This window comes from Mesocricetus auratus, unplaced genomic scaffold, assembly GCF_017639785.1.
Source record: "Mesocricetus auratus isolate SY011 unplaced genomic scaffold, BCM_Maur_2.0 Super-Scaffold_100676, whole genome shotgun sequence".
Classification (NCBI taxonomy): domain Eukaryota; kingdom Metazoa; phylum Chordata; class Mammalia; order Rodentia; family Cricetidae; genus Mesocricetus; species Mesocricetus auratus.
This window is the reverse complement of record NW_024429266.1, coordinates 180,567,634-180,637,603: the sequence shown is the minus strand read 5'-3', so window position 1 is coordinate 180,637,603 and position 69,970 is coordinate 180,567,634. Positions and strand designations below refer to the sequence as shown.

General features: G+C 48.6%; 3 protein-coding genes and 1 long non-coding RNA gene across 7 annotated transcripts in view; 2 read left to right on the top strand and 2 right to left on the bottom strand.

The window, feature by feature from the left end:
• Positions 1-22,654: 22,654 nt before the first annotated feature.
• Positions 22,655-25,320, bottom strand: LOC121136818. Its single transcript, XR_005873968.1, has 2 exons — positions 25,185-25,320; positions 22,655-23,026 (listed from the first exon to the last, which is right to left on the bottom strand). It is a non-coding gene; the product is annotated as an uncharacterized LOC121136818 (long non-coding RNA).
• A 7-nt stretch (positions 25,321-25,327) lies between these two features.
• On the top strand, positions 25,328-43,974 carry Hdhd5 (haloacid dehalogenase like hydrolase domain containing 5). 4 transcript variants are annotated; one of them, XM_005066051.4, is made up of 8 exons: positions 25,328-25,481; positions 30,056-30,259; positions 31,634-31,746; positions 34,182-34,278; positions 35,832-35,862; positions 39,064-39,238; positions 42,670-42,858; positions 43,028-43,974. In XM_005066051.4, exons 1-8 carry the CDS (start codon positions 25,356-25,358, stop codon positions 43,353-43,355), a joined length of 1,263 nt encoding a protein of 420 aa, XP_005066108.1. In that variant the 5' UTR covers positions 25,328-25,355; the 3' UTR covers positions 43,356-43,974. The 4 variants fall into 4 exon arrangements, with proteins under 4 accessions (XP_005066108.1, XP_040594102.1, XP_012965933.1 ...); XM_040738170.1 differs by lacking the exon at positions 25,328-25,481 and adding an exon at positions 25,620-25,781; XM_040738168.1 differs by lacking the exon at positions 30,056-30,259.
• A 14,045-nt stretch (positions 43,975-58,019) lies between these two features.
• On the top strand, positions 58,020-63,139 carry Tmem121b (transmembrane protein 121B). Its single transcript, XM_040738465.1, has one exon. It carries the CDS (start codon positions 58,250-58,252, stop codon positions 59,957-59,959), a length of 1,710 nt encoding a protein of 569 aa, XP_040594399.1. The 5' UTR covers positions 58,020-58,249; the 3' UTR covers positions 59,960-63,139.
• Positions 63,140-69,280: 6,141 nt separating this feature from the next.
• The window catches only part of Il17ra (interleukin 17 receptor A), a 21,471-nt gene continuing 20,781 nt past the window's right edge, over positions 69,281-69,970 (bottom strand). The window contains exon 13 of the mRNA XM_013110513.3: positions 69,281-69,970. This exon is cut by the window's right edge and continues 2,112 nt beyond it. The gene's annotated coding sequence lies outside the window, so the exon portion shown is untranslated.

Genomic DNA, 69,970 nt, shown 5'->3' with positions numbered 1-69,970 from the left:
AGAGAGAGAGAGCACTCAGGAGTCAGAGAGAGAGCACTCAGGAGTCAGAGAGAGAGAGCACTCAGGAATCAGAGAGAGAGAGCACTCAGGAGTCAGAGAGAGAGAGCACTCAGGAGTCAGAGAGAGAGAGCACTCAGGAGTCAGAGAGAGAGAGCACTCAGAGACCAGAGAGAGAGAGCACTCAGGATTCAGAGTGAGAGAGCACTCAGGAGTCAGAGTGAGAGAGCACTCAGGAGTCAGAGTGAGAGAGCACTCAGGAGTCAGAGAGAGAGAGCACTCAGGAGTCAGAGAGAGAGAGCACTCAGGAGTCAAAGAGAGAGAGCACTCAGAGACCAGAGAGAGAGAGCACTCAGGAGTCAGAGAGAGAGAGAGCACTCAGGAGTCAGAGTGAGAGAGCATTCAGGAGTCAGAGTGAGAGAGCACTCAGGAGTCAGAGAGAGCACTCAGGAGTCAGAGTGAGAGAGCACTCAGGAGTCAGAGAGAGAGAGCACTCAGGAGTCAGAGTGAGAGAGCACTCAGGAGTCAGAGAGAGAGAGCACTCAGGAGTCAGAGTGAGAGAGCACTCAGAGACCAGAGAGAGAGAGAGAGAGCACTCAGGAGTCAAAGAGAGAGAGCACTCAGGAGTCAGAGTGAGAGAGCACTCAGGGTTCAGAGAGAGAGAGAGCACTCAGGAGTCAGAGAGAGAGAGCACTCAGAGACCAGAGAGAGAGAGAGCACTCAGGAGTCAGAGTGAGAGAGCACTCAGGAGTCAGAGAGAGAGAGCACTCAGGAGTCAGAGTGAGAGAGCACTCAGAGACCAGAGAGAGAGAGAGCACTCAGGAGTCAGAGTGAGAGAGCACTCAGGGTTCAGAGAGAGAGAGCACTCAGGAGTCAGAGTGAGAGAGCACTCAGGGTTCAGAGTGAGAGAGCACTCAGGAGTCAGAGTGAGAGAGCACTCAGGGTTCAGAGAGAGAGAGCACTCAGGAGTCAGAGTGAGAGAGCACTCAGGAGTCAGAGAGAGAGAGCACTCAGGAGTCAGAGTGAGAGAGCACTCAGAGACCAGAGTGAGAGAGCACTCAGGAGTCAGAGTGAGAGAGCACTCAGGGTTCAGAGAGAGAGAGAGCACTCAGGAGTCAGAGAGAGAGAGCACTCAGAGACCAGAGAGAGAGAGAGAGCACTCAGGAGTCAGAGAGAGAGAGCACTCAGGAGTCAGAGTGAGAGAGCACTCAGGGTTCAGAGAGAGAGAGAGCACTCAGGAGTCAGAGAGAGAGAGCACTCAGAGACCAGAGAGAGAGAGAGAGCACTCAGGAGTCAAAGAGAGAGAGCACTCAGGAGTCAGAGTGAGAGAGCACTCAGGAGTCAGAGAGAGAGAGCACTCAGGAGTCAGAGTGAGAGAGCACTCAGGAGTCAGAGTGAGAGAGCACTCAGAGACCAGAGTGAGAGAGCACTCAGGAGTCAGAGTGAGAGAGCACTCAGGGTTCAGAGAGAGAGAGCACTCAGGAGTCAGAGAGAGAGAGCACTCAGGAGTCAGAGAGAGAGAGCACTCAGGAGTCAGAGTGAGAGAGCACTCAGAGACCAGAGTGAGAGAGCACTCTGGAGCCAGAGAGAGCACTCTGGGGAAGACCTTCCTGACTATGGTTTGTGGTTTCTTCCCATAGCGTTTGTGAGAAGCAGGAGTTTGGCTATTGGCAGTGTAATCTGTGTGGTTCTCTATTATAATTGACAATTTTCAAGTCATACAATCTTTTCATTGTGGAGATATTTTGTTTATGATCTAACAAATAAAGCTTGCCTGAAGATCAGAGTGCAAAGCTAGCCACACTAGTTAGTCATAGAGGCCAGGCAGTGGTGGCACACACCTTTAATTCCAGCACTTGGGAGATAGAGGCAGATGGATCTCTGTTAGTTCAAGGCCATCCTGAGCTACACAAAATTGATCCAGTCTAAAAGAGAAGCAGAGTTCACACAAAGGTGATCTCAGCACTTGGGATCGTAAGCCTTTGATTCCAGCACTGGGGAGGAATATAAGGTGAGAGGAGACAGGAGCTCAGTGCAGTCTGAGGTTTGGTGGAGACAGATGCAGTCTGAAGATGCAGTCTGAGGACAGGATCTCCCCTTTGGTCTGAGCATTGGTGGAGGTGAGAACTCTGTGGTGGCTGGCCGCTCTGTTTCACTGATCTTCAGCCTTAACCCCAGTATCTGTCCCTGAGTTTTTATTATTGAGAACAATTAGGATTCATGCTACATTTCACTGCTGAGATTATCTCTTCCCATGATGCATTTTATTTTAATCATATGCATGCCGGGCTATGCATAAACATGAGATAAGTTATGCATAATCATAATTATAAGATTATAAACGGGGGGGAGGTTCCCTAAAAGTTAATTCCAAGGATACAGCTTGTCTTACTGTGCATATGTCCTAAACAGTTCATGATGTTATCTGCCCATTGCTCCTAGACATGTTCCAGGGTGTGTTTGAATAGACGGGGGCGTTATCCAGGGGTCACTAAGAAGAGTAACTCATTTCCATTGTTTAAAGCAGGTACACGGTTCAACTTGATGTAGATGGTATTCCCGGGTTGCCAACAGGTTGCTAAGTGCATTGTTAGGAGCTGGTATGTTCATAGCCCAAGCCAAGGATAGTGCCAGGTTGCTAAGATATTCCCTATGCTTGCTCATCTCAGACCCAGTGGGAAAGCTTCCCCTTGGAGTTCATTCAGCTCATGTGTGAAGCTATGTGACATAAAAATGTTCATCCCCAAAGAGCTCAGTCTCCTGTAAGTCTGCCTCTTTGACCCAGGAAGAGTCTCATTAAAAAGAAATCAGTATTGGTCTTTGCTGGCTAGATCAAACTCCTGGGTTCAGTTATGAACTGCATCAGTACCAGTCAGAACTGTGTGAGAACTTGGTGTTTCTTCCTTTAGCTGTATAAGGTATTCTAGGGAGAAGGGGACCAGAGTTTTGATGAAGCCAGATTCTGCATCTCCTGCAGAGGGAGAGATAACACTGGAGTGCATTTGGTTTGGGGTCCATTAGAGGAATGAGCAACCAGGGAAATGGGTGGCTATGAAGAAAAGGATTTCTCAGGGGAGGTGCAGAGGGGCTTCTGTCTGCTGTCTATGGGGAGAGGTCTGGCTCTGGTGGCCGGGGTTACTTTTGTTGGCTAAGACAGCTGGTAGAGCTGCGTCAACTTTTTACTCTGAGAAGTTTAGGGTCATCTTACAGGGAAAAGGCCTGTCCTTATAGGCCTTGGGCCTATAAGGTAGAACAGATCTACTTTGGATAGAGTTACTACTTCTTTTGGGGGCCAGGTCTCTCATTCTAGCTTGTAGCCAGACCAGACTGGAACAGAAAATATTAAGCACTTTTCCTTCAACATCTGAAGAGCAAAGGAACTCAGTGTCCCACAGTGAACTTCAGAAAGGACACACGGAAGGTGGACAACAGTTATCCATCTGAAAAGAGAAAGAAAATGTGTTTCCAGCTTTTTTATCTTTTCTCTTTGAGTTCAGGGTGCTCGTGTGTGTGTGTGTGTGTGTGTGTGTGTGTGTGTGTGTGTGTGTGTGTATCGGGGAGTCAGGCTGTGGAACCAAAGATGTTTGCTTGTCCCTGACAAGACAGGGTTTCTCTGTGTAACAGCCCTGGTTGTACTGAAACTTACTTTGTGGACCAGACCAGACTCGAACTCAAAGAAATCAGTCTATCTCTACCTCCCGAGCGCTGGGACTAAAGGCGTGCACCACCACTGCCCAGTTAGCTCCGTGAAGTCTTAAGGTCATTTTTGCTTGGCAGCTGGGACTCAAGCAAGAAGGATCAGACTGACAGGGGTGGCTGCCTCTGGGAACCGAACGTGAGACAGGTCCTGCTCTACCTCCTTGTCTTCCCTCTGGCACAGCAGCTCTCAGCCTTCTCACGCTGCAGCTCTAATGCAGTTCCTCTGTTGTGATGACCCCAACCATAACATTTGTCCATTGCTGTCATAACTGTAAGTTTGCTACTGTTATAAATTGTAATGTAAATAGCTGATACGCAGGGTATCTGATAGTGACCCCTATAAAAGGGTCACTTTACCCCCAAAGGGTCACAAACCACAGGTTGTGAACCACTGCTCTAGATCAAACTTAAGTTAGGTTGCTCTGTTTAGACAGCTCAGTGCCTATGGTTTGTCCTTAAGATTACTGGTGAGATTAATGTTTATTTTCTTTAGGTTTATGTTTCCTTCCTTCCTGCCTTTCTTTCTTTCCTTCCTTCTTTTTTAAGACAGGGTTTCTCTGTGTAACAGCCCTAGCTGTCCTGGAACTCACTTTGTAGACCAGGCTGGCCTCGAATCACAGAGATCTGCCTGCCTCTGCCCTCCAAGTACTGGAATTAAAGCTTTGCACCGCCAAAACCCATTAAATGTTTATTTTCATCTGACAGATTCTGTACTAACCTGGGAGATGACCACTGGACACACCTATGAGGGTTTATTTAGATTAAAGCTAGCCTCTGAGAATGTCTGTGAGGGATTATCTTGACTATGTTAACTGAACTACTCATTTTACTTTAGGACCAAAAAAAATCTTATTTTATCACACTGAAATTCTTCTTTGTCAAAAATGCATGCCTAGGCTTACACCCTTCTTAATATTTTTCCTAAATTTAGTAGTTCCTGTTCACTTTATTTCCTACACACACACACACACACACACACACACACACACACGCTCTTCCCATAGCAGCCAACTCCAGCGACGACTGTCCTTCACACTCTCCTCCCCTCTATCACTGCTATGCCACCAAGAAGGATCCCTTAAAGCAAGTCCCCTCCCCCACTCCCCACCTGGCCTCTCCCCATTCTTACTATGCACACCCCCATTTTCTTCATTCCTCATTGGGGTTAGAAGTCAGGCCAAGCAGGCCCACACCCATCTGCAGCTGTGTCTCTGCATCCTCACAGTTGACTCTGCATACAGGCCCCAGGCTAAGGGACTCCGAATTCCTGGGGGTTACAGGAACACACCCCACATGATGGATGCACATTAATTAAAGTCTTTCCCTGCCCGTGTCCCTGGAATGCAAGACACCCCCAGTGCTGCCTGTTAGTTGGAGGCAACCTAATTACAAGCATGTACTATGGGATACTCATCTACCACGTGATGCAGACCTCCTGTATCTTTGGAAATGGGTCCCTCTCTGCCACCTGAACCTGAACTGTCTTCAGAGCCCTTGTTATTCTGTTTTCTGTCTGTCTGCAGCATTGATAACCCATGATATCTTTCCCAAAAGGACAATCTGCCTCAGTGTTCCCTTTCAATGCTACGGGAAAACTTCCAGTTGGCCCCACCTATATAACACCTGTGTTCTATATTTAAATTTTCTTACAAGGGGCCCACTTTTTCTAGCACTTCCTTCTACTTCTAGTCTCCTTTAGACCTAGAGGAAACACTGCTAAGACTCACACACCCAGTCCTGGAGTAGGTAAAGATGATTCTGTGTTTTCTATACCCCATGCTCTAATTTGATTGTACTGTGTACCTGGGTCCACACTTCCTACTGTCTCTATAATCAAGACACCTGTGATTAATTTTTCATTTATCAAGCAATTTAAACTGTATGTTCCTGGACAGTGGCCCCACTGGGCCACACCTAAAGCCTGGGCTGAGTAGGCATCTCATGGGGCAGCCTGTTGGGGGAGGGGAGAATAAAATGAGCTAATTGTCACCTCCCAGTGTCTCCATCTGATGGCTCTTGATCAGGGCAGAACAGAACATCGAGAGGAACTCGTTGGTCTGCTGAGGGAGATGAAACAGACATTGTGGGGCTACGCCCTAGCTTGCTTTGTGTTGCTGTGATAGACACTGTGACCAAAAATAACCTAGGGAAGGACAGGATTTATTTTGGCAGAAGGGAGAGCCAGAAAGCGAAGTTCTGGTCAGATGCTTTTTAAATATTTATTTATTTATTTATTTATTTATTTATTTATTTATTTATGTCTTTAAGACAGGATTTCTCTGTTTGGCCCTGGCTGTCCTCGAACTCAGAGATCTGCCTGCCTCTGCATCCCGAGTGCTGGGATTAAAGGTGTGCGCCACCACTACCCTGCTCCAGATGCTATTCTGAGAGAAAGACAGAACACAACTGAGAGGGTGGAGTGCAGACCTTTGCCCAGTCTGTGGTCAAGAACCAGTTTCGTCAGGGACCCCCAGCTCATACATGGTGTTGGCCCTGCCAGAAATGCCAGCTACTCCAAGACCTTGCAAAGCACATACTTCTGAGAGCAAAACCAAACCCACAGTCCCAGCACCAAGGGCAAAGGGAGCTGATTGAGTTCATCTCAGCAAATGTGCTCTGAGTACTAAGATCACAGCCATGCTAGATGTTTTTTGTTTTGTTTGTTTTTAATAGACTTGTTTATTACGTAGACAGTGTTCTGTTTGCATGTATGCCTACGGGCCAGAAGAGGGCACCAGATCTCATTACAGATGTTGTGAGCCATCATGTGGTTGCTGGGAATTGAACTCAGGTCCTCTGGAAGAGCAGTCAATGCCCTGAACCTCTGAGCCATCTCTCATCTCTCCAGCCCCATGCTAGATGTTTTTGCCTGAGTGGCCAAGTCGGGGTGTTATTGCTTGAGTGTTGTGGAATATTCCCTTATAGTGTATGAAGGTATGTCACTGTGATTGTTTTAGTAAAAAGCTGAATGGCCAATAGCTAGACAGGATTTCCAGGTGCAGAGGATGCTGGGAAGAAGGCAGAGTCACCAGTCAGATGCAGAGGAAGCATGACATGTAGGAGATGAGGTAACAAGCCATGAGCCAGCACATAGATGAATAGAAATGGGATAATTTGTTAAACGAGCTAGTTAGAAATAAGCCTAAACTATCAGCTGAACTTTCATAACTCATAATAAGTCTCCGTGTGGCCCAGAAGAAAAGTCCATCTATACCTGAGTGTTACGGTGGTGCATGGACCCAAAACAGCATCAGGGGAGAGTTGGTTTTACTCACCCTTTCCAGGAAGTTTGACTTCCTGGCCAAAGTAAAAACTGACACAGCAGATTCCCTACCTGTTCTCTGGATCCTAGTCTTAACACCGTGTAAATTCAAGTGGGTGGATTCCAAAGGGGACGGAGGTAAGAAGTACCAACTGACACAGCAGATTCCCTACCTGTTCTCTGGATCCTAGTCTTAACACCGTGTAAATTCAAGTGGGTGGATTCCAAAGGGGACGGAGGTAAGAAGGAACCCCCTTCTGTAAGAGTGACAGCCCAGAGGCGGGCACACGCCTTTAATCCCAGCACTCGGGAGGCAGAGGCAGGCAGACCTCTGTGAGTTCGAGGCCAGCCTGGTCTACAGAGCAAGTTCCAGGACAGCCTCCAAAACAATACAGAGAAACCCTGTCTCGAAAAACCAAAATAAATAAATAAATAAGAGTGACAGCCCAAACATCAGCAGAGAGCATGATGCCAGCTGTGTGGCCATTGCCAGGTCTAGGACAGAGACCCAGGGAAAAACAGGATTTGGTTGCTGGAGCAACAGTTTCATCATAACAGAAGTCCTTGATCTCTCAACAGCAAAGCCAAGTAAAGAACACCAGTGGACCTTAAGGTGACTGTGTTTTAGCAATGCGTCTCTCAGACTTCATGGACAGCCATATTAACACAGTTCTGTTTTCACAGTTGTTCACGTAGATGCTGATGTCTCTTCTATAACATCTCATTTGATCAAAGTCCCCTATAGGGTTTGGTCCAGGGAAAAGTTGGTCTATGCAGATGAATGTATTTGCAGATTCAACCCCCCTTTATTCCTTTTTGTTATAGCTATAAGAAAACACCTGCCAAAGGCCAGTAGTAGTAATGTATACAATCACTTGTCCATTATTTCTCTCCTATTTAGGATGGGTTTTTAGTCTGTTCTATATTTGTTCCTATTGAACACTTCTGTGATTTTTCCTTTTTCTAGAAGGAAGCTTGGGGACAATTTTATTAGCAACTTATAGAAGAGTTTATTTGGGCTCAAGGTTTCAGAGGGTTACAGCCCCTCATGGCTGAGCAGAATGAACAGGCGTGGTGACTAGAACAGCAAGCTAAGAACACCTGTCTTGAATAGCAAGCAGGAAGCAGAGAGCGGGAAATCAAAAGGGTATGGATCTTTAACTCCTAAAGCCTACCTCTGGGGACACATTTCCTCCAACAAGGCCTCACTTCCTAGGCCTCGCCAAATGATGCTACTGACTGGGGACCAAATATTCAAATGCCAGAGCCTGTGGGGACATTCCCATCCAAACTCGTACACCTACCTCTCACTTCGTGGAAATAAACATCCTATAACTTCTTCCTTGTGGATTTAAGCTGATTTTTTATAATTTGGTATATCTTCTGCTTCTAAAAGACGTCATCTTCTTTCGCTTAGTAGTTACTGGCCATAAAGAAATAGTCCATAGGGTTGGGGGCTCAGGGCATAAAGAACTTGTCACATATGCATGATGATCTGAATTTAGATCCCAGAACCCACATGAAACCAGGCATAGCAGTGCATGTCTACAATCTCAAGTCTCCTAAGATGAGACGTGCTGTGGAAACAGAATCTGTGGAAGCTCCTGGGTCAGCTAGTTTGGCTTATGCAGCAGTGAACAAGAGTCTCTGTAAGATTGTCTCCTGACATCCACCTGTGCCATGACACGCCTATACCCAACACCCTAGGTTGTCTTCAGACCTCCAATGTGTACCACGGCACACCTACACTCATATACATGAACTTGCATACACACCTACAAATAAATAAAATTCAAAAAGAATTCATTAAACATTTTATTTATTATTTATTTTTTATCACTTTTTATTTTATCATGAAACATTTTAAAATCATGCCTGACATTGGGTTATCCCAGCCCTCAGGAGGTTGCCCATCAGTTGAAGGTCAATTTGCACTACAGTGAGTTTCAAGCCAGCAGAATAAGATTGTGTCTAAAAATGAATAAACAAATAAAATTCATCAGGCTGATGAGGTGGGTCAGTGGGTGAAGAGCTTGTTGTGCAGGCCCGGGGATCCGAGCTTGGTCCATGGAGTGTGGCCAGTAATTCGTGGAAAGCCCAGACTGCAGCTCTGGGCATGGCCAATTGCTCAACTGGCTGGAGTCTCTTCTCAGTATTTGTTACTGCTCATATAACCTGGGGAAGGACCTTGTGAATTCTATACTTTCCACTTATGAGTTGTATAATTTCTGAACCTTCGATTTCATTTATTTTCTGAGTTTTAATGAACATTCCTTTAGGATGGAATGCTTCATGGAGGAAATTGCTGCACAACAATGTCTTACTTACCTTCTGGGGCTCAGGAAGTGGCTCAATGTGCAAGACATTCACTATGCAAGCATGAGGACCTGTGTTCAAATCCAAATTCACATAAGGCCAGATGTGGTGGTGTACATCTACAATCCTAGCACATGGGAGACAGAGACAGGAGAATCACTGGGAGCTTGCAGGCCAGCTTTACTGAAAAAGCAAACAACAATAGTTTAGATAATGCGTTGGCAACTATTCTACTTCTGCCTTATGGCATCTCTCATCGTCTCACACTAATTATATATATGGTCTTTTGCAAATTAGAACTGAATTCCCTCAGCGAATTTCATGTGCTCACTAACTGACAAATAGTATGCATTTGTCATAATAAATGTTATAAATAATTTTTTAAAAACTGTGAGAATAGCCGGGCGGTGGTGGCGCACGCCTTTAATCCCAGCACTCGGGAGGCAGAGGCAGGTGGATCTCTGTGAGTTCGAGGACAGCCTGGTCTACAAAGTGAGTTCCAGGACAGCATCCAAAGCCACAGAGAAACCCTGTCTCGAAAAACCAAAAAAAAAAAAAAAAAAACTGTGAGAATAGGGCTGGGGATGTAGCTCAGTGAGGAGAGTGCGTGTCTAGGTCACATGAAGCCCTGGGTTCGATCCCCAGCATGCCATAAGCAGGTGTAGTGGTACATGGAAAATAACTTCAGCATGGAGGGAGCTGGAAGAAGGGTGTAAGTATTGACTCTTAGAGGGGATTTTCTTTGGGCGGGGGAGTGTCAAAGTTGAGTGTAGCATTTATGGTGGTGTCATTGGTCAGGTGCTGAAGTCCCCAAACTAGTTCCAAAGTAGCCCAGAAAAACTGCACTAATAAGCAGAAAATAGTGCATTTTTATTATTTATTTATTTGTGTTTTGAGAAAGAGTCCTGGCTGTCCTGGATCTCTATATGTAGGCCAGGCCAGTCTCAAACTCAGATCTGCCTGCCTCTGTCTCCTTGGTGCTGAGATTATAGGCGTGTAACATTATGCCAACCTCATTTTAAAAAAAAATGCATGTAGAGGTCACAGAACAGCATCCAACTCTTTGGAGACAGGCTCTTTCATTGACCTGAAGCTCACTTGTTAGGCTAGACTCACTATTCAATGAGAGCCTTCCTCCCCAGCCCCGGGATCACAGGGATGCTATGTGTATCTCTAACCAATGTCCCACGGTCGGTGTTTTTTAGCAAACAAGTCATCAAGGATGTCATGGAGCTATGGGTCAGGACTCTGCATCTGTGTCATGTCAGCACTATGTCTCCTTCACTCTTTGATTCAGCTTCCAGATGTCCCAACCAAACTAGAGGTCTCTGTATTGTTTTGGGATCTCCCCGTGTTGACAGACTTTCTATCCTGAGAAGTGTCCCTCACCCAAGGAGATCTGAACACTTGCCCAGGTGGATTTGAAATCCCAGAAAACACCCAAATTGTTTGAAAAATCTTGATGTTCCACAAAGGAACACACAAACAAAATAAAAATAATTCTGCAAGGCAATTTTGCAAAAAAAAAAAAAAAAAAAGGTGCACCAGAACCCAAACAGAACTTGCAAACACGTTTATCAAAATGGCAGCTGTCTTTATCTCTGATAGAGGTGGTCACTTCATTTCCTCTTCACAGTCTGAAGCAATCAGCTAACCATCTGCTGGAGGAAGGGGAAAGGCCCTTGTTGGGCTAATTATCTTTGATAGAAAAGTAAGTTTCTCACCGAAGAAGAGGGCTCGACCAAAGTCACAGGGTCATGGGGTGTTCACATTAGAGGTGGGGTTTCCAAACCTCACGCTTCTCTCCACAGGAGCCACACACATTTCAAAGATACTCTGAGGGCTGGCTTCCCTCTACTTCTGAAAGGAATCAACATTCCCATGGATGAAGTGGCTCACCTCAAATGGAGGTGGCCACTGGCGATTTTGGGCAACTCCAACAGCATCTCTCCTCTCCTTTGTTCTTTGGATTTTTGAGGCAGGGTCCCTATGTGGCCCTTGGCTGTCCTAGAACTTGTAGACAAAGCTGGTCTCCAACTCACAGAGATCTTCCTGCCTCTGCCTCCAGAGTGCTCAGACTAAAGGCTCTTGCTTTGGTTTTCTGATTAGGCAGCTGAGACTGGCCTTAGACCTTGTTGCCACAGCCTCCCTAAGGTAAGGGTCATGAGCATCACCAGTCACAAGGCAGCAACAGCTTTCTTGGTGTCTCTGACTCTTGCAGAACCTGAAGGAAGCAGAGGGAGGGAGGGAGGAGGGGAGGGAGGGAAGGAGGGAGGGAGGAAGGGAGGGAGGGAGGGAGGGAGGGAGGGAGGGAGGGAGGGAGGAAGGGAGAGAGGAAGGGAGGGAGGGATGGAATGGCATCAGAGTATGGGGGTCTTGGGAGGTTGAGACCAGTGGCTTTCCTTCTGAGCATGGAGGAGAAGTTACGGGAAGTGGATTGGGAGAAATGTAGGCAGCCAGGTTTCCTGGCCTACTTTCCCCTGCACGGAACGTTTTCTCCACCCTGGGTTTCAGGTTTCGATACCTGGGTGTGTGTCTGGCTCTTGTCCTCTCTGTGTCCACCCCAGCAGTTCCCAAAAGCTTTTCCTGAAGGTGGAGAGTTGCTGGATTCTAGCTTCAGTTGAAGCCAAAGGGGCTGGGATTCAGCCATTTGCTCTGACCTGACCCACAAACAAAGGCCTCTCTCACAGAGTCCAGGTTTTCATGCCCCCTATTAGCCTGAGCAAGGCCTTCAATGCATTAACAACCACAACTGTCTGCAGTGGAATTTTTTTTTCCTGAGCCCAACACCTCCCCCTGCAAGGTCCTGGGCTACCCCAGGGCTGGGATGATGTTGATGGACTGTCCTGGCTGCTGGGCCTCCTATTGTGTTCTAACTGTTCCTCAGCAAAGGCCTCTAGCAACTGTTGCTAGGAAGGCCTTATCTCCTGGGCTCCAGCCCTGCCCCCACTGCCAGAGTCTGAGATGCAGATTGGATCCTATAGAGTTCTTATAATTAAGACCCTGGAGGATTTCCAACAGCAATGGACCTGCTGGCCTTTCTTGACAGGAGGCCTTGTGAGAGATATGCATTATGGAGCCAGAGATTCCATGGTGATCACTCTCAGATAATTTCTTGGATGCCAAGACTTTGTTTTGTTTTTTTGAAGTGGGGTATTATTTTTGAGACAGGGTCTCATTATGTAGTTCTGGCTAGCCTGGAACTTGCTATGTAGTAGACCAGGCTGGCCTCAAACTTGTGATGGTCCTGCTGCCTCAGTGCTAGATTTATAGGCATGTGCCACAAGGCCTGGTTGTCAGCCCTACCCCCAACTCACCCCATTTTCCCACCTAACCAAACACCACCCATCACCACCACCTGCCCCTGCTTTTTTTGGACTCTTACCAGTCTTTTTCCTTGAAAAAGCTCTCACCTGGCTTTTTTTTTTCCGAGACAGGGTTTCTCTGTAGCTTTGGAGGCTGTCCTGGAACTCACTTTGTAGACCAGGCTGTCCTCGAACTCACAGAGATCCGCCTGCCTCTGTCTCCTGAGTGCTGGGATTAAAGGCGTGCGCCACCAACGCCTGGCTCTCACCTGACTTTTTAGTGATGTTTTATATTATTAGTCTCATGATGCAAGCATGGTCACCAACTTAGCTGGCGGTTAGGGGGGTGGTGTGGTACAAGTCTATAATCCCAGCATTCTGGAAACTAAATCAAGAGGATCAAGAGTTCAAGATCAGCCTTTACTACAGGTTCAAGATCAACCTGGGTTATGCTGCACAGGGAGACTCAATCTCAGAAAGCACAAATCATCCCCTTAGCTATTATCGTCGCAGGGTTTTTATGTGTGTGGGTATTTTGGATGCCCTGGAACATGATTGTGAGCCACCATGTGTGTGCTGAGAATTGAACTTAGGTCTTCAGGAAGAGCAGAAAGTGGTCTTAACCACCTAGCCATTCTTAGCTATTCTTAGCTACTGCGCATGTCAGTAATTGTGTTTACTTTTCTGTGAGAGCCAATAGATGGTAGGTCACTAAAGAAGCTCAGACAAAAAGAAAGCTGAATGTGGTGGTGTGTGTCCTAATCCTGGCTGGCGCTCAGGAGGCTGAGGCAGGAGGACAGCTGGTACGGAGACGTCTCCACCATGCCCAGTTTAAACTTCACTGGGTTTTGCCCTGCCTGCCTTTCTTTTTCCAGCCCCACTTGGGGGGCAGGTGAGGGGTGTGGAGGGACAGAGGACAGAGTTGTAGCTCTAATTTGAGAGCCCGACCAAGTTTGGCAGGCGCTCTCCTAGCCGGACTCCCGAGTCGGGCAGCCTGTCTGTTTATTTTTTACCTGCTTTGCATGCCCTCTCCAGCCAATCAGAGCCCATCCAAGTCTACAATGCCTCCTGAGCCCACGTAGGGCCCATCTCAGCCCAAAGCTTTCACTTTCTTTCAGTAAATTGTCACTTCACTCAGACTTTGCTGTCCACACTCACCATTTTTTATGAGTAGGAGACAAGAACCCAGCAAAGACAAGCTGTAACATTATTAATGTTGTGTGTGTGTGTATAAGCATGTGCGTGTGTGGTGTGTGTGTATATGTGTGCATATGTGTGCGTGTAAGCATGTGTGTGATACAGTATGTGTATAAGTCAGAGGAAAACTGTTTTGTTCTCTCACTGTGGGATCTGAGATTGAACTCAGATCATCAGGTTTGCTCAGTAAGGGACTGACTGACAGGCAAAGAACCCTGACTTCCCAGGGGATTCACCTAAGCTTGGTGTCCACTGTTGATGCAGACTACTTCAAGTGCTGTCCGTCCGTCTATTCATCTGGACCTGCTCTTGTCCATCTGTTCCTAGTCCTGCCCGTTGCCTCTGCCTCTGCAGCTCAATTCTGACTTGTTGCAGCCTGATTCTATGTCTGCAGTGGCAGCGGCGGCGGTAACGGCCACCACCCCAGGAAAACTCCAGCCTGTGATCTTGTCACCGCAGAAACTCTTCGTCCAGCTCAGTTTTCCAGTTTTCACCACTCAGGCGTCTTCGAAACTCCCTGAATTCTGCTGTAGCCTCTTCAAGCCTTTACCACCATTTTGTGTCACAGACAGGTGATTTCTGTGTAATGTGTAATGTATAATCTGAGAGTTAATATTAGTAATTAAGATTAAAGAGTGGGTGGTGGTGGTGCTTTCCTTTAATCCCAGCACTTGGGAGGCGGAGGCAGGCGGATCTCTGTGAGTTCAGGGCCAGCCTGGTCTACAGAGGACGTTCCAGGACAGCCAGGGCTACACAGAAAGACCCTGTCTCAAAAAAGCAGAAACAAAAACAAAAGATTGGCATAGGAGCTGGCGGGGTGGCTCAGCAGGTAAAGTGGAATAAAAGTGTCACGTACCCCACAGCTTAGGGCCCGGGACCCTCACTAGGGCTGGCAAGGGAATGACGAAAGGACAGACATGTATTCATGTATTTGCACAGCAAGGCTGGGAGTGTGTCGTCGGATGGAGTGGTATCTTCCACCACCACCACCAAGCCGGAACCTCAGCTTCTGCTACTCTACTATGTACAGCCAGTCAGTCTTGGCAGGAGGTGTCTGAGGGCAGTAGTGTGAGGCTGGAGACTTGGAGGAAGAAGCTGCAATTGCTACTTTTTGTACACACTGGTACTCCTGAGGAAGGCTCTGCCATTCCTCTGAGGCTTAAGGCTTTGCCAACTTTCCATGGCGCTGAGGCATTAGATTCCTTGATATGACCGTGCTCATGTCAGCAAAACACACTCACTCAGGACGTCATTACTCAGGGCTTCCTCTGCTCCCTACAGTCTCGTTATGCACTGCAAGTTGTCCTTGGATAAGAAGTATCCCTGCCTCTGCCTCCTAAATTCTAGGATTATGGTTGTGAGCCACCATGCCTGTCAGACATGTGTCTTAGTTAGGATTTCTTTTTTTTTTTTTAAAGATTTATTTATTATGTATACAGTGTCCTGTCTGCATGTATCCCTGCAGGCAGAAGAGGGCACCAGATCTCCTTACAGATGGTTGTGAGCCACCATGTGGTTGCTGGAATTGAACTCAGGACCTCTGGAAGGGTAGTCAATGCTCTTAACCTCTGAGCCATCTCTCCAGACCCTTAGTTAGGATTTCTATTGCTGTGAAGACACCATTGACCACAGCAACTCTTATAAGGAAAACATTTAATGGGGTGGCTCACAGTTCAGAGGTTTAGTCCATTGTCATCATGGTAGGGAGCATGGTCGCTGGGAGTATGGCAGTGTACAGGCAGGCATGATGCTGGCTACATCTTGGCTTGCAAGCAACATGAAGTAGTCTGAGACACTGGGTGTGGCTTGAGCATGTATGAGACCTCAGAGCCCACCTAGACAGTGACATAATTCCTCCAACAAGGCCACACCCACTCCAACAAAGTCACACCTCCTAATAGGGCCACTCCCTTTGAGGGTCATTTTCTTTCAAATTACCACAACATTTTTCACACACACACACACACACACACACACACACACACACACACACACACACACACATACACACACACACCATTTTATTTTTTTGAGGCAGGTCTCGCTGTGTAGAACTAGCTGTCTTAGAACTCACTCTGAAGACCTGGTTGGCCTTGAACTCACAGAGATTCACCTGCCTCTGCCTGCTGAGTGATGGCATTAAAGATGTTTGCCACTATGCCTGGCCCCATTTAACTTTTAAAGCTCAGGATCACAGGAGTCTGTCACCTACCTCAACCACTTGTAACCCAAGCTCATGTAGAAGCCATGTCAGGCAAGGTGACAATCTAAGGAGACGTTTGTGTCCCTATTTGCTGTCAGAGTAGCCCTTCCATCATCCGCAAAGGCAAGGTGCTTAGCCAGCATGCAGGAGAGAGAACATCCAAAGGAGAGACATGGAGTTTATGCTCCTTACCAGAATGGGCCTATGTCCATCCTGTCTGAGCATTGGTAGAGGTGAGAGCCCTCTAGCGGCTGCTGTGCTTCTCTGATCTTCAGGCAAGCTTTATTTCTCAGATCATCAACAAAATATCACCACAGACCTAGGACGAAGAACTCTGCCAGGCTCAGGATGGATTAGGATTACATTTCAAAACGCTCCTGGGAGGAGTCTCCTCTTCCACAATGGGATTTTTTTTTTTTGGTAAGGTGTTATTTAATTGGGTGTGGTGGCACATGTCTTTTGTCTTGTTTTGTTTTTCAAGGCAGGGTTTCATTGTGTAGTTCTGGTTGTCTTGGAACTCATTCTGTAAAACATGCTGGCTTGAACTCAGAGATCCATCTGCTTCTGCCTTCTGAGTGCTGGGATTAAAGGCATGGGCCACCACTACCACCCGACCAGCACGTGTCTTTAGTCCCAGCACTCTGGAGGCAGAGGTGGGAAGATATCTGAAGCTTGAGACCAGCCTGGTCTATGTAATGGGTTCCAGGCTAGTAAGGGTTACACAGTGAGACCCTGTTCAAAACCAACAGATAAATAAACGCTACAACAAAATTCCTTATGTCTATGATAGAGAACAGAGGCAATGAAGGCAAACTTGGGGCCTGTCATGTCCAAGAGAAACTCAGGGCAAATGGCTGTGATGTCTATTAGTGTGCCAACATGTATGCTTGTCTCCAGGCTCCCTCAGTATCACAAGTACCTGCGGCAGAGTCCACGCTGGCATCCTGGCTCTTCTCAACTCTTCTTACCCCGCCCCTCCCCTCGGCGCTTCCCTCCCCCAGCTCCTTATTCCCTTATAACCCTGCTATTCTGACTAAGAGCCCCCTTGGTCCCTTTGTCTTGGTTATCTCTCTCTCTTATTTTCTCACTTCCCTGCCTCATTCCCCCCAGGGTCAAGTCTAGTCTGCTGCCCATGTTCAGTCTATTACTCTCTCTCTCTTCTCTGGACTCCTCCAAATGCCTCAGATCAGCAACAAAAACCTTCCCCTTAACCGTACCTTGAAGCCATTATGTCAGTTTATTCAGGGCCTAGTTCAATTCCATTCCAGGAAAAACAATCTGCTAACCTGAGTCAGTTAAATTAATTTTTGGTCTTGTTTTTGATTTGTGGATTAGATGGGAGAAAATTATAGTCCTGTTCTGTAGATGAAGACTTTTCTCTGTCTAGCCCAGGGCCCACTTGACTGGTTTGTTCTGCCACCCAGGTCACCACAGCCGCTTATAAGATAACTTCAAAGACTTAATATATATTTATAATTGTTTGGCCAATGGCTTAGGCTTATTACTGGCTAGCTCTCTCTCTTATGTGTGTACCAGCATGTGCTGTGGCTTACCAGTGATACCCTGGCATCCTGTCTCCCCAGAGGCTAGATGGCCTCTCTTGACTCTGCCTTCTCTCTCTCTATCTCTGTTCCGATTTCCTGCCTGGCTTCACTTTGCTAAGCCACTGGCCGAAACAGTTTTATTCATCAACCAATAAAAGCAACAACGTATTCACATCCTACAGAAGGACATCCCACACCACTGTTTCCCACCCACCTCACACCCTGCTGAACTTTTATCCTAATTGTAAGACTGCATTTCTTACTGGGCATGGTGGCTCACACCTTTAGTCCCATCACTCAGGAGGCAGAGGCGGGTAGATCACTGAGTTCAAGGCCAGCCTGTTCTACAGGGCCAGTTCCAGGAGAGCCAGGGCTACACAGAGAAACTCTGTCTCAAAAAACCAAAACCAAAACCAACCAATTAACCAGCAAACAAAATCGATTATTTCCTTTCCTGATTTGCTTGTAATTTCTTTGAGCGAGAGAGAACTGAGGTGATGGGTTTATCAGCTTAAGTAGCCCATAACACACAGTTTGGATTCTGTCTTAGGTTTACTATTGCTGTGATCAGTCACCGTGCCCAAAAGAAAACTGGGGAGGAAAGGGTTATTTGGCTCACACTTCCACACCGCAGCCCATCACTGAAGGAGAGCAGAACAGGAACTCAGGCAGGAACCTGGAGGCGGGAGCTGAAGCAGAGGCCATGGAGGGTGCTGCTCACTGGCTTGTTTCCTCCCGTTTGTTCTCAGAGAATCCTGAGACCACCAGCCCAGGGATGGCACTACCCACCCACAACGGGCTGGGCCCTCCCCCCCTCAATCACTAGTTACAACAATTCCCTACAGCCAGATCTTTTTTTGTTTGTTTGTTTGTTTTTCGAGACAGGATTTCTCTGTGGCTTTGGAGGCTGTCCTGGAACTCACTTTGTAGTCCAGGCTGGTCTCGAACTCACAGAGATCCGCCTGCCTCTGCCTCCCGAGAGCTGGGATTAAAGGCGTGCGCCACCAACGCCCGGCCCTACAGCCAGATCTTATGGAGGCATTTTTCTTATTAGAGGTTCCGCCCTCACACATGATTTTAGCTTGTGTCAAGTTGACATAAAATTCTCCAGCACAGACACCGTCTCCCAGGACCAGCTTTGGTTTGATGTAGGGTCTGGTTGCAGGACTCCCCACACCCTAGACAAGTGCTGTACCACTGAACCACACCACAGCCCATAAATACTATTTTCACAGGTATTACCTTGCTTAAAATAGCAGCCATCCTAAAAATACCCTGCCCTCCTCTGTCCTCCTCTGTGTGGGAAAGGCGAAAATAAAATGTTTGGCAGCTGGAAGGTTCTGAGGTGTCTGGAATGAGGTGAAAGGGCGATTTGAGGTTACCTTTGCCTCGAGAAACACCCAGGTCAGTCAACACCGGCCCACAGAGGTCAGGCTAGACCAGAGCCTCCAGGCTTTCCATTTTGTCCAGTCATCCAAATGAAGGAGCATGTCATTGTCTGGAGACTTCTTTAGGGAGTGGCCTATCCTTGCTCAGTTGACTTCTGGGAGAGTTATGTCAGCCCGATGCAGGGAAGTGGAGCATATCCAAATCTTAGAACCAGAGCTGTCAGGGTGGAGAAAGATCCTCCTATCTGACCTTTGTACTTTGATGTCTCCTGGGACTGCACAGTGGGTGACAAAAAACTGTTTTGTGGTTTGTTTTGTTTTGTTTTTGTTTTTTTGCTGTCTTTCTTCTTGGCTGAAGTGCTCTTCTGGGGTTCTCCAGAACCAGTTTCTCCATAAACCGGGTGGGGCAGGATAGATCTCTGCTCACACTGCCTGAGCCCTAGCCTGCCCTTTGGGAAGGCCACATACACCTCCCCTTGCCCAAGAAGCCAAAACCTTCAGTCCTAATAGGAGCAGCTATTTTTCTCCAGGGACAGCTGACCCCTACTCTGACCTCTGGCTCTCCTTTGACCACGTCCAAGCCCGGAAGCTTCCTGGACTTCCTGTCCCCTCCCTCACTATGGAGGAAGGTCCCTTGAAGCCCAGGCCCTCAGCCTGAGTCTTCCCTTTGTCCAGGTCCCCTGGGCAGAGTGCAGCCCAGAAACCTCCTCCAGTCCAGCCCCCTCCCACCGACCCCGGCTTGCAGACAGCTGTGGCCCTTGGCGGAAATGGCAAGCATGTGGACAGCAAATGGCGACTAGAGAGATCTGAGCACCGCAGGAGGGACCTGGGCGGAGGGAGTCTGCTCTCTGCTCGGGTCACCTGTGGCTGGCGGAAGGCGGCCTGCTGCTGCCCCCGTGTGGATAAGAGCGGGACCACAGGATTGCTGCCAATAAAGGAATATTTCAAAGAATTCTTATTTTCAGATGTTACGGATTCCACACAGGAGACTGTAAAGACTCCACCAGAACTCTTTAAGGACTGCTGATAAACACTATCGGTAAAGAGGCAGGGCATAAAACTAACGTATACAGGTCTGTAGCCTCCCTGTATATCTATAACAAACACTGGGAGAAGGAAACCAGGGAATCAAACCCTCTTAAAATTGCTTCAAGGGTCGGAAAGATGGCTCTTATCACTTAGCCTAAAGATCTGAATTTGGTTCCCAAAACCAAGACAGTGGACAGGCAGGACCAACTCGGGTAACTTGTCCTCTGACATATACACATACAGCACCACAGGCATGTGCCCTTCTACTCCAAATAAACAAGTGTAAAACTGTTAGATTGTCTAAAAAATTACTACATCTTGGAGTAAACCTAACTAAGAACTGAATGTCCTCTATATCTAGCTCCAAGTTATACAACAGAGACCTAGTAATAAAAACAGCACGGTAGTGCCACAAACAGACATAGAGACCAACGGGATGGAGTAGAAAGCCCAACAGAAACCTACATAGCTATGGCTGCCTGACTTTTGATCAAAATGCAAAGACATTCTTGTAGGTTTGACACTCTTCTATGACAAATGATGCTTCACAAATGGTTTTCCACTTGTAGAAGAATGGAACTAGATCCTTTTCATGCACCTTGCACAAAACCAACTCCAAATGGATCAAAGACCTTCACTGAAGACCTGGCTAGATGCCTCACCCGGTAACGGGGTTTGCCACTAAACCTATGACCTGAGTTCAATCCCCAGGACTCACATGGCAGGAGGGATCTGACCCCTAACCTCCAAACTTGCAAAGGGGCACATACTCTCTCCTGGCTCTCTCAACCTGAAACTGTGAAAATGCTAGAGAAAGGAGCAGAGAGTACCATTTCCAATTAGACATAGTAGTTTTTGAATAAAATACCAGTCAGGATGTAAGCCCAATTATTGACAAGGGGACCTCATGAAATTAAAAGTATCTATACAGGGATTTTTAAAAAGTATACAGCAAAAGAAATGGTTATTGAAGAGTAGAGACAAACTATAGAAAGGGAGAAATTTTTGTCAGTTGTAACTATGATATAAGGTTAATATCTAGAATATGGAGGCTGGAGAGATGGCTCAGTGGTTAGAGTACTGGCTGCTCCCGCAGAGGACCTGAGTTTTGTTCCCAGCACCACATGGTGGCTCACAACTGTCTGTAACCCCAGTTCCAGGGGATCTGATGCTCTATTATGACATCTTCAGGCACTAGGCGAGCAGATGGGGCAGATACATACATGTTGGCAAAACACTCACACACATAAAAATAAATTGACTTAATTTAAATTTTAAATATCTAAAATATGCAAAGACCTCATCCCTTTTTTTCTTTTCTTCTTCTTTTTTTTTTCGAGACAGGGTTTCTCTGTATTGTTTTGGAGGCTATCCTGGTGGTGGTGGTGCACACCTTTTTTTTTTTTTTTTTTTGGTTTTTCGAGACAGGGTTTCTCTGTGGTTTTGGAGGCTGTCCTGGAACTCGCTTGGTAGTCCAGGCTGGTCTCGAACTCACAGAGATTCGCCTGCCTCTGCCTCCCGAGTGGGTGGTGCACACCTTTAATCCCAGCATTTGAGAGGCAGAGGCAGGCGGATCTCTGTGAGTTTGAGATCAGCCTAGCCTACAGAGTGAGTTTCAGGTCAGCCAGGATTGCTACACAGAGAAACCCTGTCTCAAAAAATCAAAATCAAGTAATAATAATAAGACTGAGTCAAAGAGAGACAAATAGCTGCCAGAGAAGCAAACCACGAGCCTCGTGGTAAAATATAAACTAATAGAAATGGGTTAAATTGGCCGGGCAGTGGTGGCGCACGCCTTTAATCCCAGCACTCGGGAGGCAGAGGCAGGCGGATCTCTGTGAGTTCGAGGCCAGGCTGGACCGATAGCCTCCAAAACAATACAGAGAAACCCTGTCTCGTAAAAACCAAAAAAAAAAAAAAAAAAAAAAGAAAGAAAGAAAGAAATGGGTTAAATTAAATATAAGAGCTGGCCAGTAACAAGCCTGAGCCATTGGTCAGACAATTCTAATTAATATTAAGCCTCTGGATGATTATTTTATAAGTGATCATGGGACCAGGCGGGACACAGAAAAGCTCCAGCTCCAGCTGTGAGAGTACATCTCATCTCTGCCAGAATGGCTATCATTAAAAACCAAAAGTCAAAACAAAATGAAAAACCAACTGACAACAAATGGTGGAGAGGGTGTTATAGAAGAGAACAATTATTTAGTGCCATTTTTAATTCCTTCCCAACAGAATATTATGACACAAGCAGAGAAAAGAGGCCAGGGTTGTGAGAAGTCGGAGTGCCATGGGCTCAGTAAGGATGGCCAATTGTTTTTTCATTTAATAGTCAAAAAGAGAATGGGATACACAAGACCCTGTTTTAAAAAAGAAAGAGGGAGAAGAAGAAGAAGAAGAAGAAGAAGAAGAAGAAGAAGAAGAAGAAGAAGAAGAAGAAGAAGAAGAAGAAGAAGAAGAAGATTAAAGCTGAGCATGGTAGCACACACCTTGAAACCCAGCACTGGGGATGCAGAGGCAAGCATATCTCTGTGAGTTCAAGGCCAGCCTGGTGGACAAGTTTCAGGATAGCTAGGCTTTTACACAAAGAAACTCTGTCTTGGGAGGAAAAAAAAAAGCTAGTAAGAGTTGAATAAAACTCAGCAGAAGCTGGCCAAGATAACAGCACTTCTAATAACCTTGAACAGAGAATTATAAGAAATAAAGGCAGAAGAGAAAATCCAAAAAACTTTTTAATTAAAGAATACAATTGTTTATTTACTGTGTATACCAATGCATGTGTGGCACATATATGTGGGTATGCATGTTATGGCATATGTGTTGAGGTCAGAGGGCAACTTGCAGAAGTCAGTTCCCATGTGAGTCCTGGGGATGGGACTCAGGTCATCAGGAGAGCCAAAAATTTCACATGTTAACCCTCTCACTGAAGTTTTGGCTACTAAAGGTATTTGCTCCATCTTGAAGAGGAGGGGAGGTAATGAATAGTTCCTTTTTCCTGGGGGACCAAAGGAGGAAAATTCAGAGGCTCCCTGCCGAGTCCAGTGATGTCATGCTTCTTCATAACATGCATGTTGCATCTAAAATGCCTGATAGGTATAAATATAGGTAAAACATGTTGATAGTTTACAGACATTGATGAAAAATTTTCCTTACCTCCAAATTTAACTATTCATTAAAGAGTAAGGCATTGGTCTAAGACACACTTAGAAACTGTGTTTATTTGTTTTTTTTTTTTTATGTTCATTTACGGCTCAGTCATTATGAGCACTGACTGCTCTTCCAGAGGACCCAGGTTCAATTCCCAGTACCCACACAGCAGCTCACAGCTGTCTGTAACTCCACTTCCAGAGGATCTGACACCCTCAAACAGACATACATGCCATAAGATGCCTTTGCAAGCTTTTGATCTGGCTAAGCAAGTTCTAAAGTGATCATTTTTTCCCTTTAGTGTATTTCAAAAAGATTTTTTTTTTTTTTGGTTTTTCGAGACAGGGTTTCTCTGTGGCTTTGGAGGCTGTCCTGGAACTCACTTTGTAGATCAGGCTGGCCTCGAACTCACAGAGATCCACCTGCCTCTGCCTCCCGAGTGCTGGGATTAAAGGTGTGCGCCACCAATGCCCGGCTCAAAAAGATTTATTAATTATGTATATAGCACTCTGTCTGCCTGTGTGCGGGGAAAGCCAGAAGAGGACATCAGATCTCATTACAGATGGTTGTGAGCCACCATGTGGTTGCTGGGTTGCTGGGTATTGAACTCGGGACCTATGGAAGAGCAGTCAGTGCTCTTAACCTCTGAGCCACCTCTCCAGCCCCCCTTTAGTGTACTGATGCCAGATTTTTAAAACTTTATCATAAAAAGCATTGCAAAAAATATCAACACACTGAAATGAACCAGATCTAAAGACTATACAATTCAATAAATGTTCAGATTGTCAAGAGTAGCCATTCAAAACTAAAGCTGTGGTGTTTCAAATTGGGTTTTTTACTTTCACTTTCGAATATGCTTTTATGTGATTATTGACTTGGTTTCAGAGGCTCCCCATCATCAGCTGCAGCCCCCACCTGGGGTCGAGAACTAAGCTCTGAAGACTCCTATCTGGTGAAGGGTAACGTATTCTTTGTTAGATGCATGTTTTTATGGAGGAAGCTGTCACTAGAACAAGTGTGAACACATTTTAAAGCCTCCTAATTGCTAAATCAGTTTCTATTATTATTATGACAAGGTTTTGGACTAGGGGTGATCATCCTGCCATCCGCTCAAGCGCTGGTAGCAGGAGCCACCACCACACCCTCACCTACATGAATTCCTAAGTGGTTGAGTAACAGGAAGAGAGATAAAATCACCCCAAACTCGGACAGCCATATCTCCTGGCTGGGTTCATATGCTGTGTACTATGGTGGGTTTGACTAATGGCAACCCACTTCCAAGTTCTCATCAACAGCTGTTACTATGATTTATGATTTTGGCCTTCAAAGCAAAGCACACAACCGATGTGAGTTAGCGGAGTCCTCGTCCTTTCCTGAGCACCTCCTCCTTCTCGGGTGCTAAGCACACCGTAGGCTCACTCAGTTTTTCTATGATTATATCCAGGGACAGGTCAAAGAGTAAGGAAGGGAGCATCCTATCCTACACATTTCACGTAGTGGGGAGAGAGATTTCTTCCTGCAGCAGGTTCCCACTTCCCACCAAGGATGGTCAGACCCAGTTCTATTCTTTCCGCTCTCTGGACCAAAGTCCATTCTCCCCGCTGCCTGCTCAACTGTGTCCTTACATGTTTGCCGAATTCATTATCTGACTTCTCAAGATAATGATCGTTTTAGCTTTTTTTGTACACCTATCCCAGCCTGACCAAGTGTGAATCAAGGAGATCATTCACATGTGGCCTTCCAGGGTTTTAGGTCTGAGCCCTCAGGAAGTAGGACGTTTACAGAGTAAAGAATTGTAAAGAGTAGGAGCTAGCACGCCATCAACATTCTTGGTGTGGATGAGGCTCAGAGGACCTGGGCCTTAAAACAAAGGTCTTCTTCCCCAATCCCGAACTCAAGGTTACGCAGCCTTCTTCCACAGGGTCGCCACCAAGGTTTCTGGAATCCGGGCTTCGGCCGAGGCGCGCGCCCCCGGAAGTCAGCAGGTGCACAGACTGGTCAGGTGCGGGTCCCCCCAGCCCGCCGGCTGCGCATGCCCACTTGCTGACCCCAAGTCTTCCACCGGAGAAGCGAGGGACCCAGAGCCTCTCTATTTACCAGCGAACGCCGCCCTCGGGCTCCCGGATGGGCACACGGAACCGGAGCCCGACGCCGCCAGCTCGGACCACCTCCCCCGAGAGCCCCCGCGCCGGCGGCCGCTGATTGGCTGCTTGGCAGGAGCTTCGGATGGGAGGGGCGCGCAGTGTGCGCGTGCGCGCGGCGGGCGCAATGGCTGCGCTCAGCGGACTGGGCGCTCTCCGTGCCGGGTGCCGGGTGTGGAGGTTTCCTGCGCGCCTGTCTGCGGGGCTCCGGGGCTGCTGGCTCCAGAGAGGCTACGTCGTGGGCCGCACTGAGGTGAGAGGACGAGCGGGTTCGGCTCAGCGCGCAGGGCTGGCGGGCGGGAGCACCGTGCGGGTCACTGAGCATCCCGGCCTCGGGGACGCCCTCCCGGAGACTTGGAGCCGCTGAACCCTTCGTCCTTCCCGGAGCGCCTTCCGCCCGCTGGAAAAGTCCGTGTGCGGGGAGAACGACCCATACCAACCCCAGATCAGCCTCGGGTGGGTTCGCAGCTCCTTCCCGCGCGCTAGAAAAGTTTCTTAGCAGTTAATTCGTAGAAAACTGTTCGAGGAGCCCGCGGATTCCTATTCCGAAAAGGTAACTGCTTTGAATGTGACCAGTACACTCTGTCAGTCCCAGTTGTGCAGCCTTCGAGGCAAAAAGAGCCATTACTTTTATTATTATTACGATTATTACTGCTGTGTATGTGTGAGATGCATATGTGGGCACACGTGTTGGAGGTTAGAGAACAACTTTGGGGTTTTCGCCTTCCAGAGTGTGTTCTGCGGTTGCAACTCATGCCATGAGACTTGCACAGCAAGTTCTTTGAACAGCTTAACCATCTTGCTGACCCTTCATTTTCTTTTAAACTATGTGAGTTTCCAAAAATGAAAAGAACATGAGACTTATATTTTTTATCTTCCAAATAACCAGTCACTGTGTTTTGGTACACCTGCTTATCTTTCTCCGTTTGTGGCTGTAAGACTTTAAATCCCGGAGTTCTTATCATTTCAACCCTGAACTCTGCGTGGACCTCCAAAAAGGACGTGTTGAACTAAATCACAATGCTGTTATCATGCCTAACAAATTCCAACTTATTTTGAAATTATAAGTGAATGGATTTATTGTTTGTGTGAGATGCCTCCCTATGTTATCTGACTGACCTGAGCTGACCTCAAATCCTTGGTGATCCTCCTGCCTCTGCCTCCTCGGTGCTAGGATTTCAGGTATGTGCCACCAGGCCTGGTGTCAAGCAAACGGATTTTAAGCTTAAACTTTGTGAATGTTGTTGCACAGTGGGACAAAAGTGAACTTGAACTGTTGAAAGTGACAGATTTTCCTCCCAAGAGCCACCACCTCAAGGGAAAGGTCTGCTGTGTCTTTCCCCAGCCATCCTTGGGATCACTCAGCGGTTGTCACTGAACACCTGACGGGTCCTAAGCACAGTGCCAGTGTCATTCATGGCGAGTGCCTGGGGAAATCGTGTCCCCTCATCTGCTCACATCTATGTGCTGGTCCTCTCTGAGAAGAGTAAGATGATGAAATCAGAAAAGAACTATGGAGAAATAAAATGTCAGGGCTTTTATGGCCTCTCTTCCAAGAGTCCTAGTTGAGGACCCCATTAGGAATATGGAGCAGTAGGGAAGGGCTGCAGGGATCCTGAGGGCCACTGGGTATGAATGAAGTGCACTCGTTACAAGTGTCCAGGCAGACATCTCGGCTCCTCCTGGAACCGTTGTTTGCTTCCAGGAACTGCCCAAGGAGTGGGGGTAAGGGCCCTGGCTTTGCTGCTGGCTTATTTGACTTGGAATTGTGGACCCGGCACTTGGAAGCCAGGCCAGGGAGCCTTTGGCTCATTACCCTCAGCAGTTGGTTCTTTGATCAGGAGGAAGGAGCTGAGAAAAGAACCCAGGCCTTGTACAAGTTATGTTTGGTCACAGTCTTGTGACCTTTGTGGTACAGGTAATACCCCATTTTAAGATAGGCACCTCCTCACGGCTTGATGGGAAGAATAGGTAAAAGTGTTTGTTATGTATCTGGCGTGGAGCCCAGCATCCTCTGTCAGGAGAAGGTGCGAAGGGATCAGCCTTGGAGGCTTTTGGCTGTTTGTTCACATATTTTCCGCCTGCATGAGAGACTTGCTAAGTGTCTCTGGCTGCTGTTTTCTGGTGGTGAGAAGTGATGGTCTTACTGATTCATCTCCTTTTTTCCAGTTTTCCTGCCCACCTCCAACTTGGCTGATGGGCTAAGCATGGGAGGCTGTTGTAAGCTAGGTAAAGGAACCAAAGACCACTCCCCTGGGAGCTCATATCTGCTTAGTGGAAGGAAAATGGAGTCGTTACTTAGTCACTCTGCTGCCTAGTTTACCTGATACAGAAAGTCATCATTTCACTTCCTTGATTTTTACCCTCTTGTTTTCTCTTCTTACCTTGACTGCTGTTTCTCTGGTGTTTATGACTGACTTAAATGTGTTCCATCCTTAAATGGTGGTGTTCTTCTTAGTTCCCCAAGAACAGACTTTCAGAGAGAGAGAGAGAGAGTGTGTGTGTGTGTGTGTGTGTGTGTGTGTTGTGTAGATGTGTGTGTGTCTGCAGGTGTACCTGAGTGCACTTGCCTTCATAGACCAGAGGCATGGATCGCATCCCCTAGAGCTGAAGTTGTAGACTGTTGTAGGTGCTGTAAAGCAAACTTGAATCCTATGGAAGAGCAGCAAGTGCTCTTAACCACTGAACTGTCTCTCTGAGGTCCTGACTTGTCCACACCTGCCCTCACAGGTCCAAACAAGATGCATTGGTTATCCTTCCCCTGCCTGCCTGCTGCTCCTCTTTGGTTCACTTAGTGTAGTGTCAGCATCAATCATTGCCAGCTCAGAATTGTTTTTCAAGAACATAATTATCAAACTCAGAATGTTCAGGGCTGGCATATAGCTCAGTAGTAGGATGCTTGCCTATCATGCATGAAGTCCAAGGTGTTCTCTCTCTCTCTCTCTCTCTCTCTCTCTCTGTTTTAGTGGTATGTTTTCTATACTAGCTGCTTGTTCTGTCTTGTCAACTAAGGAATGGGGGACTAGAGCATTGTTCATCTGTGTTGGTGTTTTATTATTAAGACAGGTCTCACTGTATAGCCCTGGCTGGCCCCAACTTCCCAGTACTGGGACTAAAGGCCTGTGACACCACGCCTCTTCCTGTTGTGGTTTGGATTGATTACCACTGATTGGGCTTTATGTGTGTTCTAAGGGTGACTTGATCTAGTTGGCACCAACAAAAGAGAAATGGAAGACGGGTTAGGTTAGTTCATTTGTTTTGATAATTGAGAAATATCTCTTATATTAATAGGCAGCTTATAAACTAAGACATTAAATACGTTTTCAAAAGAGATTAGAGATTTGGGAAGTAGAAATTGAACCTTATGTCAGGGTGATAGAACCTTGGGCCTCATACAAAAACACTACCATTGAGTTGTGTCTCCAGCCTTGAACATTTTGTAAATATATGTTAATAAAGTTTAGTAATTATGTATATTACAAGGATAAAATACAGTGCCAGTGGCCATGTAGGTTGACATGTGTTTTCCAAAAACAGTTTGTTGATATAAGTTGTGTATTTATAATGCTTATGTTCTTTGGCTTATTCCCCTGTTTTTTAAGAAGCTAAGTAAGGCTTGCCACAACCCCATCATTTGTTAAGTAGAAGCAGGAAGATTAGAAATTCAAAGGAATTGAGCTACATTATTATTATTATTATTATCGTCATCATCATCATCATCATCATTTTGATGATGTTGGGTCAACTTCCCGTGGCTTTTGTCTTTTGTGTTGGTTTTTGAGACAGGGTCTTAACGTCGCTGAAGCTGGCTTGAACTCTTGATCCTCCTGCCTCACCTCCTGAGTGCTGGGAATATATAGGTCTGTGCCACTACCCCTGTTACACCCCCATCATAGCAAAATGAGGAAAAACTTAACTTTCTACATTTATTTGGTTATTTTGTTTGTTGGTTGGTTTGTTTTGTTTTGTTTTTTGAGGTAGGGTTTCTCTGTAGCTTTGGAGGCTGTCCTGGAAATCATGGAGATATGCCACCAACACCTGGCTTTTATTTACCTATTATTGGAGGGGCATGCACCACAGCACATGTGTGGTAGAGGACAAACTGGGAAACTTAATTCTCTCCTTCCATCATTTGTGTTCTGGGAACAAAACTCAGAGTGTCAGACAAGTGCTTTACCTGCTGAGCCGTTTCACTGGCCCAAATTTATACCCTCTTGTTTTCCCATCTTACTTTTTTTTAAGGCAGGGTCTCACTGTATATCCCTGGCTGGTCTGGAACTCATTCTGTAGACCAGGCTGGCCTCAAATTTAGAGGTCTGCCTGCCTCTGCCTCCCAAGTGCTGGGATTAGGCACTACCACTTCCTGGCTGGCTTAAAATGATTTTTAAAAAATGATTCTGGGAATTAAACTTGTGTTCTCAAGCATACTTGGCAAGTACACTTACCACTGAGGTATATTCCCAACCTCTAAAACAAACTCTTAAAAAGATGGCTATAGTGTCAGGCAGTGGTGGCACACGCCTTGATCTCTGTGAGTTCCAGTCCAGCCTGGACTACAGAGCAAGTTTCAGGACAGGCTCCAAAGCTACACAGAGAAACCTTGTCTTGAAAAACTAAAAAAAAAAAAAAAAAAAAAGGGAAGAAATCCCATGCCTTGGTGTAGCTGAGTGGTAGAGTTCTCAGCATCCCTGTGCAGTTAGATTTCTAGCACTGCCAGATGGGAAAAGGAGAGAAAGCAGGACATGCTCTCCTCTCTTATTCTCTGTGACGATACCCTTTAAATGCTCTGTCTCTCACGCAGTGCCAATTCTCTTCCCCTCTGTGCAGAGCCCCCCCACCTTTGGCTTACTATTTGACATTGATGGAGTGCTGGTTCGAGGCCACAGAGTGATCCCAGCTGCTCTGGAAGCATTCAGCAAGATGTTAAACTCCCATGGGCAGCTGCGGGTACCTGTGGTTTTTGTCACAAATGCTGGGAACATCTTACAACATAGCAAAGCCCAGGAGCTGTCAGGTCTGCTGGGATGCAAGGTAAGAGGCAGCCAGGGCAGAGAAATCCAAAGACAGGTTCCTGCTGAACCTCCAGCCCTACATCCCCTTCCTTAGGTTGTGGTTTGACTGTGGCAGTGGGAGTCTTAAAAGTTCCAGCCTCCGCTTGTGATGACACACATGGTTGAGTGAGCACAGAAATCCTGCCCTTGGGACTGAGGGTGTAGTTCAGTGGATAAAATTTGTACCTAGCATGCATGAAGGCCTAGAGGCAGGATCCCAGTATGGCATTACTGGCTATGGTGATGCACTCTTATTACAGTCCTTTTCAAAACTAGGCTAGGCTACACTACATGACTCCCTATTTCAGGGAGGTGGGGAGAGGACAGGCACCTGCCCTTTATGTCTTAGTGTTTGGTTTTGAGACAGTGACCTGTGTATCTGTAGTAGTAGTTGATGACTATGGGCGTCTGGCTCCTCTTGACTAATTCCCGGATCACAGCTGTGCACTGCCATACGTGGTGTATGTGCTGGGGATTAAACCCTGGGCTTCACGCATGCTAGGCAAGCACTCTGTCAGCTGAGCTGAATTGCCATCCCAGCAGTTTAGTGTTTTGTCTTCTTGACTCTTCTAGAAGTTTGGCCCCAGAAAGCAAAGATCACATTTGTTCAGCATTCCACAGTACAGATGGGGCTGTGCAATAATGACTCTTGTTGACAAATGATAGTAAGAGTAAGCTGATGACAGGTGCCTGAGAAGCTGAGGAAGAAGGATTATGAGTTGCAGGTGGGCTGCATAGTGAGACCTTGTGTCAGAGAAATAACAAAAATCCCACCCATCCACACAGCCAGCGGCTGTGTAGCTCCGTGAGTGCTGTCCTCCAAAAGCCTAGCATCTTGGCCCCTTTGCAATTCCCCGCTGTATCCAAGATGGGTACCTGCTTGGTAAGGGTGAACTGAGTTTTGAGAAGGGTTCTTTGTAATCAAGAGAGTCAATAAAGGCTGATTGGTTAGGTAGAGCTGACTGAGGTTGAATCTACGGTAGAGGAATGAAGTTGGTACCTTGAAACTCTTTCCATTTCCATAAGGGCCACAAAAGCACTCTGATAATGCTTCACTTGTTTTGTATGTTGAGAATTAATTTAGGTATACCCCCCAACCTCCTCCCAGGGACTGAACCCATGCTGTCATGCATGCTGGGTTAGCACTCTGTCACTGGGCTGTATTCCCAGTCCAAGATAAGTTCTCATTCCTATTTATCTAAGTCTTAGAAAGTGTCATGTGCTAGGAAAAGCTTTCCAACTTTGTAAACAGTGCCCCCCACCACCAGTGACAGAACTCATTTGCCTGTCACCCTGATACTTTCTCTAACTCTATATCATCCCTTACCTTCCTGTTTCTTGGTTGTTTCTGTAGGTGGATCCAGACCAAGTCATTCTCTCTCACAGCCCCATGAAGCTCTTCTTGCAGTATCACAACAAGCGGATGCTAGTGTCTGGACAGGGGCCCCTGCTGGAAAACGCCCGAGCGTATCCTTTTTGTTCTGGATGGAGAGGAGGGTGCAGGCTTGGGAGCCAGAGATATGATGTGGGCTCTTGGGAACAGGATAGGTCCTTTGTGTGGTTGGTCCTTATGCCTGGTGGTGCCAGGTCACATGCCACCACTTCAGAGCCGTCTGCAGAGGTTAATATACAGGGTCCTGTGTCTTGACCCTGAACAGTCTTGATCTGTTAAAAACTCAGGAATCTCTAAGTGAACAAACACCTCCTGGGGTGACTACATGTGGGAGTTTTGCTCCAGCCTGCATTCTTTTCAGCTCCCTTTCAGTCACATGAACTCAGAAAGCAAAGGACATGATCTCTGTTCTCAGGCAGCTTGTTCATGTACCTTGGATGCTTCCTAGGTACCATGCTGGGCTGTAATCTAAGGCAGGTCAGGGACCCAGGTATGATCATTGGGAGTGTGACTTAATCGGGAAATTCATACTTGAGAAGGGAAGAATATACCCACAACCAGTAAAAGAATGTTTAAGCTAGCAGGTGTTATTGGATTCTCTAGAGGGACAGAACTAATAGAACGAACATATATTATAAATGGAGATTTATTAGCTTGACTTACACAGTGGAAGCTGAGTAGTTCAGTAGTGGCTACCTCCTGGTAGAGAGCCTGTAGCTTGCCTAGTCCGCAACACTTGATCCTCAGCAGTCCCAGGCTGGCACTGTTCCTGGAGAGAGACTCAGTACAAGCTGGAATTCCTCAGACCTTGTATCTGGACCACCTCCAAAAGGGGCCCCTACTCTGAGGAGCCCCCCCATTAATTTTTCCTGATTCATGTTTCTTAGTTGAATGTAGGTCCAGTCAAGATGAGAGTCATCGAGGCCTGGGAAGCTGGCTCAGCTATGAGGGCATTGGCACCGCCTCACAAAGGGCCCTGCGTGTGCAGATCAGGACCCATACAGTAGAAGCAGGGAACTGACTTCATGGATTGTTCTCTAGCTTCCATAATCCCCCACAAATAAATGTAATTTTAGAAAATATTAACTGTTTCAGCATGAGGGCAGGGATGAAACTCAGTTGTGGAGTATCTGTCTGTCATGCATGAGGCCTTGGTTTGAATCCCAAGTCCTACAAGGAAGAGCGGCTGGCATGGGGCCAAGGAGATGCTCAGCAGGTAGAAGCACTTGCCTCTAAGCTTAACCAGTTGAGTAAGGAGAAGACTGACATCCACACATGCCCCCTCCCCAACTACATGAATGTATATTTAAAATTGAAAAGATGGATGCATCTGAAGGCTGCAAAGAATGAGGTAGGTTGTAGGTTCTAAGTGTCCAAGTGTAGAGGGGAACTACCCCTGCAGCAGGAGTGGCCTGGTTTGGTGGTGTCCTGGGAGATGGTTAAGACTTCCCAGGAAGTCAAGGTAGGCAGTTGGAGTTGGGCATTGGAGAGCAGAAGGGTTAGGGCTGAAAAAGTCTAGGTTAAACTCAGAGCAGTGTTGAGCCAATTCAGGCTCCATTGCTGCGGGGAGGAGCTGTTAGAATAATCATCTGGGGAGATTGTTTTGAACCGTCTGAAAAACTATGTCTAGTTAAGATTGTGGGATAGAATTAGGGACAGAAAGATGGCAGCAGATCTTAGAGGAGAGCAGGTTGGAGTCAGCTTGGTCTTGCGCATGACAACCCCTTCCTTGCTGAATGGGGTTTGACTGTCTGTTACAGGGAACTAATTCTTTGTGGCTGTTGTATGACCTTTAGTCCAGTGGCTTAATGAACCAGGCAGTTCACTGGGGTTACCTACAGGAGTGTGGGTGAGAGGTAGCCACTTCACTCAAAGGCTCACCCAAGGAGCCTAGGGTAGCATGACTGGTGATGCCTCATCCCTGAGCTCTCTGCACAGCTTGCAGGCAGTGAGGCTGGTGGGTGTCTCAGAATACTTACATAACCTCACAGGGGAGGGAAGTGTGAGGGGAAGGGGAGGGAGCTTGTGGCTCTGGTAACTTTCAGGGATTGCCACCTCCCTCCAGGAGAGTGTTTCAATTCAGAGGAAATAGCTGTTCACCAGTTACTTGACTTTGCACAGCTCCCAGCCACAGAGGAATCTCCTTTCAGCCCAGTACTTAGGGCTGCAGCACTCATGGAGCACCAGTTTGAATAGGCTCTGAGCGAGCCACAAGCTCCTGGAGTATGCAGTGGGGTTTTGGCCTCTGTTCTCTGGATCTTGCTGGTGTAGGATCTGGTACTTGGAATGTGCCCTAGTGGAGACAGACGGGATTGCACTGGTATGGCATGCAACCTGCTCTGCTTATGCAGTCACAGCCTGCCACTCTGTTCCTGTAGGATTTATGATAGCTCCCTGCCTGCCTGCCGTGGTCAGGACTGGGTCTGGTTCTGCTCACTTGTGACCTGATGTGTCTATAAAAGCATCTTCCTCAGAACAATGTGGATTTGCTTCCCTGATCTTACTCCAGACTAGGCTTCCAGAATGTGGTGACAGTAGATGAGCTGCGGCTAACCTTCCCAGAGCTGGACATGGTAGACCTTGAGCGGCGGCCGAAGAAGAACACGGTAATAAGGACAGGGTGGGTCACTTCACCCTCCACGGTATTCCTGGGGTCTTTGTGTGGTTGTCTTCCTATTCCCTGTGTTGGTTCTACACGTTGATCTTGCTACTCTTATGCTTGGAGCTACGTTTTGTTTTACGGGTGTCTTTGCACTGGTCTTCTTGGAGAGGTGTGTCTGACCAAGGATTGTGTTCTCTGAGTAGATAAGAACGGGCCCCACACCTTTAATCCCAACACTTGGGAGGCAGAGGCCGGTGGATCTTAGTGAGTTTGAGGCCAGCCTGGTCTACAGAGAGAGAGTTCTAGGACAGCCAGGACTGTTACACAGAGAAACCCTATATTGAAAAAACAAAAATTAAAAAAATAAAAATGGCGGAGAGAAGCAGCGAGCCCCACACCCTTGCCTTCTGCTTTTTTGTTATGTTTCCTCCAGTTAGCAGTGCTGTTAGTGGTAGCTTTCCCAGGTTTTCTTCAGGGAACCAGCAACCTTTGTACTTTACTCACTGCTGTTCCTTTACCCTGAAGCACAATCCAAAGAGGCTGCCTTGTGAGGAAAAAACACTGACGAGTCTGTGTCTTCCCACTGCCCTCATCTGAAAAAAAGGAGTTTGATTTCTTTTTGCAGTTCTGGTGGTCAAACCCAGGGCTGTACCTGCTTGAGAAGTATGTCGATAAGCCATAGTTTCTTGTTTCTTGAGATTGTCAGTCCCAGGCCACTCATTAACCCTTTGGAGTATTACTTTTTTTTTTTCCAAGAGAGTTCCTCTGTGTAGCTCTTGTAGACCAGACTGGCCTTGAACTCACAGTGATCCGCCTGCCTCTGCCTCCCAAGTGCTGGGTTTAAAGGTGTGCACCACCACCACCCGGCTTGGAGTATGACTCTTGAAGTGCCCCTTGACCCATTCCTTTTGAAAATTTATATATAATAGCTTATGTCAGCAATTTAGGATTTGCTGTAATACAATTATAGACAAATAAGTTTATTTAATAGAAAATAGTTCTCCCTCCAGAATTTTCTAGTTGTCAAACAGATCCTCTGAGGGCTTTCTCTTGAGTCACTAAATTCCAAGAAGGACCATACTGTAGCATGGGAACGTCTCGCAATAGCTCCAAGCACACAGGAGAGGTGACTCACCTCAGGGCCAAGACTGCAATGGCTCAGGGAAGAATGGGCCCAAGGCTGACAGAGAGAAACCCTCTAGAGCTGACATAAACATAAGAGAGCCCCTTTCTCAGGCCACTTCCTCCTTCGGCACCCTGATTCTAGAGGTTCCTGCTTGAGCAGGACCTTGTTTTCTGTGCTGGCTGGAGAAGCACAGCTGACCACTGCCCTCCGCCCAGCTTCCCTCAGCCTGCTGAGCCCAGTCTGGGCCTTGCCTTTCCCTTTGCTCATCTCCTTCCTAAGTTCTCTCTGCTTCTCGGCCTCAGCTGGTCCTTGGGTGGTCTCTGACCTGTGTGGAACCTGTCTGTCCTGCTACTCCACTCTAGAGACTGGATACTTACTCCAGGAGTGGAAAGCGACTAGCATTGATGGGCCTTCTTCTTGTCTTTTGGCAGTGCCCGAGGAATGACTTCTCTGCCGTTGAAGGTAAACAAGGCGTGTGCCCGGGTAGACGTGGGTTCCTTGTTTTCCCTCTCTGCTCTCAGATTCTTAGGCAGATAGTGTTGAGGGCGGCACCGCACATCAAGGCCTGGTTCACCTGGGTGCTAGCCCTGCCTGTCCACTCAGTACTCTGAGAAGTGTATTGGCAATTTTGCCTGTCTCCACAATGCTTACGTTATTGTGCTGGAGAACTGTAAGCTCAGCAGCTCCAGAGTAGATAAGTACTGACAGTCTAGTCCAGCGTTGCTTAGCTCTCCCCTTGGACAACAAAGACATTGAACATCTTGTTGCCGTCCTGATGTAAAATAGCTTTCCCATGATCCATATCAGAAAGTAATCAATGGCCCATGGGGTGGTGTGTATTTGTAGTCTCCTACTTTTGGGGGCTGAGTTGAAGGATTTGAGTTCAGGGCTAGTCTGGGCTTCATAGTGAGACTCTTATCTCAAAACCAAACAAAGTATTTAGTGTGGGATAATGCCCTCAAAGCGTGGGAGGAAGATTGCAGATGTTTCAGTGTGTTATAGTTACCTGAGAAGTGAAATGATTGCTGTAAGCAGAGTGAGCTGACATGTCCCAGCAATAGATACAGACTGTGTTTACAGGGGCAGAGTCGCCATTGGTGGATTGTTTTCTCCAATGGAGAACAGTTCTTGGTGATTTTTTGTTTGCTTTTGTTTTTCGAGACAGGGTTTCTCTGTGTAGTCCTGGCTGTCCTGGAACTCACTCTGTAGACCAGGCTGATCTCAAACTCAGAGATCCAACTGTTGTCTCTGCCTCCTGAGTACTAGGATTAAAGGCATGCGCCACCACTGTAAATGTTTAAGAAATATTAGGAGTCTCTTAATTATATGATCATTTTAAAAAATTGTTAAACTGGGGCTGGAGAGATGGCTCAGAGGTTAAGAGCACTGGCTGCTCTTCCAGAGGTCCTGAGTTCAATTCCCAGCAACCACATGGTGGCTCACAGCCTTCCATAATGAGATCTGGTGCCCTCTTCTGACGTGCAGACATACATGAGGCAAGATGTTGTATTCATAATAAATAAATAAATCTTTAAAAAAATTGTTAAACTGTACAAAAATATTTGTAAGGCTGGAGAGATGCCTTAGCGATTAAGAACATTTGATGTTCTTGCAGACTTAGGTTTGAGTCCCAGTACCTACATGGTAGCTCACAACCATCTGTAAATCCAATTCCAGGGCATCTAATGCCCTCTTCAGATGACCACAGACTTGTACCAGGTATGCACATGTATGCACATGAATACATGCCAGCAAAACACTCATACACATAAAATTAAAAATGATAATTGAAATACCTTTTGATTAGATAGATATTAGATGGAGTTGCTGGCCAGGCAGTGGTGGCCCATACCTTTAGTCCTAGCACATGGAAGGCAGAGACTGGTGATATACAGAGCCAGTTCCAGGACAGTGAGGGTTACACAGAAAAACCCTATCTTAAAAAAGAACAACAAAAGCCGGGCATTGGTGGCGCACGCCTTTAATCCCAGCACTCGGGAAGCAGAGGCAGGTGGATCTCTGTGAGTTCGAGGCCGGGCTGGACCGACAGCCTCCTAAACAATACAGAGAAACCCTGTCTCGTAAAAACCAAAAAAAAAAAAAAAAAACAAAACAAAAGATGGAGCTGCTCTAACAGTTATGGAAGTGCTAGTCCTCTCCATGAATGTCGGGAGGGACCTCAGATACTGCTAGAATAGGACAATTTTTGCCTGTCCTCACCTGCTGAGTGTTCATTCGTGACAATCAAAATATGTCTTCTATCTTTCAATTTTAACTTGATTCTTTTTTTAAAAATATTTTATTTATTATGTATACAATCTTCTGCATGCCAGCAGAGGGCACCAGATCTCATTCAAGGTGGGAGTGAGTCACCATGTGGTTGCCAGGAATTGAACTCAGGACCTCTGGAAGAACAGTCAGTGCTCTTAACCTCTGAGCTGTCTCTCCAGCCCTTAACTTTATTCTTTAAACATTTGTTTGTTTTTCGTACAGGGTCTTTCTACATAGCCCTGGTTGTCCTAGAACTCACTCTGTAGACCAGGCCAGCCTCAAACTCAGAGAGTCACCTCCCTCTGCCTCCTAAATGCTAGAATTAAAGGGGTGCGCCCAGCTCTCATTTTCATTTTTATTTATATATGTGTCTGCGCATATACCACATGCTTTGGAGGCTAAAAGAGGGTATTGGATCCTTGGTGGTGGAGTCACAGGTGGCTGTGACCATTGGACATGGGAGCTGGGGGTTGAATTTAGGTCCTCTGCAAGAACAGCAAGTATTTCAACCACTGTGCCTTAATTTGTTTTGTTTTGAGACAGAGTTCTATCCCTCTGTAGGCTAGACTGGCCTCAGCTCTGCAGTCTTCCTGCTTCAGCTTTCTAAATGCTGGGATTACTGTTGTGAGCTGACATGCCTGGCTTGAAACTTACACTTTTTTTTGGGAGAAAAGATCTCATGTAGTAACTACTGGCCTCTGATTTGTGGGTAGCTGAGGGTGACTAAGCTATTTATCATCCTGTCTCCGCCTCCTGAGTAATAGTGCTGTAGTTATGTGTTACCATGCCAGGACTTTGTTTTTATGTATTTTTTATTGCTAGGGCCAGGATTTAGGGCCTTGTTCATGCTAGGCAAGCACTTGATTCCTGAGCCATAGATACTGCCAGGAACCGTGTTCCTTTTCATTGAATCAACTGAGGTTTATCAGTGAGTGACTGCCACAGTCCCACAGAAAACTTGGCTGAGTTAGGATTAGAGCTCAGGGCTCCCCTCACTCCCAGTTCTGCTCGGCTATTAGGTTCAGAGATGTGACAGAGAGAGCCAGCCCCTGGTGAGAACAGCGGTACTCGTGAGAACTGAGGTGTGGTGGGTAGAGTTCCATTAGCAGAAACAGCAGCGTGGGATCTGCTGCTTCTGTGAAACAGCAGGGACAGGAAGGAAAACCTTGGGGTGCTCCTTGCTGGGCCCTAACTTTGGTGTACTGGGCCGTGGCTTGGTCAGGGCTGCTCAGGGAACCATACTCTTGCCCAGATGTACACCTCAGTGAAGGCCTCTGGCTCTGGGTGGGTATTGCTAGCTGGCCTCTGTTGTCTCTGCAGGGCTTCCACCTGCCCACTGCAAAGGGCAGGCCAAGTGCACTGTTCCCTCATCCCTGTGCGCTTGATTTTTAGGGGTTCTCCTCCTTGGGGAGCCAGTCCGCTGGGAGACAAGCCTACAGCTGATTATGGATGTCCTTCTTAGCAATGGAAACCCTGGGGCTGGTCTGGTGGCAGCTCCATATCCCCACCTCCCTGTCCTGGCTAGCAACATGGATCTCCTGTGGATGGCTGAAGCCAAGATGCCCAGGTGAGGACACAGTATCCCTGACTTTTCCCTCACAAGCCCTGCAGGTACCACACTGACCTGGCCTCTGAGAGTAGGGGCTTTCAAGAGTTACTTCATGTCAATTATTAAATTAAAACTACAGATTACTGAGCATGAAGATGTGTTGAGTGATTTTTAATATGTGCGCTTATACCCTGCTCATTTCAGAACACATCCATCAAACAGTTATATCAGTGGGTATGTGTTCAAGATTCTTCCTTCTGGTACTGGTTCTTTAGCGTCTCTGTTTGCTTTCATATATGAGCTCTAGGATGGGAAAGCTGGGATTGTAAACCAGGCTTATTCCCATGGTGTAGATCCAAGAACTGAGACCCAGCTGTGTGGCACCAGTGTCCTGCCCTTTCCTGGGGCTGAGCCTCTTTTGTGGCCCTCAGGGTGCCTTGCTGTGAAGCCTGCTGATGGCTGCTCTGTGACTGTGAGTCCAGAATCCAGTCTTCTCACTCTTCCAGAGGCTGTGCATGGTCAGAAAAGGGTTCTAGACCCAAAACAGCCTCAAAGAGGCCAGGCTTCCTTCCCGTCGTGATGTGCTCTTCTTTCTGTGAGCTGGGCTCCAGTTGACTCAGCTCATTGTCTTCCTGCCTCAGCTTCCCCCTAGTTCCCGGCACAGGTAAAGTGTGTTCTGTAGCGTGAGGTTTGGTGTTCTCGCTTTCTCTTTCTCCCTCTCTCCCTCCCTCCCTCTTCTTCCGGGGCACCAGATCCCATTACAGATGGTTGTGAGCCACCATGTTGTTGCTGGGAATTGAACTCAGAACCTCTGGAAGAGCAATCAGTGCTTCTAACCTCTGAGCCATCTCTCCAGTCTGGTGTTTTCTCTGTTATTTCATAAAGTTAGGACATGTTGATTCTAGATGGGGATCAGGTGGGAGTTGGGTATGTAGCAATGAATTGAAAAGCAAGGGGGAAACCAGTTTATAGACCAGATTTGAGATGAGTTTCCCATTCAAAGAAGACATGTTTGAGATGTTTTTCACACATTTTGTTTTTGTTTGTTTTTTCGAGACAGGGTTTCTCTGTATTGTTTTGGAGGCTGTTCTGGAACTTGCTCTGTAGACCAGGCTGGCCTTGAACTCACAGAGATCCGCCTGCCTCTGCCTCCTGAGTGCTAGGATTAAAGGCAGGCACTACCTGTTGCTGGTCTTCTTTCTCACCAGGTTCTGCAGCCCTTCGGCCCTGAATAAACACATGGAAGCTATATTAATTATGAAACTGTTGACTGATGGCTTGGGCTTCTTATTGGCTTGCTCTCTAAATTATTAACCCATATCTGTTAATCTATGTATTGCCACCAGACTGTGGCTTACCTGTAACCCAGCATGTTACTCCTTCAGCAGCATGGCATCTCTACTGCAGCTCTCTCCCCGAATTCTTCTCGTCCCCAGCCCTGCCTATCTTTCTGCCTGGCCAACCAGTGTTTTAGCCATCAGCCGATAAGAGAAACATATATAGAGAAGAATGTCTCTATTAGCCACCACCGCCTGGCATCACATAATTATTTCTGTATCATTGGAGACAGGGTGTCTGTAGTTGGACTTGTCTGTGACTCATTATAGCCTTGAACTCATAGTTACCCTCTGCCCACCTCCTGGGTGCTGGGATTGCAGGTGTGTGCCACCACTCCTGACTCTGTTTACTCAGAATCTCAACTTTAGCTGGGCACAGTCGTTCACAGCGGCTACTCTGACACTGAGAAGGCTGAGGCAGGAGAACCACACATGTAACACCAGCCTCAGACCAGCCTGAAATACAGCAAAACCCTGCTTCACAAAATAAAAACAAGAAACCAAAAGAAAATGGAATTCTTTTGTTGTTGTTTTGTTTGGGATAGGGTCTTACTGTTTGGCCTTGCTTGTCCTGGAACTCCCTGTATAAGCCAGGCTGAACTCACATAGATCTGTCTGTCTCTCGGCTTCCCAAGTACCAGGCTTAAAGGTGTGCACCACCACACCCAGCCAGAAGATGCAATTTGTTTTGTTTTGTTTTGTTTTGTTTTGTGTTTTTTTTTTGGTTTTTTGAGACAGGGTTTCTCTGGCTTTGGAGGCTGTCCTGGAACTCGCTCTGTAGACCAGGCTGGCCTTGAACTCACAGAGATCCGCCTGCCTCTGCCTCCTGAGTGCTGGGATTAAAGGCGTGCGCCACCAACGCCCGGCTAGAAGATGCAATTTGTATGTAAATGAGTGATCCTGAATGTAACACCAAGCACAGTGACTATTAGGTTTTGCCTTAGCACTGAGGATGGTAGACAAAAATACTTTACACAAGGTAGTTTATTGCTTTCTCATTAAAAGAAGTCAGATTGGCAGTGGGGCCTGCATTCAGTCTTCCTTTATTATGGACACACACGCCTTCCTGAAGCGTAATACTGAATCCTTTTGTGTAGAATCCAGAATGACTACCTAGGTATCAGCTACCATATTAGCATTTCAGGTGGCAGGAAGCAGTATGTAGGTAGGGCTGTTAGCTTGCAACACTGACAGAATGCCTGAGTAAATGACTTAAAAGGAGGAAGACTCATCGGCCCTGTTGATTTGGAGCCTGTGGTGACCAGCATCGTGATGGGTAGAACATCATGGTACAAAGAAACCCCTTCCCTTGTGATAGCTGTTGAGCAGAAGGGGAGAGAGACAGGCAGGTGCATGCTGCCAATGACTTTTTCCTATTAGGCTCCACTTTCTGAAGATTCCACCATCTCCCAGTGTGCCATCAACTAGGGACCAAGCCTTCTTGAGTTATGGGAACCATGTAAGATCCAAACCATGACAAGGACAGAGAGCAGCATGCCATCCTCCCTCCCTCCCTCGCTTGTTTTAAGGACACTGAGTCACAGCTAGCCCAGCACTCGTGCTTCTGTTGCCTGGTTAGTGAAGCTTCCTCATGTGGTTGGGACATGCCTAGCTTCAGGGGCACCAATGAGCACATTCTATACCTAGTAGCCAGAATGCTCCGCTGGAAATCGATGTTCACAACAACCGGAAGGGTGACAGGCGGTGGCTATAGAAACAACATCTAATCCCACTTAGGGTGTAGGGGTCTGGTGAGTGGTTAAATGCTGGCTACGAAGCCTGATGACCTGAGTTTGATCCTTGGAACCCATGTAAAGGTGGAATAAGAGAATTGATTCCATACAGTTGTCCTCTGAGACTCATAGCAGCACATGTACGTTAAGTAATAATAATAACTAAAAAAAACAAAACAAAGCCAACATCTAAATTGTAAAAGTGAAGCTGTCAGGGTTTTGACCCTAGTTTTACTACCTTGGGAAAATTGCTGGCTCTTGCCTCAGTTCCTCTTGAGTAATGGCTGCAGAGAGGGGAATTGTGGCTGAGTGCATGAAGACAGCTCGGAGATTGACAGGTGGCCTGCAGGCTGGATTGCTGAGATCTCTTCTTGGGCAGGTTTGGTCATGGCACATTTCTGCTGTGCCTGGAAACCATCTACCGGAAAGTAACAGGCAAGGAGCTGAAATACGAGGGCTTGATGGGCAAACCCAGCATCCTCACTTACCAGTACGCTGAGGACATAATCAGACAGCAGGCTGAGAGGCGGGGCTGGTCCGCCCCCATCAGGAGGCTCTATGCTATAGGGTAAGCCCACTTTCTCTTCATCTTTCATGGCTTCCTTTTCTGGTGCGCCCACACCACCCTGGCCTCCCTGCAGCTGAGTCACACCACCCCCAGGCTGATCTTTGCTCTGGTGGCTTTGCAACATTAAATTTGGGTTTTTCTCTTCTTTTCCGTATTGCTGTGCTATCAGTGATAACCCCGTGTCTGATGTCTTTGGTGCCAACCTGTTCAACCAGTACCTGCAAACGGCAAAGCGTGGAGAGAAGGAACCTGGGACAGGTGGACAGCAGAAGTCACGGCCCTCAACAATCCAGAGCTGTGCCTCCATCCTGGTATGCACCGGCATACACAGCTGTCAGGACTCAGCCCCCGAAGGGCCTACTTCTGGAGGGCCGGAGCTTCCGTTCCATGGGCACCGAGACTTCAGCTTCAGTCCAGAGCTCCTAGAGGCATCCCACGTCGTTCGTGACGTGAATGAAGCTGTGCAGCTGGTTTTCCAGCAGGAGGGCTGGGCATGATATAAGGAGATACAGCAAAGGGGCTGCTGGGGCCCTCGCCTCAGGGAATCCTGTGGGACAGGTCACAGGCATCAAGTCTCAGCCTGGCCCCCGCCACTACTTCCTGGAATGGAGAAGACCGCAGCTTCAGTAGCCATAGAGTGACCCTTGGGCGGCATTTCAGGAGGGGGTATGGATTTATGGCCCTTCCTGTGTCTGAAGTCTGACCTCATGCTGCTTCCTTTACTTCTGTGCCTCAGTGTCCTCTCGGTAAGGACTTCTTCCCACCCCCAAGACAGTGTCTCACTATTGTAGCCCTGGCTATCTTGGAACTCGCTTTGTAGACCAGGCTGCCCTTGAACTCAGAGAGAGCCGTCTGCGTCTGCCTCTGCCTCCTGAGTGCTGGGATCAAAAGTGTGTGCTACCTCCTGCCTCAGTGAAGACTTATAAAAGCCAGGACAGTGTAAAATTATGTGGAAACTTGCGGAGAGCCTTTACTCTCACGGAAGGCCCTCTCTCTGCATGCCAGTGAGGCATGTACTAATAACACTCTTGATAGTTTTCCCTGTCTTTTAGCGTATTGTCCACAGAGTTTGTGGGCTTTTTTTTTTTTTATTAAAAACTGTCCTAATATTTGTTACATTGTGTCTGTGAAGCTTTGTCTGGGGTGTACTAGAAGTCCTGGTGGCAGGGTACTCTCCCTGGAGGCAGAAAAATTTATGGCATTTCACTCCCTAAGTAGGACATACTGCTGGGCTCACTGTGGGAAAAGCCCTCAGCACGGACACGAACAGTGCCCCTTTTCTTTTCCACACCAAGTTGCTAAGCATAGGCCAAAACCAGGGTAATTCATTCCTAGACAGAGCCCCGCTTGGGTTGAGGGGAAGGATAGCAGTAAGGGAGGAGAGTACTATGTGGACCCCCGCTGGAGAGTGACAGAGCTGAGACTCATTCCAGGACGACCGGCGGCCTTCATCTCTGCCATACTCAAGGAAAAGGGGATCCTTACAGGTAAACATGCAGGGTCAGCAGGGACCACCTACCGAACATGTATCTGTAGACTGAATTCTGCCAGGGGCCAGCCATGCTTGTGTGGGGGCCACAACGATATAGCCCCAACCCATGGAGCTTCTATCTTAGCCGAATAAAATAAGCGAGTGTTACATTTAGGGCAAGGAGTGTAAGTACTATGAAAAAACTGGACAGGTAAAGGGTTGTGAACTACCATTGTGGGTGCTGGGAATTGAACCTGGGTCCTCTGGAAGAGCAGCCAATGCTCTTACCCACTAAACCAATTCTCCAGGCCTGAGAGAGCTTTCTTAGAGGAAGTCACAGAAGCCTATGCAGTGACCAGCCCACAGGCAGGGAAAAAACAAAAAGGAATGGCAAGGGTCAGAGGCAGACCAGGGGGGCAGAGGCCCTAGAGCGGGGCGTGCAGCGTGAAGGAGCGTGAAGGAGCCTGAAGCGGTGGGGGACACAGCAGGCAGGGTCTGAGGAAGGGGGCGGGAGGATGGAGAAGCGGCTGTGCTGTGCTAAGAGAGTATGGCCTTCACTCAATCAAAGAGGACGTTGCCGGAAGGTTTCAATGAGAGGACAGCGGGAGGGAAGTAAGGAGGGAGGAAAGAGACAAGAGACAGGTAGGGGCTGTTTGGGGAGTGGAGGAAGCCCTGAGTCCCTGTGTTGTTGACATTAGCTGGCCGTGTCAAGGACCCCTAGCCTCAGACCCATGGGAACAGTGTAACCCCATCCCCACCCCAGGAGAGGCTGAAGGGCAGCAAAGCTTCCCTCTGTTCACACAGCTGCAGAAAACGTCCACCATAGCTTTCTCCTCTGGGACACGTACAGTCTCAAGACTGCTCCTACCCAGAGCAGCTGAAGCTGCCTGCTTGTTGAGCTGCACACAGTAACTCTGCCTCTTTATCTGTATGCGATAACCCATCTCCTTGTTGAGCTGTATGCAATAACCCTCCTCTCTGCTCAACTATTCATAATAAGCACACTGTGCTTATCGAGGGCTGCAGTTTCCCCAAACAGAGCTCAGTTCACCAGCCCAAGTGTTTCCCTGTGTTCCTCTCTTCCTCATTTCATCCTGGACCACAAGAAGCTAGGGACCCCAGTAGGGGCAGGTGACGAAGGTGAGCAGCACTGCCACACTAGACACATCCAGAGCAAAGCTGATGTGGGAAACAGAGAAGAAAGTATGACTTCAAGCCTCTGGCCCTGGCAATGAGGAGCCTCGGGGAGACAGCAGAGGAAACTGGGTTATTTGTGAGGGGCCAGAGTGGGTGTATTTGTGCTTGGTTAAGGTCTGGTCCTCAGGGAGTGAGCATGCAACAACTTCATTCAGCCTCTAGGATGCCAGCTCTCCATTCTCCTATCTCCTGGTCACTCCCCTAACCACCGTTGCTCCCTCACCAATAAACAACAAAGCACCCAGAGGTGTCAAGAAGTTAGTCAGAGCCGGGCGTTGGTGGCGCACGCCTTTAATCCCAGCACTCGGGAGGCCAGCCTGGTCTACAGAGTGAGTTCCAGGACAGCCTCCAAAACAATACAGTGAAACCCTGTCTCGAAAAACCAAAAAACAAAACAAAACAAAAAAGAAGTTAGTCAGCTGTAGCCAACGGTATTTTAAGAAAATGAAAGCCGAGCATGGTGGCACAGCTCTGTAACCTCAGCGCCAGGGAGGTGAAAGCAGGCAGTGAGGCTTCAAGGCTAGGAAGGAAGACAGGGAGACAAGGATGAGAAGGGAGGGAGAGGAAGGCAGGGGACAGTCAGGAGTTTGTGTCCTATGCAAGCGACTACTGTAGTGAGACAGGTCCTTAGTCAGGGTTTTTTGTTTTGTTTTTAATTTTTACTTCCTGAGACAGTATTATGCTATGTGTCTTAAGTTGTCCTCAAACTCAAAATCCTCTTGCCTCAGCCTCCAAAATGCTAAGAATGCCATGTGTCACCAAATCTAATTCTTAGCATCATGCTGGGGTCTTTGAAAGGCAATCAATATTCAAAGTATAGCACCAAGAAAGTTGACAAATATCAAGGTCATGGAAGACACAAACAAGGCCAAATTGGAGTAGGGTTACTCTTTGGGAACAGAACACCATAGGCCTGGAGAACTGGTTCAGTGGGTAAGAGCATTGGCTGCTCTTCCAGAGAGGACCCAGGTTCAATTCCCAGCACCCACACAATGACAGTTCACAACCCTTTTACCTGTTCAGTTTTTTCATAGTACTTACACTCCTTGCCCTAAATGTAACACTCGCTTATTTTATTCTGCTAAGATAGAAGCTCCATGGGTTGGGGCTATATCGTTGTGACCCCCACACAAGCATGGCTGGCCCCTGGCAGAATTCAGTCTACAGATACATGTTCGGTAGGTGGTCCCTGCTGACCCTGCATGTTTACCTGTAAGGATCCCCTTTTCCTTGAGTATGGCAGAGATGACGACTGTGGGTGGTTCTGGGTGAGTCTCAGCTCTGCTACTCTCCAGCTGTATTACCCTGCGTCTTCTTCACTTCTTCAAACTTCACTGTTTCTCTCGGTGTGGGGTTTGTGTTCGCAGTGTCTGTCTTTGCTGCAGGCTTATGTCAGAAATAAGGGACTCTTTAGAGGGTCTGGCATGCACAAAGCCTGAGCTCACTCCCTAGCACCACAAACCTGGATGCACTGTAATCCCATCACTCAGGAGATAGAGGCAGGAGGATCTGAAGTTAAAGGTTATTTTGGACTACATTAATAAGTTTGAGGCCAGCCTGTATACACAAAATCCCGTCTCGAAAAACAAGAAGGAGCAGTTGAGCTTTTAAAGCACGGAATTTCTCATACAGAGCTATTTTTCTAGGCAGTTGGAGGTCCAGGCTCAGCATTTTGTGACTGCAAGAACAGCTCAGGGCTGTCCTTGAGGACTTGGGAGTTTGTCCCACCATCCTTGGTTCTGCGAATTCCACGGGGGGGGGGGACCTGCCCAGAAATTCCCAGGACCTGTTGTCTCATGACTACAGTGTGGTCACCTGGGTACCACTAACTTTAAGGGGCAGGGACAGAGTACAATAAAACTCAAGATTCAGGCTGTGGGGCCAGAGAGATGGCTCAGTGGGTAAAGGTGCTTGCTGCCAACATCCCGAGTTCCATCCCTGTGTGGGGGCCATGTGGTGAAAGGGGGTACTCCCTACCCTGCGGTCATGCCCCTCCCTCCCTTCAAAAAGTAATTGTAATCATTTTTCACATGTTAAAGAGTCGGGTTCTGCTTAGCAAGAATGATAGTGAAATGAAGCGTGTTGGGCCAGAACCAAGCAATGCAGCTACAGCACCTGGCACCTGGACAGCACTGAACTCTTACTGCTGATGTTTATTTTTCAGGGGAGGGGTCTGGCTGTGAATCCAACAATTCTTCTGTCTCAGCATGCCAAGTTCTAGGATTAGATGAATGTACTGTGATATCTGGACTGTGATTGTTTTCTGTGTGTGTATCTCTCTCTGTCTCCGTCTCTGTCTCTCTGTCTCTCTCTGTCTCTCTCCGTCTCTGTCTCTGTCTCTCTGTCTCTCTCTGTCTCTGTCTCTCTGTCTGTCTCTGTCTCTGTCTCTCTCTCTCTGTCTCGCTCTCTCTGTGGGGGAGGGGAGGTATAAATCTTGGGTGCACACCTGTATGCTCATGCGTTTAGAAGCCAGAGGTCAATGTCTGGTGTCTTCCTCAATCTCTCTCACCTTATTTTACTTTTATTTCATGTTTACATTTTATTTATGTGTGTGGTTGTTTTGCTTACAGCATATCTATGTACCACATACCATATTTGTGTTTGGTGCCTGTGGAGGCCAGATGATATCAGATTCCCCTGGGACTGGAATCACAGATGCTAATTGCCTTGCGGGTGCTGGGAGTCAAACCTGGCTCTTGACCTCTGAGCCACCTTATGTTGTAATATGGGGTCTCTTACTGAACTGGGAGCTCATGGACGTGGCTGGTCTGGCTGCCAGTGAGCCCTGGACTCCTGTCTGCGCCTTCCCGGTGCTGATATTATAGACAGAAGCCACCACCCTTGGCTCCAGATTTTGTGAAATTGTATTTACTGTGTGTGTGTGTAGTGCGTGTGCACTGGTGTGGGTGTGCAGGTCAGAAGACAGTTTCCCAGAGTCGGTTCTCTCCTATCTTCATGTAGGTTCTGGAGACTGGTTCTCTCCTATCTTCATGTAGGTTCTGGAGACTGGTTCTCTCCTATCTTCATGTAGGTTCTGGAGACTGGTTCTCTCCTATCTTCATGTAGGTTCTGGAGACTGGTTCTCTCCTATCTTCATGTAGGTTCTGGAGACTGGTTCTCTCCTATCTTCATGTAGGTTCTGGAGACTGGTTCTCTCCTATCTTCATGTAGGTTCTGGAGACTGGTTCTCTCCTATCTTCATGTAGGTTCTGGAGACTGAAATCAGGTTGCCAGGCTTGCATGGGAAACAGTGCCCTGCTGAGCCAGCCCAGTGTTTTTAAATGAGCATCAGTGGTTCATACGGTTTGGAGTCTCATAATCCCAGTAAAGGAGGCCATTTTTTCATTGTTTATGGCGGGGTGGGGAGGGTGGGGGGGTGTTTCGACACATGGTTTCTCTGTGTAAAGCTCTGGCTGTCCTGGAACTCTCTCTGTAGACCAGGCTGGCCTCAAACTCACAGAGGTCTGCCTGCCTCTGCCTCCAGAGACAGAGGCAATTCTTACCTATTCCATTTCTTACAAATAAGGTACAAAGGCAGAAGTCATTCCGTTATTCATTCCAGAAATGCAAGGCATGCTGTTTGGCCAGGCAACACTCGGCGTCATGGTCTTTCTCGGAGCAGTGCCCGGTGGAGCCACAGTTGGGGAGCTGCTGTCAGGTCCAGCAGATAGAGCTTGTATGGAGTGCAGCTGGGCTTTCAAGAGAGCAGAAGGGTAAAGCCAAGAGTTACCATGTGAGGGCACCAGGACTCCGGCTCAGATCCTCTGGAACAGTCAGGGGACTGTTGTAACGGTGGTCATTTCTTCTCTCTTACTTGCTTGTGATTAATGAAGACATCATGCATGATTCCTGGTTGGGTACAGAACCACAGCATGTGTACTGACATTGGGTATATGGATCTGTGGGGAAGACAGCACCACCACTCAGCAGCAGATTCAGTCCTGTCCCCAAGGGGCTTAGCCCAACAGGAAGTGGAGACGAGTCATAACCAACTGTCTTCATTTGCACAATATCAAACTAAATGAAAATGTAACCTGTACATGTTCTGATGAAGTGACAAAACAAAAGGTCTCTAGGACAGCCAGGTCTATTAAAAACCAGAAACAAACACAAACATCAACAAAATAAAGCAAAAAGGCCATATATCAATTTGAATAGCATGTAAGCCTTTTAAAAACCATTTTTGCATTGTTGAAAGTGGAACTCAGTCAGGGCTTGTACATGCTAGGCAAGGATTCCAGCACTTGTGTTTTGTTTTGTTTTTGTTGAGATCGGGTCTTGTATCCCAGGTTAGTTTCAAGGGAGGATGACCTTGAATTCCTGAGCTGCCTGCCTTCACCAATCAAGTGCAGGGATTGTGAGTATATATCACCACACCTTGCCCCCATGACCACCCCCCACCCCATCCCCCCACCTCACCCCCCATCCCTCCACCCCACCTCACCACCTTATTCCATCCCACCACCTGCTTCAGCTTTGGGATCACACCTAGAGAAGCATACATAGTAGGCAATGAGCCTGCAGTTTGCTTTCATTTTATTTGAGGGGATGGGTTTCAGTATGTTGTCTAGACTGGTCTTGAGCACCTAGACTCCTCTGCCTCTACCTACCCAGTGCTGGGACTACAAACTTGTGCCACCATGGTTGATGAGACTGTATTTTTGAAGAAATTATCAGTCTAGGACAAAGCTGCTGTCAGGATTCACAGTTAACAGATGTGATCCCTGAGGCACTCTGAGTGGTCCACTCATGGCAGACCCTCGAGCTGCTGAGGGACACCTCTGGACTGCCCAGCGCAGGTGCAGGGAGTACGCTGGTGATCAGGACACCCTACAGAGCCAGGGTTGCTGTAGCAACCGGATGCTGCTTGAGGGAGGAATTTTAAAATACACCGGCTAAAATAATTTTTGTGTTTTTTTTTAAAAACATCATTCTGTCATTTCGCAGTGCTTCCTGCTCTGCTGAGGTGGGTCATGTTAGGATGCTTGTTGTTCTGCCTGGGGCTCTTGGCAGCTTCTGGGGCCTGGAGGTGGGAAGATGTCACACAGTGTGAACCACTAGGAAGTTGGCAGAGGTTTGGCAGAACTGGCTTCCAGGTTCTTCAGCTCTTGCTTCCAAAGCCTGTAACACTTTCTCTTTGGAGGATAGGGGTCTAGCTTGATGCTCTCCCCCCCCCCACTCTGACTCCCAGCCCTTCCTGCACAGCCACAGTGTTCCTTGGGCCCTCTCTTTGGAGGGCAGGACATATTTCTTCTTCTGTGTCTGTTTCTTCTCCTGCTCCTTCATTTATCCACCCAGCAGATGCTGCAGGTTAGACAGCTAGTCGGTAGATAGATTGGAGGCTCATAAGCCAGCTAGCAAGTCAAGCTCCGTAGTAAATGGAATATTAAGCCTATGTTTGTTGTAGAAGCATCTGATTTTAGATGAATTTTCTGCCAAGCCCATCTTTATGTGCTCGCATTCAGTTGTGATGAGCCTGTGTAATGGCTGTTCTTGGTTATCAACTTGATTACATCTGGAATTAACTAAAACCCAAATAACTAGATACATCTATGAGGAATTTTTCTTAAATCATCTGAAGTGTGAAGACCCACCTTTAATCCTGATCTTTTGAGGTAGAAAGATCCACCTTTAATCGGGGCCACACCTGCTGGCAGCCTGTAAGGGACAGGGAAGAAGGAAGCTTGCTCTCAGCCTGCTTGCCCTCGCTCTCCCTGGCAAGTCCATTCCTCCACTGGCATTGGAGCCTCCTCCTCCTCTGGAATTCTGGCGTATCCGGAAGACCAGCTGAGACTCCAGCCTTGCGGACAGAACAGCTACAGGATTCTTGGACTTTCCATTGGTAGACAGCTATTGTTGGACTAGCTGGACCTGTAAGAAGTCACTCTAATAAATTCCGTGTGTGTGTGTGTGTGTGTGTGTGTGTGTGTGTGTGTGTGTGTGTGTGTGTGTGTGCATTCTATCAGTTCTATTCCTCTAGAACTGACTAATACTCTATGCATGTCAAGTTGGTGGAGGCCCTACGTGCTGAGCCCAAATCAACCTAATTGATGACAACAAGAAACCAGGGCAGTGAACAGGCCTCTGCAAATTTGGAGGAAGATGGAAACCCTGCAAAATGATTGCTTACAGTTGTGCACTGGCTAAGGGGCTAAGGATTATGGTGAAGAATCTCAGGCCAACGATCTCATTGAAGGAGACTTCAGATTCAAGAAATGAACAAATGAAAAATGGATTCGTTTTCTTTAAGAGAAGCAAGGAAGGGCAGGGCCTGGAAGCTCCCGGAGAATCACTGGTATTGAGTTCCCATCGTAAGGCCCAGAAGCTGGTGTGTGATGCCTGTGGGCCATGGCAGCAGTAAGAGACGAACTGACTCAGGAGGAGTGTAGCTTGCACACATCTGCCGGCTTCCTCTTACAACTTTTCCATTCACGACCCCAGCCCGCTGTTTGGTGCCATCTGCATTAGAGGCAAGCCCCCTCACTCTCAGTCACTGCCCAACAAATCGGTCCTCTCTGGAGATGCCACCACAGCCATATCTAGAGATCTTAAAGTTGACAGCTAAGACCAACCATCACACATGGCCTCTATGATGGCTCATGTTGTCCCCTTGACCAGATGCAGAACCACCCCATCATCAGCTAACCCTCGGGGCGTGTCCCGAAGGGGTTTTCTTGGCTAGGTTATTTAAAATTGGAAGGCCCACCCTAAATGTGGGTGTCACCTGCCAGTACTGGGCAGCACAAATCAAAGGGAGTCCACGGGGAACACTTGCTTTTTGACTGCCTGCCTTCGTATCTGCATCGTGAGTTTGATCGACACTGCTGCTGGTGCTGCCGCTGGTTTTACCAATAACAGAACCAATCCTCTCCCATCCCGTGTGAACTGGAGACTCTCCAGGAATCCTCCAGTCTTCTGTTCCAGGCTGACTGCTGAGGCATCCAGCTTCATGAACTGAGCAGATAGAGGTTCTCAGCCCCCGCAGTTTGAAGACATTCATTGTTGGACTCCCCAGACTGGACCATGCAAGCCAATCTAACAAACCCCCTTTCAATATGTATTCATCCTATCGATTCTGGTCCTCCAGACACCTACAGCTAATCGGTGTGGTAGAAGCAGGGTTTGAACCTAGGTGATCTGCCTTTAGAGTATACTCACTGTGATCAAATACCCCAACAGAAGCAACATATAGGAAAAAGGATTTTGCCTCCCAGTTTGAAGTTACGGTCCATCGTGGTATCTTATCACAGCAGTGAGAGGAACAGCCAGTACAGAAAATCAGTATAGACAGTGGGCTGCTGACCACACAGCAGCTCCTGACTCGCTGTAATTCCAGTCCAGAAGCCCTCTTCTGGTCTCTAGGGCGTAGTCACGCACATGGCACACAGACAAGCTGCAGGGAAGAGCTCGGGGGTAGAGTGCTTACTTGTCTAGCCTGTGTGAAGCCCTAGGGTTCTGTCTCCACAGAACACCACCAACAAAAAGAGCTAGGTGAGCTGGCTCACACTTTTAATCCCAGAACCTGGGACACAGAAGCAGGCAGATCTCTGTGAGCTAAAGACTGACCTGATCTACATAATGAGTTCTAGGATAGCCAGGGGTACAAGGTGAGACCCCATCTCAAAACAAATGCAAAATTGTCCCTTGCCTTCTCATTAGATTAACTATACATTAAAGTGTTGTTATATTGTGCCAGCAGTGATGGTGCAAACCTTTAATCCCAGCACTCGGGAGGCAGAGGCAGAACTTAGTCTACCATCCACACCTCCCGGTGCTTGGTAGCTTGCCTGCTTTCTCCTAAGAGGAACTTGCTTCCGCTTTTCAGAGAAAGTCTGTGAGACCTCAGCCGGGGCTGATGCATGGGGACGCTGTCCCTGTGGGTGGTGCCATCGCTGTGAGGCCTCCCCTGGGCAGCTCAGGGCACACCCAGACTCTGTAAGAGCTCTGCTTTGGAGGAGATGCAGTCTGTTCTCTGTCCTCATGAACTGAGTCCTCACGGGCTGGCTTCCTGCTTTGCTCTCTCCCCTGCTAGGTTCCCTCTTTCTGAGCACAGTGTATGCTAATTGTAACTGAGAACCAGTGAACTCCACTTGTCTTTCCACACAGGGGACCTCTGTGGGCTCCTCACATGCTTTGAACCCGACCTTTATTCTTGCTGCAAAGATGAGAGGCAGTGATGCCAGCAGAGAAAGAACCAGCTGGGAACAGGGCCCATGGTCAGTGCAAGTAAAGGGTGCCCCGCCCCGCTGACCCTCCCTCTACTGCTGAGCTGGACAAGGCCACTTTTTCCTGCTGCTTTGCCTCTCGTTCCTCAGGAAGGCCACGAGCCGTTGACTTTGTAGTTCAGAAGCACGGGTTTCAGGTTGCCAGAGGCACTTTGTCCAGTGTCTAGCTTGTGGAGAATGCTTAGAGAAAGGCTTTGACTGACCCCTTCCTCCCAGGCCTGTGAGCTGCTGACGCCTGGGTTTGTGAGGAGAGTGACAGCCAGGCAGAAGTGCAGTTGATCTGCATGTCTTCAACTAGTAGTATGGCTTGGATAGGTTGGGTTTGAGCTCTCCATTTCCAGGTGTTGTGTGCAAAGTGTCTAGCATAGACCGCCCCTATAAGGGGCTCTATGACTATTTCTTTCCTTTTCTAGATCCTTCTGAGATGTTTATAGTTAACTTCCCCCACTCCCGTGTGTGTGTAGAAAAGGCTGGATATTATCCAACCTAAAGAGAGGAGAGATCTTGCCTCCAGTACTCTGGCCACTGACATTCCGTTGTTACGCTGACTTACCCTGATTATTGGCGTTTTTGTTATTCAGGGTCTGGGGTCCATGGGAAAGTCAGATGAAGAACCTCTAGCAGAAAATCAACTCTATATTGGAGCTGGAGAAGTGGCTCATTAGTTAAGAGCACTGGCTGTTTTTCTGAGGACCCAGATTTGGTTCCCAGCATCCAAGTGGTGGCTCATAATCACCTGTGGTATCCAACACTCTCTTCTGGCCTCGGCAGGCACCAGGCACACGGGTGGTACACAGATATACGTGCAGACAAAACACCCATATACATAAAATAAGTTAATAATAATAAAGAGAAAGTTCATCCCATTGGATGGTAGCACACTTCAAAAGATAATGAAAATAAAATAATCTGGTCCTGGAGGACAAAGGGTTCATCCTGGTGGGTGGTCTGGGGCGGGGGCACCGGTGACAGGGAGACTGGCTCTTCAGGGTCCTCAGCAGTCCCAGTGCTTTCTTGTTGCTCTCAGATTTTCTCAGCTCCTGTTTCCTCTTCATCCACTTCACTGGCTTAAGAAGGAATCTCGGGCCAGCTTCCGCGTTCACTTTCCCTAGGGAAGACTAAGACTGCCTATAATCACTTCCATTAGAACCTGGCAATTCCCCAATGCCCTTTCTACCTGGCTCAACCCAGACATCTGCTGGCCTGGCAGAGTGTGCACACGTGCAGGCTGCATCTTGGAAGCTGTTATTTCTACCCTGGCCCAAGTGAGTGGCCTTGGCACCAGCTGGCATGGCATATGAAAGCCAGATTTATGAACCAGTGCTTTTTGGGTTTTTTTGGTTGGTTTGGTTTTTGTTTTTTTTTTTGAGACTTTTTGTTTTTTGACACAGGGTTTCTCTGTGTAACAACCCTACCTGTCCTGGAACTTGCTTAGTAGACCAGGCTGGCATCAAACTCACAGAGATCCCCCTGCCTCTGCCTCTTGAGTGCAGGGTTTAAAGCTGACCACCACCACTGCCAGGCGAGAATCAGTGCTCTTTTTTTTTTTTTTTTTGAGACAGGATTTGTCTGTATTGTTTTGGAGGCTGTCCTGGAACTCGCTCTGTAGACCTGGCTGGCCTCGAACTCACAGAGATCCTCCTGCCTCTGTCTCCCGAGTGCTGGAATTAAAGGAATGTGCCACCAACGCCCAGCAGAATCAGTGCTCTTAACAATAGCAGTTTCTCCCTGGTACTTGCTAAAGGGTGAAGCTTTAGGGGAGCATGCTTCTGACTGCAGGCTTGAAAAGGGGCCTGGCTCAGATGACCGCCATCATATGACTGCCATCATGCTATGAGTAAGTGCTCCCTGAGAAGCAGGGGGCGGGGGGGCATCACTTTAGTCCCAGCACTTGGGAGGCAGAGGCAGGCGGATCTCTGTGGGTTCCAGGCTCAGCCTGGTCTACAGAGCAAGTGCCAAGACAGACTCCAAAGCTACACAGAGAAACCCCATTTTGAAAACTAAAAGAGAAAAAGAAAAGAAAAGAAAAAGTGCTTCCTGGGAGGCTGAGGTGTAGACTGAGTAGTTAAACACCAGCTTTTTTAACCGGATCTACAGTCGGAGACAGCACTAGGCTGTGCTGCTAACACACATCATCTCTTAACACAAAATTCCCTTAAAGTAAGCGCTGGTCCCTTTGTTCAGATCCCCGTGATGTAGCTCAGAGAGCTGAGCTAACTGGCCTCAGCTTCCCCAGGCTGTGTGGTGGAGCTGGGACCATGGGTCCCACACTTATACCTGTTCTGCCTTCTGGGAATTAGCGCATAGGATCTTGCAAGATGGTACAAGTCATACGTTCTGAATTCTCTGTGTGCCATGGATTTGCCCAAGCCATCCTTCCAGAAGCTAGAGAAAGCAGCTTCAGCTGAGGTAGGTTCTTCTTTGAAGATTTTCTTTTCACAGGATTTGGTGGCACATGCTGCTAATCCCAGCACTCGGAGGCAGAGGCAGGAGGATCTCTGTAAATTCAAGGCCAGTCTGGTCTACAGAGTGAGTTCCAGGACAGCCAGGGCTACACAGAGAAATACTGTCTTGGGAAAAAAAAGTAGAAATTTTTCCTTTTGATTTATTTGTTTTACTTCCCATACATGAGTGTTTTTGCTTGCATGTACATCTCTGTACCACTTGCATGCCTGGTACCCGCAGAGGTCAGAAGAGGGCGCCAGATTCCCTAGAACTGGAGTTACAGATGGTTGTGAGCCACCCTGTGTGCTGGGAACTGAATCTGGGTCCTTTGCAAAAACAGTAGATGCTCCACTAAGCCATCTCTATAGCTTCAGATTCTTCTGCTTAAGAGGCATATTTAAGGAAAAGGCTGTGGTCAGAAATATCGTGGCTCCCCGCAGCAGCTCTGAGACAGTGAAATCAGGGCAGGGGACATACAGTTTGTGGGACTGGGAAGTAAGCTGGGCAAGCTCCTAACTTGCTCCTATGGGCTGGGAGTGGAATTACACAGAAATCCCAAATGATACCGTAGTTTCTTCTCTCCTACCCCTATAAGCAACACTCAGCCCATGGAACTGTCCAGGCTGACCTTGAACTTGGGATGTTTTTGTTTCAGCTTCCTGAGTATCTGGACTTAGAGACTGGCCTGTGGAGCTTCCATACCTCTAAGGATCCTTTCCCTTCTTTGCTTAAGCTTTTTTTTTTTTCCCAAGAAGGCCTCAAACTTATTCCGTAGTTGAAGATGACCTTGAACTCCCGACCCTCTGCTTTGCCTCCTCAGACCTGGAATCACAGATGTGGGCTACCATGTCTAGTTTTAAGGGGTGTTGGAGAGGAACCCAGCAAGACATGCACGCTGGGTAAAAAAATCTTTGAATATACCAAAGATGACCCGGCGAAGTAAGCAACCACCCCCACCCCTGGCAGTCTCCAGAGCCATTGCACACCTCGGCTCTGGCCTCCCCCGCCTCCAGGGCTGGGCAATGGTGAGTGCAGTGCCCTGTCCTAGGCACTGTTCTCAGCAATTATGTCAGGGAGCTTTCCCATCACGCTGAGATCGGGGATGGAGGACACGGTGTTAGACGTGTGAATACATAGTAATTGTTTGGGATTGCTTTCTGAATAATTGAGTTTGGGTATCTGTCTGTCTGTCTGTCTATTTATCTATCATCTATCTATATCTATCTATCATCTATCTATCTATTTATCTATCTATCATCTATCTATTTTGGTGCTGGGGATGGAACCCAGAACTTAATGCGTGCAAGACAAGATTACTCTGCCAATTGATACACATCATCCCGGTCCCCTTCTGGTTCTTTTTTATTTTTACTTTTTAATAGCTTCTATAGAGTTATCAGGGCCTTAAAGAGGGGGGGGGGAGATGTAGGGTGGCCGGCAGCGCACAAGAGGGGAAAGCTGACCCGCCGCGCTTCCTCCTACACGCACTGTGCAGATTAGGGGCAGAAATGAGCTTGGTTCTTGGCAAGAAGGTGTGGTCGACCCTGAGACCAAGGCCACCTAGCAGTTCAAGTCAAGGAGCTAGCGACTTCAAGAAACTTACGTCCTGCTAGTCCCGCTGCGCTCTCAGCTCTACTCCGGCGTCTCAGCTCTCTCTCCTTTCCTTCCTGCTGATCCAGCCAGCCAGGCTTTCTCCTCCTCTGTTCTCGCCTCCTCTCCCCCCTGAATCCAGTCCTGGTTTCCCCGCTGCCAGCTCCTTCTGCCTGCTGGGCTCGCTCCCCGCCTCCGCCCCCCCCGCTCTCCAGTCCCGGCGGTCCGCTCGGCTCCCCCGCTCCCCTCTCGTACCCCCCACCCCACCCCAAGCCACCCGCGGCTCCACTCGCCCAGTCCGGCCGCTCCAGTCCGGATCTCGCTGTCGCCCGAGCCGGGTGCGAGTTGCAGCAGCTGGAGAGGAGGCGGCAGCGACTGGCCTCGGTTCCCCTCGGCCGCCTCGTCAGCCCGAGGTTGGCGGGGAGAGAACGGCGCAGCAGCCCCGGGAGCCCCTCCGAGGACAATGCACCCGGCGCTGGGCCACCCTCGCGCGCTCTCGTCCGCGCCCGCCTCCTTCCCGCCGCCCCCCGCCGCCCGGCTGCAGCCCCTTTTCCTCCGGGGGGGCTCCTCCCGCGGCCGGAGAGGCTCGGGCGACAGCAGCACCAGCACCAGCCGCGGGGGGGGCGGCGGCAGACGCGGCGGGGGCGGCGGCTCCCCGAGCAGCAGCACAGGCGCCGAGCGAGAGGACGACGACGAGAGCATCAGCATCAGCAAGCCACTGGTGCCCGCCGCCGCCGCCGCGCTCCCGGGGCCCCCGGCTCAGGGGGGCGCCCCCCCCACCGCCGCCGCGCCGGCCACCGCCTCCTCCACTTCCACGCCCACCTCCTCCTGCAGCATGACCGCCGCGGACTTCGGCGCGGGCGCCGCGACTGGGGCCGTCGGGGGTCCCGGGAGCCGCTCGGTAGCGGGCGCAGGCGGCACCGGGACCGGTGGCGGCACCTCCTGCTGCTCCTGCTGCTGTTGCTGCTGCGGCCGCCCAGCCCGGCCCGGCCGCAGGGGTCGGCGCCACGGCTGCTCGCCAAGTCCCGGATGCCACTGGGGCTACCAGGCGCTGTCTGTGGTGCTGCTGCTGGCTCAGGGCGGTCTGTTGGACCTGTACCTCATCGCCGTCACCGACCTGTACTGGTGCTCTTGGATCGCCACCGACCTGGTGGTGGTGGTGGGCTGGGCCATCTTCTTCGCCAAGAACAGCCGGGGCCGTCGGGGCGGTCCAGCGAGCAGCACGCACAACCACCATCAGCTCCACCACTCTGCGCCGCCTCTGCACCTACCGGCTGCGGCGTCTGCGGGGGCCGGGGCCAAGGCTCGCGGGGGCCGAGGAGGCTCCGGCAACTCCGGGGCCGGGCCGGGGACAGCCGGGGCTGCGGGCGAGTTCGCTTTTGCATACCTGGCCTGGCTCATCTACTCCATCGCCTTCACTCCCAAGGTTGTGCTCATCCTGGGCACGTCCATCCTGGACCTCATCGAGCTGCGAGCGCCCTTTGGCACCACGGGCTTCCGCCTCACCATGGCGCTGTCCGTGCCGCTGCTCTACAGCCTGGTGCGTGCCATCAGCGAGGCGGGTTCGCCTCCGGGCTCGGCGGGTCCCCTGCTCCTGCAGCCACAGCAGCATCGCGCTGCAGGCTGTTTCCTGGGCACGTGTCTGGACCTGCTGGACAGCTTCACGCTAGTGGAGCTGATGCTGGACGGCCGCGTGCCGCTTCCCGCGCACCTGCGCTACCTGCTCATCGCCGTCTACTTCCTCACGCTTGCCTCCCCAGTGCTCTGGCTGTACGAGCTGAACACCACCGCAGCAGCTCCGTCCTGGGGCCAGGCCTCCGGGCCTGGAAGCTGCAGCCGCCTTTTGCGCTTGCTGGGCGGCTGCCTGGTGGACGTGCCCTTGTTGGCGTTGCGCGGCCTCCTGGTCGTGAGCTACCAACAGCCGCTGTCCATCTTCATGATCAAAAACCTCTTTTTCCTTGGCTGCCGTGGCCTGGAGGCCTTGGAGGGCTGCTGGGACCGGGGGAGTTGGGTTTCCCCAAGTCGGGCCAGAAGCAGCTATGGTGCTCCTCCCTCCGCCCCACCACCACCTCCTCCACCGCCACCTCAGGGAGGCTCCCAGCGGGGCCACTTGGAAAATGAAGGGGGTCCTCATGGCTATGTCAACACTCTAGCTGTGGCCTCTCAGAATTGAAAGAGGTGACGGGCAGGGGCTCTGATCTCGGTTTGAGAGTTTTTGGCCCCCTTGACTGTGTTTTTACTGTTGTTAAGGCTAAAGGTGAAATCTTCTGCACCCAATGGGTAGAGACTAACTTGGAGGGAGACCAGCAATATATCGTGAGGGAGGAGGGTCCGTGTCCATCGTGGTCCTTCCCCATAGTCTTGCCTGTCCTGACATACAAGGGGCTGGATACATGTACCGCCTGCTTTTCTTGCCTTCATGCTATGGGGGAGAGTGGAGGAAAAGGTGTTTTAGGCAGAGATGGTAAGCTTAGGTTGACGTGTGCGTGTGTGCGTGTGTGCATGTGTGTGTGTGTGCGTGTGTGTGTGTGTGTGTGTGTGGTGTGTTTCTGGGTGTCGGTCTCATGCCCCTGGCAGTGGGAAGCAGATCTAGGGAGGCCTTGCTGCCACCACACGTGACCCCACCATCCTTCCTGCTCACCCGGCGTCGTCCTCACTCCTGCTCCTCTGTTCTTAGCTTGGGGAGAAGACGGTCTCTGCTGTAAGGACCAAACAGCACCCTTCCTTGGGTGAGTGTGTATTTCTACCTCTGTGCTTTTAAATTTCATTGCATCACACATTGATGCTGCTCGGAAAAAAAAGATTAAACCACTCAGAAGTTGCATTCAACATGGCCACTGGATCCCTTTGGGGTTTGGTACCAGATATTACAGGGTCTGTGGAGTATCAGCCATTGGCTTGCTCTGTTTCGGTTCCTCCTGCACAGGACACCTGTCCTCTTGTGTTGGCACTGGCTGGGTAGGAACCGGTTTCAGAGTGACTGCTTTAGTGGGTTCAAAGGGATGTGAGGTCAGGCCCCTTAGGGACCCTCGGGAGCACTACCTGCTCCATTACAGAGCTTCTTCCTCTGCTCTGGTCTCGTCAGGGAGGAGAAGGCACTCTGTGGGACCCTCCTGCCCAGTCTTCCCCCACAGGGTCCTCCCGGGGAGGCTTTCTGCGGTGGCTACTCTAGTCTTGACAAGATGTCACTCTTGGAGTCTCTAAGGCACAATACTATTCTGGGGGGGGTCAAGGGTCTGAAACCTAGGGAGCAAGGCCAGCACATGCTCACCCCCACAATGGGATTGGGGGGCTTTAGAATTTTGGTTCCCTTTCCTTCTCTTGTTTTGGATGTTTTCTGTGATGTAATGAGCCTAGACAAGGTACCAGAAGACATGATCTCTAGTTCTGCCTCTTACTTGCTAGATTTGAATGCCATGTCACTCTTACTTTCTAGATTTGAATGCCATGTCACTTTTACTTTCTAGATTTGAATGTCATGTCACTCTTACTTTCTAGGCGTTAGTTACCTTTCTTTCTTCCATTTATTTATTCATTATTTATTTATTTATTTTTGGTGTTTTGAGACAGGGTTTCTCTGTGAAGCCCTGGCTGTCCTGGAACTTTATTTGTAGACCAGGCTGACCTCGAACTCACAGAGATCCACCTGCCTCTGCCTCCTGAGTGCTGGGATTAAAGGTGTGTGCCACCAGGCCCAGCTTCAGTTACCTTTCTAGGGTGGTATTCTTTGAGTTTGGGGCTTGAAAGCTCTAGACATAATGCTGCCATTAGAGTCAGACATAAGACGAGCTATCCAGGGTGTACTTGAGGATGGCTCTGCTTCCGCCTTGGGAGAGCTGAAGGGAGGTTTGCTGTCAACAAGGCTTTGCAGGGATGGTTGATGCTGATGTCCTCTAAAGCCCACAACACAGGGGCAGGCCCAAAGTGCCAAGTCACTGACTACTAACTCAGCAGCCAGGCCCAAGTCCCTCATGCCCTTTGGCTCTACGAGGACCTTCTGAGAATCGAAGGCTGCACAGGGCCTCTTTCTCAGCCACCTGGGGCTGTGGGCTGAGGATGTCGTTTTGTGGATGGAGACCTGAGCGGCTGAACTTGGCTAGAGCGCTGGGGGCCTGCTCAGCTCTTAGAGAGGGCCGTGTGGAGGATGTTTACAGCCAATGTGTCCTTCTCCCTCAGACTCTCGCTCTCAGCCAGTGCTGCCTGGCTGCTTTGCACGATACACCTGCCTTTCCCCTCGCCCTGGACGACTCCTCTTCTGATTTGCCTCATGGTCCTGAACCCATGGATGGGGCTGGAGCTGCCCGCTGTTCTGTATCTCTTCTCCAGCCTCGCTGGGTTTCCCGCTACCTAATTTCAATGACTGGGAAAAGAAATTCTGTCTGAGCCATGGCCGGCTCTGGCTGGCCCCAATCCAGCCTCCACTGTGTGACTGCTGTCTACTGCTGAGAGGCTGCCACTGGATTTAGGATGGAAGTTGCCATTTCCCTAGTACATCAAGGCACATGATCACATGGCCAGTTGTGACAGAGGCCAGGACTGACGAGGGCCTAGTGAGGCCCAGCACCTCTCCAGCGTGTCTTCTGTGAGGGCTTTGTGCTCAGGGGCTGGCCCCTTCCTTCTGGAGTATTCATTTTGTGTCTTTTCTGATCATTCTCCTGTCCCATTTGCACATGACCTTTAAGCCCACCGCCCCCCTTCCTTGCTGCCTATGGTATCTGTAGATAGGGATCAAACTTGAGAAGTCCCCAGGGTGTCATGACCAGGATAGCACACTGCCCTGAGGCTTGTGCCAGAAGAATGCATCTTGAAGAAGAAGCTTGGGCTCAGAATTTAGCCCTGCCTGCTTCTAGCATTCGAGTATGGAGGGGAGGGCCTATTAGTTCCAAATGGCCTCTGTTTTTTAAAGTGAGTTAATTATTTTGCAATGCTGAGGACCAAACCCAGGGCCTCAAGCATGCTGGACAAATGCTAGCCAACCTTCTGAGCTGTATCTCTGACACAAGGCTTATCAATCTGAAGACTGAGCTCTCTCTAAAGACATGCACCCTGCCTCTTAAACATTTCTCTGTGTGTGGGGTTTCACTCTGTTCCCAGGGCTGTCCTAGAATCTTGGGGCTCAGGTGGCCCTCTTGCTTCAGCCTCTCCAAAGGAAACAGGTGTGCAGCGCTATGTCCAACCAAGGCAGTTCCTGTTCAACATGCCAGGAACCGGGCCCCGGTGTGTGGGGCGCAGAGCTGGGAATTTGAGCCCAGAAGGAATAGAGAAGCGACACCTTGCTAGCATTTATCACATTTTTTTCTCTTTTTAAAAATAAAACCAGACTCTGTTCTGAAAATAAAAACTTGAGACTTGTGACAAGCTTCCTGTGTGGTTTAAGACCATTTCTGTCCCGATGTCCCCACTGAATTCTTAAATGTCACTGCGACATTTGTCATCATTTTGCAGGTTGGTGTTGCTGTGATGGGCACACCTTAGCTAAGTGCCTGGTGTGTGAGTAGGGGAGGTGGGGCACTGTGGCCTGGGACTAGGGATGTCTAACTGGGCTCTCTGTTCTTCACAGAGGAATTTCCCATTGTGCTGGCGGAAGGCAGAAGAGATGAATCTGCTCCTTTGAGACAGATTCTTACTACACTGCTCAGGTTGGTTTCAAACACCTAAATTCAAGGAATCCTCCTGCTTCAGTCTCCAAAGCGGCTGGGACCACAGGAATGTGCCCAGAAAGAAACCAACTTTAAATACTCTTTCCTACTATGTCACTCTTTCCTCAGCTAGAAGCATAATTCTCTGGTTTAGGTAAAGTCAGTGTTTAAAATAACAAACAAGCCGGGTGTTGGTGGCGCACGCCTTTAATCCCAGCACTTGGGAGGCAGAGGCAGGCGGATCTCTGTGAGTTCGAGGCCAGCCTGGTCTACAGAGTGAGTTCCAGGACAGCCTCCAAAACAATACAGAGAAACCCTATCTCAAAAAACTAAAATAAATAAATAAATAAACAAATAAATAAAATAACAAACAAGCTGGGCAGTGGTGATGCATGCCTTTAATCCCAGCAATCAAGAGGCAGAGGCAGGCAGATCTCTGTGAGTTTGAGGCCAGCCTGGTCTACAGAGTGAGTTCCAGGATGGCCTGGACTGTTTCACAGAGAAACCCTGTCTTGAAAAACCAACCAACCAAATAAATAAATAAATGATAATAAACAAACAAAAACAAGAAAACAGGAGACTATTGAATCTCAGGTAGACTGTTGGGTTTTCACCTAAAGAAAACTGTAATGCTCAGTGGTCAGAGTGGACTGCTCTCCAAGAGTTTGCTTCCCAGCACTCACACTGGGCAGATCGCAGCATCCGTAATTCCAGTCCTAGGTGATCGTGCATCCTTTTCTGCCTTCCTTGGGCATTGCTCTCATGTGCATAAGCATATACAAATACCCACACCCATAATTAAAAGTAAAAATAGAATCTTAAAAAAATTAAGTCCTAGTAATTTTTCTTAGTGTGGTAGCCAGTATTATTCAGATCACACTGCGCTGTTACCAGCAGGACTCCAGAGGTAAATGAGAGCACAGAACAGCTAGGAGCCTGACCTCTTCCTCATTGTGGCTGTGAGAAATTCCGTTCCCTCCTGGAACTATTTCTAACATAGCAGTTAGAAGAGGGATGTGGCACTACAGGCTTGCGTTCCTAGTATTGAGGTGAGGCAGAAGGACGAGTGTTCAAGGCCAGTCTGGAGTACAGAGCAAGAGGCTGTCTCAAAACAGCCTGGAGAGGCGGCTCAAAGTTAAGAGTACTGGTTGTTCTTCCAGAAGACCCAGGTTCGATTCTCAGGACAGGGGGACTCATACCCAACTCTCTTAAGGGACAGCTCTAGTCCCAGGGAACCTGATGCCCTCTTCTGGCCTCCTTGAGCACCAGGCACACACATGTGTTATACAGACATACATATCAAATAAATAAATAAGCTTACACACACACACACACACACACACACAACAAAACAAACAAAAAATAGGAGCTATGGTAGCCACTTTGAAAGAATATGTTAATAATGAAACGAGGGCTGGATTGTGGTGACGCATGCCTTTGATGTCCACACTCAGGAGGCAGAAGCAGGTGAATCTCTGTGAATTCAAGGCCAGCCTGGTCTACTGAGCAAGTTCCAGGATAGCCAGGGCTACCCAGAGAGACCCTGTCTTGAAAAAAAAACAAAACCACACACCACACATGAACAACAAAAGAGTGAAATGATGTGGGCTAGCAAAATGGCCCAGAGGGTAAAGGCATTCGCCTCTAAGCCAGGCAACTTGAGTTCATGTCCCTGGCCCCACATGATGGAGAGAGAGCTGTCCCCTAAGGTGTCCTCTGACAACACAAGCATACATACCGTGGCTCTTACACATGCTCTTCCCTGAACTACACACAGAATAAGTACACAAATAAGAAAAGTAATAATGTTTTTTTAAAGAATTCAATGAGGTGACTTATGCCAACATGGTTCTTTTCTTGAGCCTGTGATAACTCTCACAGGTCAAGATGCATACAGAAAATATTTACAGGAAAACATAAGAGCACATTATCATTTCTTCCTAAGTTTGGCCAGGCCAGGCCTGTTACGTATCTTTAGACATATCTTCCTGGTGAGCCAGCAGCGCCTGTTGACTTTGGTCTGCTGGAGCACCTCAGAGACACCAGGGAAGCTGGAGGAGGGCTCAGTGTGGGGACAGGAAGGCCACCAGAGGTCAAATGATGCTGCGGTATTGGTGCCAAGGAAGACGACAAAATCACACTCTGGGGCACCAGGCCTTGGTGCAGACCAGCTCATTTCCTCAACATGGTCACCTGTAAGGTGACTTCAGCTCCTTTTCCCAAAGCCCTGGAAGATAAGTAGCCGAAGGGAAGCCAAGTGAAACCTGGGTGTGTCACCTCTCAGACCTTCACTCCACAGGAGCCTTCAGATGTTAGCTGCTCAGTGGGGTCAACTTTCCCTGTGGTGGAGATCAACTGTAGCCGAAAGCAGAACTGATTTTCACTTTCTGAGCAAGGCTTGTAGAAGATGAGAATAAGGTCAACCAGCAGGGCACTGTGCCAAAGTATGGTCACACCCTTCTCAGGCCAAGGTTACGTCACCTTCTTCTCCAGTCTGAGATGAAGAATCCGGGTGCCAGCTCCTACTTAGGTGTCCATACCCAAGGGAGATTCTCTAAGAAACGTATTCGGTGATGAGTGGACAGGGAAGGGGTGAAGGTGGGGGTGTAAGACCTCTCTCTACTCCCCTTTAATCAACGACCACAGAAGCTGTCAAGTTCCTCTAACAGACAAAGGCTGGCTCCACGGGATGACCACCCACCTTCATTACCCAAAATGGACAGAGCTGGAGTGGGGGCCTGAGGAAGGGTGCAGTACATACGGTCCTCACAGCAATCTTCCATGACTAGCTGCTGCCCTAAGGCTGCTTTCCCACAATCACGTATCAGTATGAACCACTAGTGGGCAGAGATGGCTTTGATAATCTCAGAAAGCAAACACTAGAGGGAGAGGGCAGTAAATGGCAGGAAAGCAGGCTAAACAACGCCTCAGGAGTCACAAGCTGCTCAACCCTAGAATCAGGTCAGAGGCACAGACTGAGAGAGCTGGGCTTGTTGGTAGTGAGAGGCCCGGCAGTGGTTAGCGTGTTTTCAGCACTTCCTGGGTGGGGAGGCCTCAGTGCCTCTCATGTGACCTTCACCCATCCCTTATAGACCACTATGAGGGAGGAGCTATGCTGTGCCCATTTTAGAGATGGCAACCTGAAGCCTAGGAAAGATGTTGTACCTAAAGCTGCTTAGCCGGTGAGCAGTGGGGCCGGACACTCTTTGCAAGGCACCTTCTGTTCCAACACACCTGACTTGTGAGACTCAAGCCCTGAGCGACAGTGCCAGGCCCACATTCATTCGCCAAAGAGCACTTGGGCTGTGGCTGTCTCAGTCTGGCTGGAGCCCACGGTGTCTGGCAGCCCTTGTGAGCACATTTTCTCAGGAAGCGCCAGCGTAGGCCAAACCCTGTTTCTCTGCTTACTTGGAATGGGAGTCTAGGCACTCTGGAGTCACAACTGTCCACTGCTTCCTAGGGATACCATCCTCTTCTTTAGTCCCTGTTTTTGTTGTTGTTGCTGTTTTGATTTTTCAAGACAGGGTTTCTCTGTGTAACAGTTCTATCTGTACTGGAAATCCCTTTGTAGACCAGGCTGGCCTTGAACTCACAGAGATCCACCTGCCTCTGCCTCCCAAGTGCTGGGATTAAAGGTCAGCGCCACCACCGCTCAGCCCTTAGTCCCTATTTTATTTTCGTGTTTTCCTGTCTTTCTCCTGGTGCTGGGGATGACACCCACGGCCTCAGGCTGAGCGAGCCATCTATCACTGAGCTGCGGGCCCAGCCCTTACCTGTTTCATTTTCTAAGCTAAGTAAAGCTAAGCAAACCTGTCTTAGCCTCCATTCGCAGATGCCCAGATGCCGGAAGCATAGCTAGGGGACTGCACAGGGCCTTACAAACTAGATCTGGGTACTGAAACACTGTAGCGAGTGATGCCCAGGTCACCATCTAACTTCCCTTCCTTATTCCTTCCTTGCTTATTCTCCCCATTTCTTTCTTGATTGGGCTCATGATACAAAGAGGGCAAAGACACCTCCACTGTCGGGAGCTTGCCTGGGACGCACTGAAGTACCAGAGTTCTGATCACATGCTTACTGGTGCTTTCAACTCACCAAGCCTCCCCTGCTACTTTCTGGGTGCCCAAAGAGCCAAGAAAGCAGAACATGGGGGCGATGGCTTGTGTCAGTGCGTGCGGGGAGGCCTGGGGGTCTGGGGGGACTCTTCTTGCAAATCAAATCTTAAAGACTTGCGTGTGTGAGTGTTTTGCCTGCATATATATGTGTGTGCACCATGCACATGCCTGGTGCCTGAAGAGGCCAAAGGGGGCAATAGATCCCCGGGACTGGAGTTACAGTGGGTGCTTGGTACTGAACCTGGGTCCTCTGCAAGAGCAGTACTTGCTCTTCAGCCACCTCCACCCCCAAGTTTTTGTGGTTTTGCGGAGGACACACGTGTGCTAGGGAAGTGCTCGATCATGGAGCCACACTTAGCTCCCTACACAGGGTTCCACTTATCCCTATTTACTGATGTGTGTGTCATGTGTCATGTGTGTCGTGAAATGCATGTCGAGATCAGACTCTCTCCTTCCAAGGGGGCCCCAGGGACTGAATTCAGGATAGCAAGCTTGGTGGCAAACTCCTTTATGTGGAGCCATCTTTTTTCATTTCTTTTTCTTCCTGTTTTGAGACAGGGTCCCACTCTCATCAATACTGGCTTGGAAGTCCTCCTGTCTCAGCCTTTCAAATGTGCTCCACTCCGGAGAATACAAGCATATAGGGACGACTTTAATGTCCTTGACGATCTTGGCATTTGTCAACAGATATCAGTTTATAGAGCTTCTAACATTCATGATGAGCAGACTTCCAAGGAGCCATGGGCTGTGAAGAACATGAAATAGTCAAGAAACCTGGACAATTCTGATTCTATTATATGGAAAATTTGGAACACACAAGTCTAGAGTGTGAGAAAAAGCTGTCCTGGTGCTGTTGAGTGGGAGTGATAAGTTTCTTTCTGAGATAAAGACGTGTTCTAAAGGTGACTATACTGACGGTGGCTGAACTCTGAATATACCGAGCCCCTCAACAGAGGCTCAGCTTGAATCACATGATGCGTGAGCGTCTCAATAAAGCCGTCAGGGGAAACGAGGGTGCAGAAGGATCAGTTTACTGACATGGTCTGATGGGCAGTAGCTGGAAGCTGAGGGTTGTGAGCACTGGCTCAAGTTGGAGGACAGGTCTGTGCTGCTGAGGGGTTGATTCACTGCAGGGAGAATCTCTTGACACTTAGTCCATATTTGAAGCTGGGGGGATGTCACAGGCTTGACAGAGCTGGAAAAGGCTAAGGGGGAGAGGGGTTTTCTTTCCCTCCCCTGGCCCTTAGCTGCTGCAGGGCTAGATATGGGCCAGTCTGAGACTCGGAACCTCAAGAGCCTGCCAATGCTAGGCAAGATTTGTCTGTAAGAACCCTAAAAGTAGCCGGGCATTGGTGGCGCACGCCTTTAATCCCAGCACTTGGGAGGCAGAGGCAGGCGGATCTCTGTGAGTTCGAGGCCAGCCTGGTCTAGAGCGAGTTCCAGGACAGCCTCCAAAGCCACAGAGAAACCCTGTCTCGAAAAAACAAAACAAAAAAAAAGAACCCTAAAAGTAGCCAGGCGGTGGTGGCACCCGCCTTTGATCCCAGCACTCCAGAGGCAGAAGCAGGCAGATCTCTGTGAGTTTGAGGTCAGCCTGGTCTACAAAGTGAGTTCCAGGATGGCTATGCCAGTGTTATTTCAAAGAGAAGCCCTGTCTCGAAAAACAAAACAAAACAAACAAAAACCTCTAAAACTAGGAGCTCCTTGATCTATGGGAACAGATGATTTAACAACTATGAATTATTACCAACATAACAACTTTATTAAGTCTTCATTACTGTACACAAATATGTACACATGCGAACACTGTTTCTGCTTTTCCCACAGCATTTCATGATCCTTTTCTCCCCTGAAACCTGAAGAACTGGCAGTGGATAGCACGGGGCCCAGGACATGCGCACCTGTGTATCTGCTAGAACCCAGGCCTGCTCTGTGCCCCAAGAGGGTGCCCCGTGAGCTACATTCAGCAACCTCTCCTGGCACCTTAGGCACGGAGTGACATGCTCCTCTGATCTCAGAGGGCCTGCTGTGCTCTCCGCTGCCAGGCCCTCCTATCACACATTGCTCCATTACTATTCCCTGAGTAGAGCTGAGGGGTCTTGGGCCCCAGGCTGCTGGGATCAGGTGACTGCAGTCCATGAAGAATCACATGCCACTGCCCTCCCAGACTGGCTGCCAGCACTCTGAGTGCTGTGAGCTCAGGATTTCACACACCACAGCCCTCCCACAGACTGGCTGCCAGCACTTGAGCTCAGGGTTTCACACGTCTCTTCCTGCTTCTTAAGTTCTGCATTCCCCATTTCTATCCTGACTCTACAAAACTGTAGAGACTTATGGTATATTTGGCATGCAGTTTCCTCCCCCACAGGGCAACAGATCCGTTTGTGAACGAGTCCCCAGCTGCTCCCACCCTAGCCCCACAAAGATCTC

Coding starts and splice junctions, on each gene's coding strand:
- Tmem121b (XM_040738465.1), top strand. CDS start 58,250: ATGCACCCGGCGCTGGGCCACCCTCGCGCGCTCTCGTCCGCGCCCGCC.
- Hdhd5 (XM_005066051.4), top strand. CDS start 25,356: ATGGCTGCGCTCAGCGGACTGGGCGCTCTCCGTGCCGGGTGCCGGGTG. Junction 30,260..31,633: donor CAGGTCTGCTGGGATGCAAG/GTAAGAGGCAGC, acceptor TTGTTTCTGTAG/GTGGATCCAGACCAAGTCAT. Junction 34,279..35,831: donor GGCGGCCGAAGAAGAACACG/GTAATAAGGACA, acceptor GTCTTTTGGCAG/TGCCCGAGGAATGACTTCTC.